This window comes from Coloeus monedula, assembly GCF_965178545.1.
Source record: "Coloeus monedula genome assembly, chromosome: 1".
In the NCBI taxonomy this organism is placed as follows: domain Eukaryota; kingdom Metazoa; phylum Chordata; class Aves; order Passeriformes; family Corvidae; genus Coloeus; species Coloeus monedula.
Window position 1 is genome coordinate 32,736,649 of NC_138781.1, and position 71,776 is coordinate 32,808,424.

A 71,776-nucleotide genomic window follows, 5' to 3' on the forward strand; every position below is an offset into this window, starting at 1 on the left:
GTTAATAGTTCCTGGCACCAACACTCTGAAATAGCTAATGCAAATACATCTCATATACTTACCGTCTTAAAATCATGACAAACTCTTTTAGTGGCCTTCCCTGCAAGGGCTTTGTGGTCCTATTCCTTTTGCTCTGGCAACATCAACATTCAACCAGCCACTTGCCAGAAAATTAAACAAAATCAATAGCATTTCCCTCTTTCAACCATCTCACCACAACTCCAGCAAGTGACAAGGATGGTTCAAGAGACAGCTGGACTACCCAACCCTGTTTAGCCAACTCAACTGCTTACTGATTCTCAGGAAAGACAAGGCTCCTGAGAAGACAGATAAAAAGCTTTATCACCCATACCCCAGTATCAAGTATTGTTTAACCAATATTCCAAAGCAACAAAATGCAGAACAAAAGACAAGAAACTGCAGATCAGTGGACTTAACTTTTATTGAGGGGAAAAAAGTTTACATGTAGCTGTAAGTTTTTCCATCCATACTTCCAAAAGTTCAAAAAAGATTGGAAACAAAACTTCCTCCATCATTATTTCAATACCAAAAAGTTGGCAATTTTTTCTGTCATGAACAGCAAATTATATAACTAATTGCTATGTTCAATAAATATTTTTTCTCCTGCACCAATTAAGGGGAAATATTCAACCAAGTACCACAAAGACCCCAGGAATTTAACAATTTTAATTTCAATTGTTATCCACTGCGTTGCAATCCAAAAACTTTTTTCTATAAAACACAGCCTTAATTTTGAGTGTACAAGGATCTATTCTCCCAGTCAGTCAAATACCAAATTTTGCTCTAGCTCAAATAGTCTACTCCCAAAGCAACTACCTGACAAAAAAAATACAAAAAAAATCCTCTGGTTCATGACTATCTAAGCAAATTCATCATTACAGAAAAGGCTCAAAGTCATTACTTGTTTATCAAAGTAATAGGTAAACATTTTAACAGAAAGATTAACAACTTACTTGGAAATGCAGGTTTATGTTAAAGTATCCGAGTGTGTATACTACATATGACATGCAAGATTTAAAAATATCAATGCTCTCTTCTGATTAGTCAGGAGTCCAACTGTTTTAAAAACGAAATAGGAATGACTTCCAAAATGTATCAGCACTTTGGGGTTCTCTATTTCATTTTACTCAAGATGTTTTACTACACAAAAACTACAACAATTACAATATTTAAGAGTATTACAATAAGGAGGGATGGAAAATAGGAATACTTCAACTGAAAATATGTATATTCTAAATGAACCAAAGACTTGTGAAAGAGCTGGAAAGAGGACAAGAAAGGGAAGATGGAAGGGAAAGCAGTAGGGATGCTAAAGATCTGAACTTTGTATTTAAAAATCAAGTCCTCAACTGTAACTCTTCTGATCTTCAGTAGCGCCCTGGGAAAAAAAAGATAACACAATTACTAATTACACAATCATAAATTAACTGTACACATTATCTCAGCTTAACTGTGCCCAGCTTTTTTTGCTTTCACATTCAGAATTTCCATTGATCAATTCATATAACAATGTTTATGTCAGCCAGATTCTGTTTATTCACTTGTGTTCACTTACTTGGACTATAGGAACGGGATCTTGATCGCGATCGGTATCGACTATAGTAAGGCGATGGTGATCGTCTCCTTTAAAGGAAATTAAAAAAGAAACCAAACAACATCCATTATGAAAGAAGCCTTATTCACATCACTTCTACAGAACAGAACCACTTCCTTAGCACTGAAAGACTTGGCCTCCATGAATGATTTCTGCTTTATTTGGCTGTGGCTTATGGTTATTTAACAAATGCTTTTATATTTCTCTATTTGATGTGTTTAAAACTGTATGATATTCCCAGACAAAGAATTTAATAAACTCTCACTAGCCTTACAAACACATGAAGTGCTTTTCCAGATGCCTACAATTCTTGTTGAACAACATTCTCTGAAACCAGATAACTTTCAAAACAGCGAGATGGTTATGAAATGTCAAGCATTAAAAACCCCATCCACAAATAATCCCTTTTTAAACAGCAGTGTGTATCAGCTGTCTCTGGTTCTATATACAGCACAGAAAAACGAGTTCCCTTTTTATCTGTCCACTTGATTCCTGGGGTACATGCTCTCTACCTCCTTCACGTAGCAAAATTAACCCCTTGCCCAACTGAAAAACCAAATTACATAAACACTGAAGATTCTGACTACTTTAATCCCACAAAACTTAAGGGAAGGAGGCTCTAACACATAAAAGGCATGTATGCAGAATATTGCTGCAAACTGAGTAACGTGTTTTGTAACGTAACTTTTCAGTATTCCCTACAAATCCACTGTTCTTACAGAAATAAAGAGTAGGTACCTGTATCTGTAGTCATATTCTTCATATCTGTCATATCCTCTGTCATACCCCCTATCATAATATGAGTCCCGGCGACGACCCGCTCCACCACCTCCACCTCCTCCACTGCTATTAGGGGAGAAGAAAGAACAAAAACAAAAACCCCTTTATATATCTATTCTTTGTCTTGATTTAAATTATTAGATAAATAAATATAAATTATTTAAAATCTTTTTTAAAGTGGTCTTGTAGTAAATCAGACACTTAAAACTACACCACAAAACAAATCGCTAAACAAAATATTTTAATAAAAACACCTTCAAAAACTCCCAGAAAAATGAGGGATTTGAGTCTAATTCCCATCAAAATCAAAGGCAAATGGGCACCTTACTATTTCAGCAGGCTAAAGATACATTAATTAATCATGCTGGGTATTATTTTTTAATAATACCTCCTTCAACACTTTTGTAAATAAAGATATGATAAACCATAGTAGAATTTAAGAGTGTATGTGAACCACAGAATTACATTCTTTATGTTAGTAACTTTGTGATAAAGTACAAACTGGCATAACTCTAAATCTTTTTAGAAGTACCTGGAGTTCTATTTCTTCAACCAGAATCCAGCATTCAGTTTTAATCCATTGAACTTACTGTGTTGGCCTGCCCATGTAGATGCCTGGGGTGGGTGTATGTGCTCTCTTGGTGATTGAGTAATCCACTCGAATCCTCCTGCCATCCAGCTCCATTCCATTTGCATGCTCCATCGCCTGCAGGAGAGACAAGGAACAGGGATGTGAAATCTGCAACCTACTGGTAACTATGGAAGGCTATGTACAAACACATTATTTTCCACCAGAAAAACAAGCCCTGAACTTGTCTTGTTTAGACTGGTTACTAGTGCCCCACTGTGGTGAATGGCTCATCTCTTGTCCCCATGCCTGTCTGCCGGTGGTGTTACAGGACTGCACTGGGGTGCCGGACTAATGCGACTCTCAATCCCTTCTTAAGGGAGCACAGCCTAACTACTAACACGGCCACTCTCCCCAGACTTTATCTTTTACCCATCTGAAAGGTAAACTGAAAGTCAAAACAGCTTTTTTTTCTGAGAACTGCATCTTTCCTACCGCCGTCTCCGACCCAGAGGGGCCGGGCGGATTCAAAAGCTGTGCAAAACAGTGGCTTCCTGTAGGGTGCATATGGCCGGATTACTGCTCGTCGGCTGCCATTTCATGCTCTCCCAGCCTCCTGCCATCTCCCTTACAAGGACCTACTTCAGCAGAGCTTAGTAAAATGGCGGGTTCAGCCTACATGGATACCTAATTACAACCTTCCTCCCCACTCCCTCTCACAATAGCAGCTCGCTTAAGTAATACACACAAGGGTCTGCGCTCAGACGCCCCTGCCTTCAGACCCGCCCGCAGCCCCTGCACGCACTCGCTGGGTGTTCCAGCCCCTGCTTCTCCACTCTGAGAATCAATACAATGGCCTTTCACAAACTCAAACCATCAAAGTAAGTTTTTCAAAGGAGCACAGCGTACTTTTGAGAATTACATTCATGCAAAAGTAGCCTAAAAACCCAAACGCCAACAAACCCACAACAGTTAATTTTAACAGCTAATGCCAGACTTAAAAGGATTTTTAAAAATTTGCTTTTTGAATTTTAATAGCTTTTATTAGCTGCTACAGGATCTCTGAAATACCAATGCACACCACTTGCTTCTCAACACTAAGCACAGCACTTAGTCCAATATACATTATTTTAATTTTTCATGTGTGGAAAAGAGACACTGTTTCAAGCTTGAGTTAAAGAACATAACCACGTTGCTGTTTTTTAGCTACAAAAAAACAACACCCAAGCTCAAAACATGAAGGTGCCGCTAAGCAGAGAATTTTTTTCTTTTTTTCTTCTTTTTAATAATAAAATATTTATTCAAAAATCTCAACTCCAACAAGAGCCTCATTGAACTTACATACAAGTCATAAAGGAGATACAGAAACCTGTCATCCACATGATTTAACTGCTGTGCCCAAATTGGAAGTGACTGATGATCACTAACGTATTTATTGAGAGTGAGTTTGGATTTTAATAATGCTGTTTGTGTCCATACTATATCGCCACCTAGTGATTAGTGCTCCCGTACAAAACTAACTGTATCTAGCCAACTGCACAGCACAGCAAAGAGCATTCCAAGTCTTTCAACATACACTCAGGTATATTTTGTGACTAAAACATGCTCCTCAGCTTTAGTTCCCTAGCCTTAACACCTTTTTTTAATATCCTGTTCCACAATGATGATCTAAATTAATCTGTGCATGCATCCTAGGAAACTGTGTGCACAAACCTAAAAATGAAGGCTGCAAATATCTGGCTGAAAAATTAACTTTATGATGAAAAGCATCTTTCTGAAGATGCATCAAGTTAACCTGTAAGAAATTTTCTGCTTCATGGCATTTTTAAGTCCAGTCAACAACTTGCAGAATAGTAAGCCTAGCTGACAAGAAGCCACCTCAAATCCAGAACATCTGGCATGCATGTCTTATTTAGTTAAGCCAACAAACACCTCTTCAAGAGGAAGAGTTCTTTGACAGAGGGAGCAGTACAGAGAAGAGCAACATACCAGAAAAAGAAATGAAGAATTAATTTTGAGAGCTGACTGTTTGTTTTAGAAATACCAGGAAATGTGTTACATTTCAGTGGATAAAGATTAGTTCATGGTTACCAGGCTGCATGGAACTCCCGACATCCTGGTAATAATGTCTAATGCCCTACCCAATATTAAAACATTAATTTTCTTATGGTTCAGCCACTGCCAGCAATAACTGCCACCTAAAAAATTCAAAATAAATAAAATCTTTAACAGATATACAAAAATAGTAAAGGCTCTTACAGTTCTCACTGCACCCCTCAAATGCAGAAAAGCCAAAACCTACAATAATTAATTGTATGGATCACTCACATTCAGCAATTAGCAGCTGGAAATTCCTTCCAAGATGTTTCCAGATTCCCTGCATCACTCTTAATGTGCACATCTCAGGTCTTCAAAGTAAAGTACTTAAGTTGACATTATTAGGTAAGGACTGCTGCAAGATGACCAAAAGCCCTTTCTGAAAACCTGTGTTCACGTAACTGATACAACAGTATTTATTTTGGTTGAAGGCTGTGAAAATATATTAGTGATACTAATCACTGGCATTTCTGTGCTTTATTGAAAGTTGAAGTACTTTAAAAGAACATTTTGGATTTTACAGTTTTATTGTATGTCATATTCAAAACAAATTTCAGTTTCCTTTTCTTGCTGTTTTTGGGTATGCATGACTGCTGTGTTAAAAATATTTAATGCCAAAGAGAAAAAATTGCATATTCTCTCTAACAATGCAGAAGACATTCTCAAATACTGTTTAAGATGGTCAAACAAAACTTTTAAAGAAAAAAATCAAGTAATATTTGGGCTTAAGACACACAATGCCCTCTTAAGGAGTCTTTTACTGCCAACAATCTGTTTTTATTACAACCTGGATTCTTTTCCAAGTATCTGAATGTTGTTTGTTAAAAGACTTGCATGGCTTTTGCAAGAGGACAGTAAGCAAGAAAACAGCATTCCTATCAACACATAATATTAATTCTGTAGCAAATTCTATGGAAAAATTATTTTTGTAGGCTAGAATACACATCTACATGTTTGCAGTCAGAAAACAGAATTAGGGCTGGGAACGGCACAGGTTCCATCTTGGATCATATTTTTGAAGTTTCAGAGTTTTAAACCTTCAGCAGACTATCCATAATAATGAAACTTATTATCTCTAAGGTGTTAGTTTGACAAAACGAGCAGTTCCCGAACTACAGTTATCTCCAGTGGCTCAAAAAAGTCAGAAAGCATTAAATTTAACAAAGATTTCAATTTCATTTGATATTTAATACACTACATGATGTTTTCCACATGTATGAGCAGTTATGTAGAATAAAACAAGTTTGGAAACACAACTTTTAATTAAGTGCACAAACTTCAATGTGTGGCTGGTAGTAGTTAAGCAATCAAGAACTCATTGGAAAAATTAGAAGACTTTCAGTCTGGATAACTACTTCAACAACTTGACATCACTACAAAGTTAGTAACATACAGACTGAATACACTTAAATAGACAAACATGAGCAGTTTAGATTGTGATTTATATTGAAAATGTGTTTTCATGATTTAAAAATAACTATACAAGGTACTGTCTTTTTTTTTGTTGTTGTTGTTCACTGTAGTTTTGGGGAGTTTCTTGTTTGTTTTTTACTGGTAGTTCTTCCCTACTGCATTTAATGCCACTGATAAAAACATCATCTCCACTCTATCACAGGTACAGCAAGGGATAAAAGACACAATGGATTAGAGCCCCCCTCTCCAGTATGTCAATTACTCGTTCAGTTCTGGATTTACTGAGAACAACTGAAAGAAAATTCTGGAAAAAAAAAAGTTCTGATGAAATTAATAAATTAAGAAACTCATCTTTACACTTGCTGCAGTCTGCCAAGTTCAATTCAAGTGTCCATTTCACTTTTGAACAACACTCAATTTACATTCTCTAGTTTGAGATTTTGAAAAACAAAATTACAATATTGTCAACGATAACTTTTAAACACATACAGTTATGAGCTTAAGCATTGATAGATTCAATGTATTACATTTAAAGCATACTTTGGAGCTTCAGAGTCAAGAAATACAGGATTTTAGACAACCAGAATGAAGAACTGGATGTTTCTGCAAGTATTAGCAATTTCATGGTATTTCAGTCTCTAGAAGTCTGTAACCTGTAATTCCAAACATCGGAGACCTTCTAGTGCTCTTTTCTGGTATATCAAGGGTTGTTTTTGATACCACGAACAATACTTAAACCATTTCTTCAACAAGCCATGGGAGTTTTGTTCAGTAATGTTGGTTCTAAGCTTGCACCACAGACTGTATGTTTTTCAAACTGAACTGATAAACTCTGTTATTATTCTGGTCTTTGGCAACTGAATGATGTTAATGGTTTGTGTTGATTGTTAATGAACAGTACTTCAGAAAATGGTTCTGGAAAGATGGTCAAAACTCTTTGAAGAAGAACTAACTTTCTAACTATCTAACTAGCATTAGAAAATTCCATATTGCCAACAGCTGCTGTAGCTAACACTTCTTAAGATGAGTTCCTCCTACAGACAGTACATTCACAGTAGCCTCAGTTTAAACAACAAACACTTCACAGTCTGAGCTACTGAAAAGCTGGTTTAGCAGTATATGAAATCCCTGGTAACTTTAATAAGAACCACGTCCCTAGAACAGCCAGCACTTTTCACTCATGATCTCAACTTACTGTTAACCCTGACACAATCAATTCCTCCCCCAACAACTTAATTTTTTTCTCATCCTAGTACATAGAAGTTTGTGATCCTCTTAAACACAGGAAGAAAATCCTTATGTGATGGGCCGATGAATATCCTCTGTAATTTAGTGAAAATATTGCAAAACAACATTACAACACTGGCTCCATGCCAATACTGAAACAAATCTTTAGAAGATGTTTACAGATAATGCTCTTTGCATGTTGCACATGTAGTTCTAAGGACTTGGAAAAGGGTGGCCAAGACAAGACACTGCACCACCCAAGCAAAAAGGCGATACCAAGTATTTTTAAAAAACCATCAACTTTTCGAAATAAAACAACTTCACAAAAAATGAAACCCACTATACCCATTCTAAAAACAGGTAGATAATAACAGAAGCTTTTAAAACAGGCTTTGAACAAGCCCACAGACAAGAACATTGGCACAGCAAAACCTCAGGTTTCTAGACAACCATTAGTCATTCATCAGATGTTTCCTAGACATCCATCAGTCCTTGACATTTACTGTCTGCTATCACACTTTGAACTAAAGAAAGTGTCCACAAGCATCTTCAATATGGGTCAAAACCTAAGATTCCTGTCGAGAGTTATTTTGCAAACACTATACCACTGCATAAAAGACATCTGATGGAAAAGGAACCTTCTGTCTGATCATAAAGTTTCATCTTAACCTCAGCAGAGTTTCAAACAGAATAGAACATATTCTGCAAGTAATCTCCTGGATTGGACACATACTTTGAAAACTTTTTTCTCAGTCCTGTTAAAGTGGAATGTCTGAAGCTACTGTGATGCTTTGACAGCTTCTCTGTCTAGTAGTTACCAAAAGCTAAGCCTGTGTGCCTCTTTGTAACCAAGAGGATCATGAACAGCTAACAACAAGGCTGCTACAGTGTCTTAATCTGAAATTTTGAAAGCATTTAAGTAAAATAAACTTTAAAACTGCCCCTTTGGTGTTTTTAGGACACTGAGAAGTATCATCTTTGCTATTCTACATTGTCTTAAGAGTTCCAGCACATTGAGCTAGTTGGCAACTCAAAATGTCTTTACCACCATATGGACACCATACCACTTGGTTTCAGAATTAGACCCACAGCAACATTTTAACTAGTGCAATAACTGATCCAGTTTGTAAAAGCAGTAGTAACAGGGATGACAAAGAGGTATTTCAGCTGCAAGAGAATCCACGCACAACTGACACTGATCAATCTTTAAGTTATGAAAGTTTAAAAATAACTACTCACAATTAATTTGATGTAAAATTTTAGTATTACCTGTATTTCAGAGCTTGTCTGCTGCGAAGCTTCCTTGCGCTAGCCCTCCTGAAGGGCAATAGTGAAGATTATGGAAAATCCTCATTTTTCTGTGGAGTTCTACTCTCATTTAATCCACTGATCTTTAAAAGCACTGGAATTTAGTTCAACATCTCATCTCTTGATTTAGATGTTTAGGTTGTTGAGGGTTTTGGATTTTGGTTATTGCTTTTGGTTGCTTGGAGTTTTTTTTAATTATTATTATTTTTTAAGAGGAAAGTTACTTACTCAGAACAGAAGTAATTTAAGTGTCATCGCTTTTATGCATACTCAACTTTTCAAACTATCTTCCAAACAGAGAATTGCTTCATTTCCTTCAGGATTCTCCTACAAGGCCTGTCACAAGATTTCACACCTACAGCTATATAGATATATATATATATATCTATAAATCTATCTATATTTATGTATCTCCTCTCTTTCTGTACCAGCTGCCACTTATTGCCATCTTCAAATCTGTCCTCAAGGCCCATGAAACAAGTCAAATAAACAAGTTTCTCTTCTGTCCTTCTTGCTAAAGTATTTCAGTTATTTAAGTTCCAGGTGTTGGGAGGGTTTGCATCCTTTCCCCCTCTTCAGGCACCAACCCATTGGGAAAAAAAAATGGGTTTAATTACATTCCAAATTATTTTAGTTCCTGCTTAAGGCCCTAATCTTTACTTCTGTATTTCTGAATGCAAGTAACACCCCTTTTTGTTTTCCTTTGCATTCCAGTTTCATAGCATCTGCCAAAACAGCTTTATACTAAACAAATTACTTCATGCTATTTACTCGGAACATTTTAAGAAATGCATGGTGTCATGCGTGACCATTGCCCATGATAAGCAGGAAAAAACTACTTCTAAAGACATATGAAGCTGTAAAACTGGTACATGAATGTGCCAAGGAATACTGTGTAAACATTTTGGATGTGAAATATTTTACAAAACAGTTGCTTTTTCAAAATCCCAACAAATCCAGTGTGTGAAGAAATACAAGGCTAGAACTTAGAAGAGAGCGGGCCATTAAAGACAGATGTATACGCAGCTATCCACCCCATGAACCTCTCTACCAACTTGTCCAACTGAAAGTGTAGGAACATATAGAAGGGACAGTAAAGGAAGTTTTGTGTCCTTCTACTCACCTCTATTAACCTGCAACAACCACACACATAAACATCTACTAAGATTACTCTTCCCATAAACTGATACTCAGTTGGATCACACCAGAAGTCAAAGACAAGAACTAAGTATAGTTCAATCAAGTAATCCACAAAGCTGTGTTTTTTCATTAAAAAATCATCAAGTATCATCAAAGTTCTTATTTTTCAGCTCCTGACAGGTTCCAGAGTTGCCACCCTCCCTGCCTTTAATGCTAAATGATCTATAAAGTGAGGAGTCATATTTAGTATCTCCTCCTAAATAAATTTATCAAATGCACACAGAATCAAACAGCAAATCTGAAACATCTGCCCAAACCTATTAATCCATAAACAAGATGAAGTCTGTGGCTCAGTTTATCCCAAATAAAGAGATTATCACACAATGCAGGCTTAAAGACTTTTTTTTTAGAGGGTGTGTCTTTATTTTTAATAGCAACTTTATCTACAAATTTCAGTAAATGTGGTAAAGTTCACAGTATCATTACGGGGGTAAAAAAACTACTGCTAATTGTATATTGTGGTGAATCATAGCACAGGCTGCTGTTCATATTCTTTGATTCTTTCTTATAGATCAATTACACTAACAACTCAGTCTAGCTATTAACAGCTATCTGTTAAACAATTAGGAAAGCAATTGATTAAGGCACAAATCAAGGCAAACCCCACTATTTTTCAAACGTACAACATGCCTAAGAGAAGAAAACATGAAGGGAATCTCCAGAATTTTGATTCAGAAAACAACTTAAAAAAGTTAATTTCCAAAATGTTTCAAAAATACTATTGACATAGAAGCCTCATAAATTTATTTGCGTTTTGAAGTAAAAGATTAAACTCTAAGTCCAGTGCTCACTGGTGATTCAATAGACAGCTTATGCTCAAAATCTGTCCATGCATCTGAACACTGAAAGCAAATGCTTCATTTGTTTAAAAGTGCCATGCTGCTTGAACAAAGCATTTTAAATTAATCTCACTGTGAGAATCTGCCAGTGAATACACACTCAAAAACTTGTGTTTTTTTAGACAATTAATGAAGATAATGCATAAAGAGCACACCTGAAAAAAATAGTAAAGCATGCATTTACCTCTTTAGAATCATCAATTCTCTCAAAATAAACGAAAGCAAATCCTCTTGATCGTCCAGTCCGTTGATCATAAACCACATTGACACCAGTCAAAGGTCCATAACGGGAGAAGACCTCACGCAAATCTCTCTCAGTAGTGTACAAACTGAGACCAAATACTCCAAGACAGGTATTAGGATCCGGATTAGCCTGGTAACACAAATGTTCAACTCCAATTAATTTTAGTTTAAAAAAAAAAAACCTCTTATATAAAAAAAATTATCAATTAGGAACAAATTTAATCTGAAGAAAATTGAACAGGTTAATACAAAGCTTAACACTCCAACAGTTACCATTCTAACTGTAAGATCATTTAAAAAAGCAACTACTTTCAATGGTTTTTATTTTAGAAAAAAAGACCAAGAAAAACTTCTAATGTTGGTAAAAAACTCAGTTGATAAAATTTAAGCATTCTGATTTACAAAAAAGCTACAGAGCAACAGGAACCCATGTTATTAGTATTTCATACTGAAATTACCAACAAGGGGCAGACACCACATACAAATCTGTGCTGAGAGAAGTTCTGCCAGCCTGAACTCCCACCTTCAGCCCTTTTGCACGATAATCACAGGCACTAAAGAGTGCACACTGCCTCCAGCTGCCCACACTGTGTATGTGAGCACTTGAGCTCCTAAGCGCAGACAACTGAACTGTAATCTAGCTTCTACTGAAACTTCCTCCCCCTCAGCATTTCCTATCTAATTACACTGAAAGTCAATATTTACATTTCAAAGTTAATCTTTCCACTTGTAAACTGGATGAAAGTCACCTGTTTCTTTCATCTAGAGAGCAACAAGTGTTGAAGGCCAGTTCTGTGAAACTGTAATCCAAAAGCAGGCATACTTCCTTAGCGCAAAACTCTTAACTCTGTAACATGATGTAGGATACTTAATAAATTTCACTTCAACTAGACAAAGTCAAATATGTAATAGTATCAAGGTACAAGTTCTCTTTTAGGATCAAAATTACTCTACATGACCGAGAATTCGTATCTGATGCCAAATCCTCTGTTAGAATTATTTTGATTGAAATACACGTTTTTCAGTTAAGCTTCTGGCACCTTTAATACTAGATGCAGCAATTTAAAACACCAGCAACAAGCACAGAGATTTAATGCTTCTGTCAAAATAACAACTGGAAGTTGACACAGATAAAATTTGTATTTCAGTTTCAGGTAAGTCATCTGTGCACAGTAATTTATGCCTCAGAACCTGCTTTTCAGCCTGATTCAAAGAGTGAAAAGGTTTAGATCTTCTGTCATATTTTTTCAGCACATTTGTTCAGGAACCTGTTGTGAAAATAAGACACCCGCACTACTCATATATTTGAAGCTCCTTTCTTTGCATTTGTCAAAGTTCAAACTTCTGCTTTACGACATGAATCTTTTGCAATTCCTCACTATAGCTGAAGAGCACAAGACAGGGCAGTTTGTAATTCAAAAGTTTTATATTATATACATCAATATATGTATTTTTACTCCATATTTCTATCTATCTATCTGATAGTTCAATTGCACTGGCAACTATACTCATTTTATTACTAAGCTCCTGTGAGTGTAACGAAATCTGTCTTTTAAATCATTGTTTGGGTAAATTCCTTCACATATCCACACCTGTTGCCCTTTTTTAACATCCCTCTTACACTTAAACCCTATTAACTTTGCTGAGGCAAGAGAAGTACTGAGATCAGTCTGCAGACCCCAAGTGCCAAGTGCCAACTACACCACCACTGTAAGGCCTAAACTGATGGTGGAAGACTAAAGGGCAGCTTTTCTATTATGTTTTTGTAGTGCCTCCCATCAACCCAGTATGCAAGCTCTCTCTACAAGAAAAGTGGCAAAATTGCTACCAATTTCCCTGGTGTCTTTAGGACCTTGTTATTAAGGGGATTTCAAATTTGTCTGATTTCAGTTTCATTTTGACACTACTAGAACTACTCCTTAGAATTACCAAGAAATTCACTGTGAAAACACTCGTAGTGTTTCACAAAGTCATGTCCAAGGCAGAAAAACGTCTTCACATAGCAAAGCATCCTAATATTTCCTAAAGTAGTAAAGTGGATTCTTCCACCTTTCACCACAAAGACGGCTAACCCGCTTGAAGTTCAGCTATTTCTGCCAGTTTTTCAAGACACTAGGTTAATGTTTCCTTCATAGTGATTACATGCTGGCAACAATCCATAAAAACCTACTATGAACATTGTTTCACAACAGCTTAAGCCACTGCATGCTGGCACTGCTGGAATCTTGCCCTTTCCGCACTCTCGTCTTCTCCCTCACATTGGTATTACCTGCTCCTAGTGATCTACTTCCCCAGGGTAGGCATGCAAAAAAACCCTGTATGCTTTTTGACAGAATTAATAAAAAAACTTGCAGACTAAACCAGATTAAAACCAAAAGGATCAGAAACGTATCACTGCCCTCAACAAGGAAAAGGCAGAGCTGTGTAGCTGTGTGCAGTGACACTCATTTAAATCAGCCTGAAGTGATGTGAAACTAGAAGCTGAGGCACTGAAACATATTAGGCAAGAAACTGGAGTGGAGGACTATGGTACTATGATTGGAATACCTCTCTTATAAAGCAAGGCTCAGAGAGCTGGGCCTGTTTAGACCAGAGAAGAGATGACTGAGAGGGCAGGCATCACAAAGATGGAGCCACTCTCTTGGGTACTGCTCAGCAACAGGACAAGGGGCAATGGGCACAAACTGAGACATGGTAAGTTCCATCTAAATAATGAAGAAAAACTTCTTTGAGGCTGTCTGAACACTGGAACACACTGACCAGAGAGGTTGCCGAGTCTCCTTCTCTAGAGAAGGAGACGCCTGCATGTGATCGATCCTGTGCAACCTGCTCTAGGTGAGCCTGCTTTGGGGGGGGGAGTTGGACTACCTGATTTCCAAAGGTCCCTTTCAACCCCAACCATTCTGCTATTACAAAGGAGGACACTGGGAGAAATCTCTTCTCCAAATGACAAGATTAGTACTTTGCCTGGTGCAGCTATACTTTCTCCTGCTCTTACAAAGACACTTCCCATTTACATTTTGAGAGACTTACTGCTCCTCCTTTTCACAACTGTAAATTTTTCTAGTCTATTATAAAGATTTACGTATTAGCTAAAAACACACGGCTTTATTTCAAGGTAAACCAAATTAAATAATCAGAAGTATAAAATCACAAGCAACCTTCAACGTATGCTCTATAAGCAAATAAACAGTTGGGAATTTCCTTTTATGGATTCCCATGTCAATCTTATCAATACTGTCGTTGCCAGCACACACAGAGGTAATCTCATTTTTGTAAAGACTACATATACTTGGGCCTGCAACAGAAGTAGCATCAGAAGAGCTCAACTTCTAGAGCTGATGGAAGCAGATGTCACTGTATCTGCACATACTGACTTGCAATAGAAAGTTTTTCAACTAATTTCTACAACTTCTCTGCCAGTTGCAGGCCCAAGCAGTAAGTGCTCAGATGTAACGACAGAGATTGCCCCACACATTCCTCCCACTCCCACCCAATTCCCGTATCCCCCAGTGACAAGACAGCAGGTCAAGCTCAGCCTGCAGGTAACCTGGACTACACTGATCCAAGCAGCAATTGCTTTCTTGATACTCAGCCTTTGTGAACATGACATACTCTGCTGCCAGTGTGCCTTCTCCTGTTGGACATTGGAGAATGACTACGGCTCCTTCGACGACGGTACTCTGGTGTGTACGATCTGCTTCGAGAACGTCTCCTATGGGAATGAGAATGGGATCTGGAACGAGTGTAACGTCTGTGCGAATGTCTTCTGGACCTGGATCTTCGACAAAGAGAAAGCCTTTAGTCAGGTCATAGGCACATAAAGCATTGAACTGTAAACCATACATTTTCTACTGAAAAATCTTTTTTCAGATGATCCCTAGAATTAAAACCATTAAGCTTCTTCTACCTTGCATATCTAAAGATTGCATGGATCTCCAATAACCTGCTCGGTAGCACCATTTTTAACTCATTGAGAGTGCTTCTGGCATACACTGAGGATTATTTTCACAACAATTTTCAGGAATTTCAAAGTTTAAACTTACATCAGCTTGGCTGCTTATCTAACTAACAATTGCACAGTGATACAAAAACTAGACATGCCACACTGTAAAGACCTGTTTTGACTGAAAAATTGTAAAATCTGGCAAGACTACAGTGCTGCAGTATCTACAAGTAAGGTTTGCTAGACATGAAAATTACTCCAAAAAACCCCCCAAAAAACCACCATCCCAAACACCTGCTTAACTCCTCAAGCACTTCTTTGCACACATCTTGCTGATGATAAGCTCAATTTAAAACAGGCAGGTAATCATCTGGCTAAACACTGCGAGAAGAGAAACTGCAACATTAGCTGAACTTTGGCAATTCAGAGCACAGTAACTCTTTCGGTTGCTCTTGAATGAAGTGCATAAATAGAGAAGATGTGTTACTGATGTCTCTGGGAAGGAGAAACAAGACTATTCCTCTTTCGCCTCTAGTGCTACAAATGCTGTTTTCTGGTTTCTCTCTTGGTTGATTAAAGAAAGATTCAGTAGTTCTCCCCATTTTCATTAGTATGTTGGTAAAATGGAATAGAGAAGATAGGTAGTATAAACCAGCTAATATTTATGGCATATTTAGAGGAAAAAAGCCCAAAACATTCCTCTTCTGATCCATGCAAGCTCTGCTAGAACTGAGAGCTATGAAGTTTTACCTCCACACATCCATACTTGGGGTAGAAAAGGACAGAGAAGGACATGTGCAGCACTGAAAAATTTAAATTAAATCTTAAAACTTTCATAGATCAAGAACCTTTCTACACCCAATTTAAGACTTAGTTTTTGATTATGTTTTTAAAGCCTCCAATGAAAAAGTGTCAAGAACATTCACAAGCAGTGTTTTTCAATATTTCCAACAGTTAGAGAGCTTACCCTTTTTATCTAACCCTGACTGCCTTTGCACCAGGTCTCACTGGATTTTTTTTTTTTCCCCCCCCTAAAGGAGAGGTCCACACAAGAATTCCCCCAGGAACAATTTTGTGAGAAGGAAGCAAGAGCTTCACAGAATTGAAATGCAATCCATTTTCTCCCTTCTGGAAGACACAAACCTACACATTTCAGTTGTGATTTCTATGTTACTATTTCTACCCATGAAATAATTTCCCAACTTTCTCCACCTATATGAGCATTAACATGCAAATTAATATATCCCTGTTAATACATCCCAGAAAGTTTTTAACTTTTACAATAGGAGAAATGTCATCAATTTACCAAAACAACAGCAGTAACACTGAGTTGACATGAATAACTTTCTGAACATACCTTGATTTTGATCTTGACCTAGAGTGAGATTCAGAATGTTTGGAAGCCCTCGATGGACTGCGAGATCCTGACCTGCTCTCTGATTTTACACGAGCAGGACTCCCAGCTGGAGATTTTGACTGGGAGCGAGACTCCTAACAAAAAAGACAGTATTAAAAATGGTATTGGTTGTGTAAATGCCTAACTCCTAACATTTAAAGTACAGTAATTCTATTATATTGATTGCTCCTGAAAAACAAATGGTTAGGCAATACCCTCCAAAACAAATTTCATTTTGCTAACCCACTGTTAATATTGTATGCTTGCCTCAAATAGTTCCCTGCTTGAACCAGATCACCAATTCTCTATTAACTAAGTAATCATGCAAATTCATCTACAACTTGATCATACAGACACTGGAACATAAACCATACATTTACTTAACCTAGGACCCATTCATTCTTCCAGATTCTTTTAATTCTACTTCACTCTTGCTTTCTACTTTTCTTCATTCTTCATTGAGTTTTTCATTTTTCATACTTCGTGTATTCTTCCCCAATTCAAACAATTCATTATAGCCTTAAAAAAATATTCAAGTGCTTCTATCTGACCAATCTTCTGTTCAATTTTTTCCCCCATTCAATTTTAATTTTCTGATCTTTAATACTTTTCATTAGCCTTCTTTTATCTTGATTTATCTTCCACATTCTTGGAAAAAACTCTTCAATTTCTTCACGAACATTAACCTTAATGGAAAAAGAACATTTAGTATATTTAAGCACGTGGGGATTATAAAACTCTGCTGGAGTTCAGATGTTATCTACCAAATTGAAAAGCCAGCAGGTAAAGTGCAAGAAACTATTTTATAAAACAACTTTTTAAAAAAATATCTTTAAAACTGTATAAGTGTCTATGTTCTAGCAATAAGCTTACTGAGTTCTCAGTGTTTTACTGTATTTGCAAAGCTACCCTCCTCCCCTCTGAGATTTTTTTGGTAAGATACATAGATACACTAAAAACTAATTAGCACAAATATATTGAAATATTGATATCAGAGATTCCCCCCCCTAAAATATTAACTATGTGCTTCTCAGTATTGAATATCCCAAATTTTACTCCTAGATTACTAAGACACTCTCAATTCAACAGAATAGCCAAAGATTTCCAGTCGAAACCTATCTATGCACATACTTACTCACATAATACATGCACATACGTTTAAGCAACATAAATTATTATTCTTCCTACTTTTTCTTCCTCATTGTTATCCTGTTTTCCTTATATAATCCATATAAACTAAGATATAGAATAGTATAGTTAAAGCAGTCCGATAAAAGTAAAAACAGGAGGGGTTTTTTTCTTGCATGGTAAGGCACACAAGAGAAAAACTAGGAAAACAAGCAAACAAAGAGCAGGTTAGGATTTCCTCACATTTTATAGTGTACAGCATTTCTAGGGAGCTTAGCTATAAAACCCCCTACAGAATAGTATGCTATATACATCTGTAACTTCACAAAATACTTAATGAAAAAATGCATAGCAAGTTCCCCTCCCAAAGGTGTTACATTTCATGTTTATTTGCATGATTTCTCCTCCTGACTGTCCTCACTATTTTTTTCTCAATTTCTTTCTTACTCTACCTATGTCCAGATTTGCATTTTCTTTTGCAGTTAAAATTCTTCACTACTTTGGGCTGGAGTCCTTTCCAGAGGATGCTGTCCTCATATTTCAAGACAGTAAATTCACCAGAAATGGAACCTAAGAGGCTCATTACTAACAACTATTACAGCAACACTACCATTCCCCTTTACCTCAATAAAAAGGACAAAGGGCACATGGAGAATGTTGCCTATTAGGATGACAGGCCTGCCAACTTTAACAATGACGGCCAAATTCAATGCTTGGTGGTGACAGGTGGACCATGTAATCAGGTCTACATAACAGGTTACCCTTATGAAGATGGCTATGTGCTGAGCTAACTACGTGACCTCACTGAAATAAATTATGTGCCTTTAAATATTATCAAATTTGATTTGGTGTTTTGACATTTGAAATCCACTGTTTGCAATAAAGAAAAATTTCTCTTAGAACCCCTAACATGATTTTTTTATCACCTCGCCTCTTTGTGCTCTTCAATGTTTGATAACCTCCTAAATTCTTCCCTTTATAACTCATCCTTTGCAACAATTGTCAATTTCTCTCCCTAGTAAAAACAGTCAGTAATAAAGAAAAACATTCAAAGTGACATCAGATTTAGAAAACACTCCTCAATAAAAAGACAAAGAATTCACCCTTCTCAGACACTCCTTTTACATAAGGATACTGCACTGTCCATACTTTTTACATTTGAAAGATCAATTCTTGAACAAGAACTCTGGAAACTTGAACAAAGGCAACCCCCCATCCTCTCCCACCCCCCACCCTGGTCCTGCACAATCTAGAAGTGTTGATAGGGGCCAAAAACACCACGGACCCAACTGCTCCCATACGATGTAGAAGTCAGCTTAGTGTCCTTAGCTATTCAACTGAAGCATCTTATGATACCACTGACAGAGCCTTTAACAATATCAGCTATGACAGCAAAGCTGTATTAAGTTGACAGAAGCAAATATTACATAATTTCATATAGGTTAAGTCCTTTGGGAAGTATGTTTAAGACCTTTAAGAGATGCACTCACTAATATAAAACTTGAAAACTGGAGTGACAGAAAGGACAGTGTAAATTCTTAGAGATTTCAAACTTCCTTAACCAAGTAACTGTAGATGTAAACTGCAGCTGAAGAGAGATTACCTGATAACAGTCGAACACTGTCATTGGCAAGCAATTACATCTCATCTTCTGATGCAACATAGTTCACCTAGTTATAACTCTTACAATGCTTCAAAAGGAGACTAAGGGAATCACAATAACCTGCAAAAGTTTAAGGATTTAAGGATGATGCTGAGAAAGTACCTAGTAATACTTATATCAGCAAGACTATAGGCAGGGATTAAGGGATTCATAGCTTCAAGGAGTCACAAAGGGAGATCTTAAAGAATTTTTCTCCTCTACTTCCTACTATAATTAAACAATTAGCAAGCTGTATATTAGTCTATATCACAGACCGACCCAACTGTTCTTCATAAACCATTTATATCCATTCTGCAATACGTATGACAAAAGTATTCAACATTCTTAGTATGTCATCCTTAACATAAGAAAACAGACAACTCTATTATCCCAATGCACTAAAATCTCTCAATTCTGTACCAGTCTGATCTTAGCTCCATTCTTATCACAGAATTACTAAACACTGTGTAGGAGAGAAAAGAATAAAATTGCACCTTGGCTCCTCAGCACTTTCCTATCTTTCTGTTCTAAAGATCCTCAGTCATTTAAGGGCCACAGATGAGACTCATCTTAAGCTCAGCTTCTCATCCCACCACCTTCCTACAAAACAGTACCTATCTTAATACCTTCGGCTTTATTATGCAGCTATCCAGTCACTACTTTCACCCTTACAAACTTGTAGGCAGGTAATTCCCTATTCCCATGTTAAACTACCTCGATTTGCTGTCACTAGAGCATGCAGGAAAAGAAACAGAGCTTTGTAATATTCTTCACATCAGACTCCCCTCTCAAAACAAATCCTGTATCTGCCAATAATAACACTTTTCCCAGGAAACACCTCTCCCCAAAACACCAACCCCACCCCTCACCTAAACAAAAAATATTACTCCCCCCCATAATTACAAAAACCCCAACTCAATTGTAACAGTGCGCTTCTTCAGAGGAAGATGTAGTGGCTTCCTCAAGTACACATCAGGAAATGGGACTAATGATTCACCAAGAATTGAAAGCTGGAGCCAAAATCGTAGACAAACACAAAATCTAAGGTTTGCAGCCTCAGTTACTGACTCTTTGGATAAAATGCACAGCTAGAAGCACTTAAAGAGAGCCCTGAGAGGTATTTTTAATCCTTGTTACCTTCTTTCTTCCCAGGAAGAATAACAAACCAAAGTGATATGGAAAGGATCTCTCCTCCCCCATTATTCCATGATCACACACACCCAGTCACTGAACAACTATCAACAACTTTAGATGATCCATCTGAGCAAGGCATCAGTCAGTCCATGTATTTCATTCATACTGGTAAAACTGTTTAACTGATCCAAGTTCTATCTATCACTTAAATTCCTTGCATCTTTCAAAATAAATTCTACTTTCCAATATAATTATTATTTTAAAAACATTAAAAACACTTTTATGCAGAGGAGAATTGCAGAAGTCTTGAAAAAGTATTCTTTCCATTTTCCACCCATCAAGAGAAGGTATGATGAAGAACATGGGGAGGAACCACAACAAAACAAAACAAACAGACCAACCAACCAAAACCCCCATCAAAACAAACAAACAAAACAACCCCCTGTTCTTTCACGCTACTCTTCTCTCCTGAACGTGTCATGCCTTACCTCAACTCCCACCTTACAATTTCAAAGTATGACTGAAAGGCTAACAAAATTTAGAGCAAGATGCTAACTAAAAATAATGATGTAAGTTTAAATTAAGCTTTCTACAGCAAAGCATGGGAAATGGGGAAAAAAAAAAAATCATTAAATCACACAGAAATTTCAGGTGAAATTCATTTGACCTGGGGTGAAAAAAAAGGACAGGACAAGTAGTCTAGCAATACCATTTCCAAAAATCCTGTTAAAAACTCCTACCCAAACTAAAAAAATAAGTGAAGTCAAACTCTATTAAAAGGGGACAGAAAAATGTAAGCAGTTAAAAAAGAAACATGAATTTAGCAGCAGCCCACATTCACTGGATAGAACTGTTAAGCTAGTGACATCTCACTTATAAGGACAAGATTACATTTTGACAGGAATCTACCAACTTTCCTTGAAATTCACAAGAGAAGTTAAATCCTTTCTGCTTCATACTATGGTCTGTCACTATACTAAAAACGAATCCCTTAATTAGCTACTCTTCTATAAATATTACAATAGTACACATAATAAGCTTCTGTATAAAAAGCATCTCGGAAGCTGCTACCTTGAAGACATGGATATTTTAAAAGTTACTAACATAAGCAAACTTATGTATTTCTCAATGATCCCACTTATGAAAAGAAAGAAAAAAGAAGAGGCTTCAGCAATAAACTTTTTGAAATTACAAGTTAATCTTCTCACTGAGTCTTGGAAATACACCTCTTCAGGGAGGGTTCTGTAGTCACTCCATTACCACACATGGAAGACAGTAAAAAGAATTTGTGTTCAAAAGGAGCAGTCTTCCCAGCTGACAAGATCCAGAACAATCCAGAAGTTATTAAGCTTGATTAAAAACAACAAAAAATAAAAATTGGACTTCCAGAAAAACTCTCGTTTCCCACACTGGTCATTAGACACTGCAGGGTGATCACAACACTCCGCAAAGAAATGCAGAACCCCTGAGCATTAGCACTCCGTTGTGCCTGTGTTTCAAAAGGTATGGGAAGCAACATGCCTTCCTTTCCACAGAGGTGGCAGACTGCCACCGCAGGAGAGATGGAATACAATAGCTGAGCAAGCCCGACCCCGACATCGTTGGTTTTTTTTTTCCCCAAGAAATCATCTCAAAGTTGATTAGTTAGGTAATTCCATAAGTATTTAAGTATTTAAATCCAAACTTCATGAAGCAAATATAAGGCACTTTCACAGCTAAACTGACCCAAAAGCCACTTGCATACCTGTGAAACACGGACACTTCCTTCAACAAGATGGGCCACAAGCAAAACCATGTATTTCTTGAAGTATTTTTTACATTATACTATTTATCTCACTGTAAGATCCTGCACAGAGCAGGAGAAGGCAGCTCATTAGAATGAAGACAATCAATATAGAGCTATAAAATGGAATTTTACCTTTGTTCTAATAAAATATTTTACCCATTTAGATGAACAGCACATTAATACCAGTAAAAAACTACTAAACTTTTAAGATTGCAGAAATCAAATGTTACCAGAAGCTCAAAAAAACCCCCAGCAACCCAATCAAAGTTTCAAGCCGAGCTACTGAAGTGCAGGTTTATTCAGACTCCCTCTTGTTCATTGCTCTGGGAAGCATCTAAAGTCGCACCACAGACCGAACACCAAATAAACAACAGCCTATTAAAAATAACAAAAAATATGAAAGGAAGCAAAAGTTGCCTGTCATCTGACAGAATTTGTCTAATCTGCTCATAAGAAGCACTCAATGGTGATAGATTACTTTCATGTTTCCAAAACCAAGTCACTGGATAAGAAGCACAACTTAAAATCTCTTTTTCTTCTTAATGTCCATAAACTCAGCTCTACCACATCCACTATATATCTAATTCTTCTGTCAATTTCTTTCCATTAAATTACCATGGGGGGGGGGGGGGGGGGGCCTCTCTTCTGTTCAATCAGCCACATTCTTAATAGAGAACTTATTTAAGGTGAAACAAAATGACACAAAACCAGAGCAGATGTTGATTAGTCTGAGCATATTTGATTAATATTTGCTTTAAAAAAAAAGGTCAATAAAGGAGTGAGTTCGAGAAGGAAAAGATCTACAATGATTTTACCCAATACTTTAGAAACTGAAGTTTTAAAAGAGTGCAAACTAAACAATTTCATTGGAAAGTTATTTCCATAATTACTCTCAATTTCCTGTTCGGATTAGTTAATATGATTTTAAAGTCATAAATTAGAGACAAAGCACGTAAGTGGGCAGTATCTCACTGATGATAAAATTAGCTTCTAAAATAATTCTGATCATACTCAACTTTCACCGAAGTGCTTTTGGAACAATATGCATCTACACAGAAAAAATATAAAAGACCCTAAACTAAACTTAAAACTCCCTTACTCCTTTGGAATTTAGTTTTTAAAAGCACATCACACTAATTAGCACTTAAACTGACGGGGTGGAAGAATTGAAAGGGTACTCAGAACTGCTATTTGTGCCAATTTCCAGGAAAACAGGTTCTTTACAATCTTTCTTCCAGTTTCTGCAGTTCCTTCTCCCAGTGAAAACTTTTGCTCTTGGTGCCCTGTGCCTGGATGTAGCAAACTGAAACACCAGGACATTCAGTGCCTGACAGAGTCCTATCCAATTGGAAACAGATTAAACACTACAGCCTCAGAGTTACATGGGCTTCATTTTATGCCTCTTGAGCACTTTCAACTGAAATGAAACATACAACATTAATCTAAAATACAATTTCTTATTGCAAGTATTTGACTACCATCACAACAAAGCAGTATTACTGAAAAAGAAAAATAAAAATGCTTACAAACAAATGCTCTTCAGTGGAACCGAAAAACTAGAAATCAATCAAGTGTCTGCCATTATGCTCAGTTATGCCACACCAATTTAGAAATGTGAGTGTAGGGAGCAAAAACAAAAGTTTTCCAGATGAAGACTTAACACAGTAAGCAGTTCTTTCCAACAGGTAAATTTTCCATCACCAAAAAAAAAAAAAAAAAAAAGAAAAGAAAAAAGAAAAAAAAAGAACAACTGATAAGCAGAAGTCACAGAAACTGCTACTGTAGGACTTTTCGGACTTCACGTACTCTCGAAACATTTTACTTCTACATTTGGCAGGAGGCAGTGTGCAGAAATACTGGAATTACAGAGCTGTAACAGCTTTGTAACATGAACAACAGATCCATCAAGGAACCCAAGACCAAATTCTGACAATTAACCTAACATCATTTTTTTCCTAACAATAACCCACTGTGGGAATACAGAAAAGAAAATCATCCTTCAAGATATAAATCTTGACTGTAAAATGGGAGACTGACGTCATCTTAAAAGAAACCCAAACCAACCAAGCATACTCACTGCTCAAGTTTTTGAAACTTAGTTGTTTCCCTTTCAAAGATCTGTTTATTTACCCCAATATTGTTTAGCTACACAGCCACCTTTTGTCCAAGCAACCAACACAACAGGTTTTGTTTACCTCATGCGAGGAAGCAGCAGCAGTTATTGCATAGCTAGGTAAAGAACTTGCAGCCTATGGAATTTTTTTTATCACCACAAAAATGGCAACAATAGTCATGTAAAAGTAATTTTTGGAACACAATGCCATTCTTCTAAAATTTTATTGCTGGTTTCCCCAGAAAGTAACTGTATAAGTAACTGCAAGGCTGCTGTCACTGGTTCATCAGAAAGAGTCACTAAGAAGATGCTCAGGTGTTCCTCTACAGAATCTCTTAAAAGAACGAACAAAAAAAACCAAAAAAAAAACCAAAAAAACACCAAAAAAACCAAAAAACCACAAACCTCCGCAAAATCAAAAAAGAAAGTAAATTGAGATGGAGGAGCGCACAGTTCGTTCCTGTTTCAAGCAGCTTCTAATTCCTGCTTGCCCTGATCATCACTAAGAAAAACAAAAACAAAACCACAGAAACACTGAAAATAGAAGGGACCTGTCACACGTGTACATGAAAACCCTCAACCATCAGAGGGAAGACACAGGCCTAACGAGGTTACAAAGCCACAGCAGCTCGTTCGAAGCCTTCAGCTGCACCGATGAGTTTCAATGGTTTAAAAACGACGGCCGGACCTCCCCAGTGGCTGGAGGAGGCCCGGCCCGAAGCAGCTCCTGAGCCGGGAGAGACCGCGCACCTCGCACAAAAGAACGTGGGGTTCCTCCTCTTTCGGGCGGGAGGAGGCCTCGGAGGCCCGGCCGCGGCCGGGGGGGCGAGAACGGGCAGGACAGCGACCCCCGGGCCCGGCGGGCAACAAGGCGGCTCGGGACAGCGGTAAGAACACAGAGCAGCGGGGAAGAACGCCGGGGGCTATAGCAGCGCCGTTTGCACAGGATCAGCCTGCGCTGGCTGGGCGGGGGCCGACCCGCAGCACCGGACTCGGCACCCGCGCCCCACCGGGGCGATGGGAGCAGGGAGCGTGTGAGGGAGAGACGCGGGCAGCTGAGAGGGACGCGGGCCGTCACCCACGGCCCAGGCAAGCCTCGAGAGCCTGAAGGAGCCATTTTAGAGCCAAGCTGCGCTGCCCCCACCCCCGCTAGGCCCGAGGCTGCCGAGCACCGCCACCCACCGTCCTCGGGCCCGATCCCCTCCTCAACACGGCCCGCGCAGGGGAGGCCACTCACCCTCCCCTCGAAGTTGTTCTCCTCCACGTCGCTCATATCGGCAGAGTCCTGGCCACGGGGCTGGGGCGAACGGGGGACGCTAGTCCCGATTAGCAGCAGCAACACCCACGGCCGCTGTTATCGCCGCCGTTACCGCTACTGCCGCTATTACCGGCACCACCACCGCCGCCTCCCGCCCGCGCCTCCCGCACCGCCGCAAAATGGCGCCGCCGCGGCCGCTCCGTCTGCGCCCGGCACCGCGCGCGGGGCGGGGCCGCGCCCGCCCCTCACAAAGGAAGCGACGAACGCTGCGGGGAGACCCGCCGCGCATGCGCGCCCCCGCCGCCCCGGTAGCGCGCCTCCGCCGCCGCGGGAGCGAGCGCGCTGCCCCCGGGCCCGGCCCCGCCCCGCCCCGCCCCGCCCCGCCAGGTGTGCGGGCGTTGCTGCGAAATGTGGAATATGCAAACAAATGTTCTTAAGAAAGGATGTTCTTTGATGTCTGATATTTGTGAGCTTTCAAGCCTAATCAGTGAGAAGAGAGATTTAATCCCTGAAATAGGCAGCTGACAAGCAAGCTCCAAGTGATGTCCAGGCGTTAAAAAGACAAATCAGTTGTCGGTAAAGTTGCTTTAGGTCAAGGTTTAGGACTCAACATGCTTCAGTGATCTCAGACCTAGGCGGAGGTTAACAGAGCTTGGGAAGAAGAACGTGCCACTGATAGTGGATACAAAGAATGCAGAATTTACAGGCCACTAGGACATCTGGCGCAACTCCCAAGATAAGGAAGAAACTAATAAAGGCAACTCGGCAACTGTGCTGAAACCAGCTCCGACTGGGTGAAACGTAATTCCGGCAGGGGGAGGTCTGTGACCGACTCACAGACCACCGACTCAAGAAACCCACCGACTCAAAAGAAGAAAAGACTGAGCATGCAGATGGATTAGCATGAGAAGCGAGAGAATAATCAACCAATAGAAGGTAGAATACTAATTAGTAAGAGAACGAGGTAACTTGTAGCCAATGAACATTAACGCCTTTGTTTGCTAAAATGTATAAACAGTGAAAAGTTTTGATAGTCGTAGTGATGGCTTTGTGGATTTCCCACCCAGCACCCCTTTCTGTGCAGAACTATAAATAAATCAAATACCTCGACTCTGTGTGCGGACTGGCCTCTTGCACACCGGGTGAAAAGAACCTATTTTGGGACAACACGTGACAGCCCCTCCTGCCACTCCATGCCCAAGGGCCTCCTCCTCTCTCCTACAAGGACTGCTCCTGCACTCCATGAAAATTACCAGCCTTGCCCCTTATCTTCCCACCTCCCCCAGCACATTCTCTGGGGTTCTGGTCTCGCGGTGTGGGGAAGATCATTTATATAGATGTATTTATGAAACCGTATGAATTTGTTTAGGTCCACATCATGAGGGGTGTTTTGTTATGGCAAGAGGATATTTAATATGCAAAGCTGGAGGGCTGCTTTTATTGTTGTACACACGTGGAGGTAAAGTCACAGGAGGCCGTCTTGAGTGCTTCTATGAAACAAAGGCCTAAATTTTGACTTGCAATCACGAGAACTGCATTTTAACCATGATTTTGTTAAAAGTTTTATCCTTTCTGCTCAGTCACCTCAGAAAAGTTTCCCTGCTCCTGTGTCCTGTGCAGTTTTGGTGCTTCTTCCTCCAGCATGCACCAAAGCTAGAGCTGCTCATACCTTGCAGGCATTTGAGACAAAGGATGTAGTTCCTTAAGTCAGAAAATTTCCAAAGATGATGAAGCAGCTAAACTTGCTCTGTCAGTGCAGGAAAGCACTGGGTTTCCAACAGGTGCTTTGTCCCAGTGGAGATGTCACATGAACACTGGTAGCCAGTGGTCACCACAGCTTGAGGTTCTAACAGAGCCTTGACATACATTCTTTACAGGAATGGTTTGTGTTTCTTCCTACCTGGACCATAAATTATGTTGATGGTTTCATGCTTCTGTTGTAAATGGAAGGCTGGAAATGTACATGCCAGCCCTTGCTCTTTTTCCTTGGTGATTCGGAAGCAAATAATCGATTAAAGAGTAAATTATCTTGCAATGGTAAAGAAGGCAGTATTGAGGAAACGTCTTCCTTGTCATCTAGGTCTGCAAAATATTTAATTTTGGCAAAAGGCTTCTTGCATGTCACTTAAAAAGTTTCAGTCAACTCCATAGTCAGTTCCTGTTTAATTACAATTAAATTTTAATTCCTTGGAGGCTGGTCTGAGTTTTAGCCTCTGCTGATGTCTCACTTTCCAAAAAATATTCTGAATCCATTTCATAATCTGTCTTTTATAACAGCTCTATTCCATTCAGCTCTGGTTGAGAGATTTGTTCATCTCCCTTTTCAAATGTAACTTTATTAGTACAGTACTTAATCTACTGCAAGATCACATACTGTTCTGGCATATGCCGATCCTCTCCAATGTTGCCTATATTCTAACTACAGGAACAAAAATGAATGAGCATGAAGGACATGCTTAAATTCTGAGATGAAAATGCTAATCAGTCTTGTACCATAGAATGGATCACTGAAAAAGAATGGAATATGAAGGACCCACCGAGAATACATAATGGTTACACTAAAAAGAAAACAAAACAAAACCAAGCAGGGGAGGGAGGGAAAGGTCAGGAGAATACAGGACAGGAATACATTTTTTGTAACATGTGCATATATAAGATCTAGCTACAGTCCACATTGTGATTTCAGTTCCTGAGAGTTAGACTAGAACTAATGCACACATTCAAGATATTTGCATTATTCCAGCAGATTTTTTTTCATTCCTCTTATCCTAAAATGTTCTGGCAATTAAACCTAAAATAAAAATGACAGTTGCTGATACAAATACCTATTTTTAAAAAGTCTAATAAATTTTACATTTTGAATTGAAAACTACAAGCTGCCTTCACCATTTTTTCCCATGACTTATCTGCCTTCATTGTTCTTTACGGCTTCACTGTAGTTTCCTGGAGCATAAAGACAATAATTATTTTATATTATATTTCAGCTTTCACTCATTAGTAGTAAAACTGCAAAGCTGATCTGGGTCTCTGTTAAATGGAAGATTGTTTGAGCACAGAAAACATCTAGAGATGGCCTAAAGGATACACTAACTTGACATAATTACATGTTCTTCAAGCATGCCTTATAGAGGTTTTTCAAGCAATATTGATATACTGGTTTAATACAGTGTTAGCTTTAATGCAGTAATAAGTATAGAGTATTGTCAATTTTGGGAAAAAATACATTTTGGGGGGAAAGATAGGCCCAGATCAGGCCCATTCCCTAAACTGAAAGGGTATAAACAACTGGTAAGGGATCAGGAAGAGGGAAAAATAGGAGTGGCAGTAAGGCAAGTATAAAGTTGCATGTATTCTTATCTGCATAAACAGATTATAGGATTAATTGGTTAAGCGAGGAAGCAGAAGCTATGCTAATCGCAGAGCATATTGATTAGTGTGCTGTTCTCTAGCCATTACCATTCAGCAGTCTAAACATATTATGAGAAGAAATTCTTAATACATATTTGAAAAGGACAGAGCAATAGCTATGCAAATTAAATTCAAAAGGACTGTCTACAGATAATGAAAGGTAGGAGAGGAATGAAATAACATTTGCACCAACAAAAAGTCTGGCACCATCCTCTTGGCACTCGCCTTTGAGATATTTAAACGCACTGATGAGACCCCCTCTCAGTCTCCTTTAGCCGAAACGTGCCCGGTCCCCGTTCCGCCCGCGCTGCGGGTCGCAGTGCCCGGAGCAGGGGCCAGGACGCATTCCCGCAGAGCCGGGGCACGGCGCCCGCTCCCTCCCGCCGCTGGGGGGCGGCCGCGGCTCCGGGCGGCGCGGGGGCCGCGTGCAGCGGCGGGGGCGGGGCTGCGGGCGCGCGGCGGGGCGGGGGCGGAAGCGGCGCGCGGGTGCGGGCCGGGAGCGCAGCGAGCGGAGGTAGCGCGGGGCGGCCGGCGGGGGGCGCTGCGCGGGGGGTGGCGCGAGGGGCGCGCCGGCCCTGGCGGAGGCGGAGATCCGCGCCCTGCGCCGGGGCAGCGGGAGCGTGGTGGGGGACCGTCCGTCCGCCCGTGTGTATTTTCACGGGGGAAGGGGTGGGGGTGGCTGCAGGCTCGGGCGGGACCGGGATGGCGCAGGGTGGCTGCGTCTGTCCCGGACACGCGGGTCCGCACCGCCCCTGAGCGCCCGCGTTGGCCCGCCCCTCTTTCAGGAGCTGCGGGACAGGCTTGTCTTCCTTCGGGCTTCCTTCCCGCCGGGTCCCGGTACCTGCGCGGCTCTCGTGGCGGCTGCGGCGGTGTCACTGCGGGCCCCGCTGAGGGGCGCGGCGCGGTGAGTTGTGCCGGGATCGGGGTTCCCTCCGGCCGGGATCCGTGTCCCAGGGCTGTGGTGCAGTGTCCTTGGGTGGGGAGGAAGCGGCGGAGGAAACGACGGTGTTCTGGTTTCCTTCACCATTAGCAGTGGTCTTCCAGTCTTAAGCTATGACTGCAGTGACTCTGCAAGATCGATGTCTTCTACTGTAAGGACATAACTTCCAAAGAGGCAAAGCATGATTACAGCGATGTGATGGAACTTACAGGATGGAAAAAAAAAATATTCGTATTCAGGCAAAGGCAGGATCCTTAACAATGTCAGATTAAGTGATCTCCGGGCACTAAAAAGTCTGCATAAAAAACCCCAAAACAAAGGAGTAAATATTTCACTGAAATTAGTCTCTTTGGTGCTATTGAAGAAATAGGTAAAAATAATACTGAATGAAGTCTGCAAGGTTTGAAACATTCAGTTTTAGGAGATTATAGTATATGAAATTTCCTGACAGCGAGAGTTGTAGAATAACGCTTCCTTCTTACAATATAATAAAATTGCTTTTATATGTAGCATCTGCTTTGGCTGCACTTATCTTCAATTAAGTTTATTTTGGTAAATATGTATAACGTACTATTACCTCTACCTTTTTTCTGTAGCTCTGTTCATCATTCATTATTAATAAACTCTCTTTTTGGTTCCCTAACCTAACATGGCAGCATCCTGTAAATTCTCTTTTATGTCTTTTGTCCTCTAAAAGATACTGACAACTAGAGTGGAGTGTAATTTCTGTGTTTGTGTGCCACAAAACAAGCGGAGAGAATTTTTTTCTATGCTATGACATGATGTGGAGTTTCCTTAGAACAGTTCAGATTGGGTTAACTAGTTCTTTTTGGTTGCTGTTTTGGTTTTTTTGGTTGTTGTTTTGCCCCCTCAGTGGGCGAACTGGGGGCAGAGGGGTGTGTTTTTTCACTGTGAAAAGTGATCTTTGTAGGAATTGCAACTTTTTATTTTAAGAGAACCTTCAGAATATGAACATGATGCACATCATAGTTAAGTGTGCATGTGATTTGTACTAACTGTAACATAGGAACAAATGAAATGAATTGCTGTTTTGGTCTTGTGAGAATATCAGAAAAAGGAGACAATATGAAGATAATATTAGATTGTGAGTAGCATCTTCTGGTAGTGTCACAAGCAGTGTGGTTGCAGTTTTAGACCAAATGTAGAAATTTATTGTTATCTCTTTTCCTGTTTTGACTGCAGATACCCATGTGTATAAAGCCTAGGTTATTCTGGCCTCTTTATACTATTTTAGTTGTTAAAATATGTAGTTGTTTAATAGGTACTTGAGAGCTCCAGAGAATTAAGCAATTACGCTGGAATTCCTTTGATGTAGTAAAGAGGTCTTTTTCCTAGTTTTTACAGCTGAAAATAAAGCTACTTCTCCCCCCCCCCCCCCCATTTTCTTGTTAAAGCTTTTGTAGTATTTGATTTTAGACACTCTTTTTGTCTGTTATCTCCTTGAAGGAGGCACTGGTATTAGCTAATCACAAGTTGTGGTGTATCTTGGGGATTGGATGTCATTTAGCTGCTAAAATTAAGATATTTCCCCTGGAGTTCATGATCACTTGTACATTTTCTGAGAATAGTAAAGGGGACTAGTTCTTGCATCTTGCCTAAACTGTAAGTAGGATAAATGCATGCTGTCAGCTAAAATTGTCAGCTGTGTAGTCAATGTATCTGAAGACTAGTAAGTGTCAAAACCAGCCATTTTTCAGTAGCTGTGAAAAATCTGTGAGGCTCAGTTACTCAAATGAATTTATTTTTCCTGGTACAAGTTTACTGCTAGAATGTACTTTATATGCTATTTATTTTTTAACAACCTCTTTCACCTGTGATTGATAATTTGTGCCATTTTATGGGCTGGGTTTTCTCAACTGAGCATTATTAATAATAGCCTCTTATATTTTCTTCTATGATTTACAAAAAAACTTTACAGAGTTTACCAAAAAGTAGGTGTATTAGCATTTGCCTATGTAATTTAGAAGATGAATTTTGGATTGCTCAGAACTGAATGAGTACTTTGCCTACATAAAATAGGGCCTGGACTAGAGGGCTAGACAAGGGAATGTAAAACTTATTCCAATGAAATTGGTTTCTTCAGTAATACTGAAGAAATAGGAGGCTACCATGATATAAATAATCCAGTTAAATTTCTGGGTACCTCTCCTTAATGTTAAGAAGAAAATATTTTGCAGTGCACACCACTGAGGTGTTACAGTTAACTAATGTCTGTCATAATCCATTATTATGCTCAGATGAGCTGACAAGTCAATCTAGAAATAAGATTGTAGAAGAAAAGAAATCACTTGTGTTCAATTTTTCCTCCAGTGTTATTTTTCTGAAATCTTCACCTGGGTCAGTCTACTGGGAAGGAGCATGAATCCAAAGCCTTGTCTGTATTGCAGTTTTGCCATAGAAACATAATTTCAGTGGGCAAATTCATGCTCAGTTTGAATTCTTCAGGTTTCTTGAAAGAAAACCAGCCAAGTTAAATTCTTCCTCTCTCCCCGGTGGAACAAGTCCTTTTTTTGTTGCCATTCTACAGGAATAGTGTTTGTGTGGTGCACTGTGTGTACGTGTGTGAGCAGTGGCAATCTCTCCCCTACTGCAGCTGTCACTTTGTTAGTTGTCTCCCCGCTCCCCTCTTAGTTCTCTTTAATGACACCTGCCTTCCTTTTAGGTCTCTTTAAAAACATTCAGTCAAAGTCCCTCTCTTACCAGTAACCTACATGCATCATCCCGCAGCCTTGGCTCTCTATAAAACTAGTCAAAATTAGCTAAACATTATCATCTCAGGAGGAAGTTTTGGAGTCTCAGGGGCTTTGGAAAGAGTGATACAAAGACAGCTGTGATATTTCACAAGGGAGCAGAGGTACTGTGGGAGTACTTGTCATAGCCTGCAATTAATAAATTGTGGCAGTGTTACTGGGGAACAAGAAGCCAGGAAGGTGCCTTGTGCTCTGTCATAAGTGACTCTTATCAAGGAGCAAGGGTCCTACAGTGACCTGAATGGCAGCTATAAGGCATGAAGAGAAAATAAAGTGTCCCAGGGAAAATGAAGCTGAGATTTTTTTAAAAAATATTTATGATTATTATTATTATTTAAGAACCTGATACAGAGATATAGAAATGTTTTGGGGCCTAGATGGACCCAGTGGGAGGAGGGGAAGTTCAGCAAGTGTAACATACTGTCCCTATTGATATACTGTCCCTATTGATATCTGCTTGCTTTAATTTTCTTCACAAGCCTTGCCAAGCCATTTCCCCTCTCAAAATCTTGAATCTTGGCTGACTGCCCATGGGCAAGGAGCAAAGAATTTCTGTTTTTAAATGGTTGGTTTATTTTAAAAGCATTCATTGGCAGTCGTAGGCAAAATAAAGGGGGAAGGTGCTGAAAAAAAAGATACTCTAAAGTACTTGAGGGGAGTCCTTAGACACAATGCAAAATGAAAATAATTATTGGTAGTAGGTATAAAGCAAAACCAATTAAAATAGGACTGCATGCATTTAAATAGAAACAGCTCTCCAGTATTTCTAAAATACTGACAAAAGGTAGTCTAGTGTTTGGGCTCTCAGATAATTTTATACCAGAGCCACTGTAAGCTTGTTGTGTGGGTTTTCAAGCCAAAAGCAATATGTTTGTGCTTTCAACTCGAAGTTCAGCTACAAGACAAATTGGTGCTGTTCTTAGAAGTCTGTAGGAGGTAAAGCCATTCCTGGTTTAAGATACGTTTGAGGTAGTCCCAGCAGCTCATCAGCAGCAGTACTGTGTCTGCTTGATGAGCTGTGACTTTTGTTGGCCCATATATCCTTTGGCTGCATTGAGAGACAGGAACTGTCGGGAGCACACAAGATTTTCTTCTTTCTTTGCAGAAAAATAGGTATTTTTGGTAGTTACCCATTTTTGCTATTCCCTTAAACCTCATGTTTCCTTCACTTGGAATATCCATTAAAGGTATTCCCCAAAAGACAGCTAGCAATAAGGCAAAAGGATTTTTTTTTTCAGTATGCCAAGGCAATTGCAAGTCTTGGGCATGTAGAAGCAGGGAATGAAGGAACTCATGCTGCAGGAGAAGGTATAAAGATAGATGCCTTGGAAAAGATACAAAGGCAGACTCCTTCGGCAGCACGCTCTAAAAGTGGTACAGAGCTGCTAAAACCTGCAGGCCAGCAGCCTTCATAGTGCTAGAGCAGCCTTTTTTTTGCCCAGAAATGTGCCTTCTTACCTGTTCTTAAGATATCAATGTGTTTTATAGTACTGGTATTTTCACTTGAATCTAGCAGCTATTAATGTAAACGGTCTCTTCTATCTGCTCATCTATGATGCAGTTTGAAAAGACCCTTGGGTTTCATCAGAGCCCATTTTGGTGGGCTCTGTTATGTCAGGATTGCTGAAGTTTTGTCAGTAAAGTATCTATCCTCTTTTCCCTCTCTGCTGTGATGTTGTTCTGTTGACCAAATTTTACAGCAACAATAATAGAATACTTGAAGTGCTAAGAGTAAATTTTAACAAAAGACAGCTAAATGTAGTTTCACTTGTCTGCGAACTGGCATTGCTTTTAATGGTTGGTTCTGAGTAGAAGATCCTGCTCTTTTATGGTGCTGTGCAGCTGTCGGAGTGAACCTGGGAATCAAAGGACAGTGTTGGTCTGCAACAGTCACCAGTATGGACGTACCAGTACAGGACAGTAGTTTTATTGGCATCTTCTCAAGAACTCGTGCACTCATAAAAATATGAGGAATGTGACTCTTCCTTATGCACTGGTTTTAAACAGGGCTCTGCGTAAACACTTCACTTCTTTGGGCACCTGTTTGGCAGCTGCACCTCATGCAGATTGCCAAACCAACAATCGCACCTACTGCCAAACCAACAGCCATCTAAGACTGCAAACTACCAGAATACAAACCTCATTTTTGGCATTCCAAAAAGTCTCAGCATGTGATGTCCTGGGATTGTAGGTGCTAATTTCATTGTATCAGTCTTCTACAATTAACTGGCTAGTGAATATGTTCTATGCTGTTTTGGTGTGTGTCAGTTATTCCTTAGACTTCCCATTTTCATTGCTGCACAGAAACTGCAGATAGTTTCCCAAATAACGTAGAACCAGCCTGTCTGCTCTCAGAATGGTCAGTGCAACTGATTCCTGTCAGCTGAGTGATGCTCAAAGTTTTCTGTTGGAAAATTAGAAAACAAAATATTTTGGAGGTCACAGAGGTAAATGGGCCAGAGGGTGCATCCTGTAAATAGATGCAAAAAAGGGGAAAATAATAGAATGGAGCTTGATGGTACTGTGGAATTTTTTTCCTGATATTCTGTAAAGCCCAGTGATTCTTGTCTTCCTGAAATGTTTGTTGGCTATTGCAATGAGATATCACCCTGTGTATTTACAGACAGTTTATTGTTTACTGATACAGTACCCTTTCTGTACTGAGGGATGTTTGTTGCCATGAATTTAATAGTTATTTCTCGTACAGATGTAATTTTAGTGTGGTAATTTTAAGTCATTAATAATTTCAGAAACTTTTTGTGCTCCCACTGAGATGGTAATAAATTCCAATTTTGTACTGTACAATTATTTTATAGTAATTATTAATGTCAGCTTTTGTACTGTCCTTATTTCTGTCTGCTGTCTGTTCTATTACAAGATTTTTTCCACTTCCTCTGTAATTAGATGCACGCTTCTATGACTGTGTATGGCTTTTTTTTTTAAGCTCTGTCTTGATAAATCACTTCTTCTGTTTATGCAGTTAGTAATAATAACTGGTTGCAAAGCCAGACTTGCTCTTGAATTCACAGTGTCATGTTGTTGTTCATCGTAATTTGGAAGTGAGGAACAGATAAATATTGTAGTAGTAATAGGTTGAGTAAAGTTCCCACTTATCAAGCCTATTTTCTTAATGTATTAGTTCATTAGTTCATACCTGTCTAGGTATCTAGAGTATCACTGAGGAACTACTGCCTTAGTATTTGAGATCCTATCTTTCAAAAATATATGACCAAAGAGGTGACTTTATTGGACTGTATGTTAACAATATTATTTTCACTGCACTTTTCTTCGCTTTATCCTTTAAAGTATTTTTGATCTTTGAATCAAATGGGATTCTCTCAGGCTTTGGTTTTCTGTATTCCTTGCATTTGCAAACTGCTTATTAATAACTACCAAAAATAGCTGATGGACCTGCTGCTTTTACTCTTACAAATAATTATCGTCATCTGTCCTGTACATTTTTCAAAACTAGAAAGGACACAAATCATCTCTGCAGGACAGGTTTAAATTTGCCCTGTAACCATTTCTAGTGATTTAGGAAGGCTGCCATCTCTTGGGTAGGCTAGAAAAATGATGATGAGTGTGTGCCAGTCTTCCATGAGCTGACTGACTGGCAGAAGTGGCAGTGCTGTAAGGTACAATAAGCTTTTAAGGATTTAGGTATGCCTTGTTTTCCTGATAACCTGAGGTTGTTTCAGGGGATGTATGAGGCATTCCTGTGTGTTGTATGTTAATATAATCTCTTGGTTTTTCTGAGAATGAGTAAAGCAGAATCTGAGGAAGACTTTGCAACAAAATTCAAGAATGCTGTTTTGTAAGTATGGGCTGGTTTCCGTGGAGAGGGGTCAGTATTCAAACTGAAGTCCAATGCTACTGTTTAGTTAAGTAGTATCAGAGCTACTAGAACTTTGCTTTATTATGGAACATACAATGCATGTTCTGTAGCTTTTTCTTTTACCTTTGCTCCTTTTGTTTCATGCAGTAAATAATATGGTTTATATATGACTGATTTTGAAATACAGGTCACAGGATAGAGACATGATTTTATTTTGGAGTGTATGAGTGCCTTAGTTCATTGTTTTTGTTGCCAGATGTATGTCAGTGTTGTGCTAGCACTGGACAAAGTTGTATCCACATTGGTAGGTTTTGGCAGTACTTTTCTTAGACAATCAGCAGTGAAACAGTGAAGAAAACCAAGCTCTTTGTATGTCTGTGAGAGAAACATAGTGTCAGATCCTCATTCAGGAACTGGTTGTAGCTCCAAGTTCTAATGTTGCTCCTGGCTTGGGCTTGTACTTTCCAGAATAATTGAAATATGCATGCTGATTTAAAGAACTTCAGAAAACTGGCACTTGAATTGGTGCTTATTGAAAGGATTATCTGGAAAATATTCTCTTCATTGTCGTGGTTTGACACTGGCCAAATGCCAGGCACCCATGAAAGCTGTTTGCTCACCTTCTCTTGCTCTCAGCTGGGCAGAGAGGGAAAAAAATTAATGAAGGGCTCATGCGTTGAGATGAGGACTGAGAGAAAACACTCTTAAGGGCAAAACAGGTTCAAATTTAAAGGTATAAAGTAAATTTATTTTTAACAGAGTCAGAGGAAGATAATGAGAATAAAATAAGCCTTTAAAACACCTTTTTTCCCCCCAGCCCCTTCCTCCTTCCCACCGACAGTGCAGGGAAAGAGGGTGTGGGAGTTTTGGTCAGTTCGTCACTTGAGATCTTTTTCTGTTTGCTCAGGGAGTCTTTCTTCTGCAATGCTGCAAGTCCCTCCCACGGGAGACAAGTTCTCCGTGAACTTCTCCGGCGTGGCTCTAATCTCACGAGCAGCAGTCCTGCCAAAACTGCTGCAACGTGAGTCGCTCCCACGGGCAAACAGTCCTCCCAAAACTGCTGCGGTGTGGGTCACTCGTCCACAGAGTGCAGTCCACTAAGGATAGGTTCCTCTAGTTTGGAAGCAGGGGCCCCCTCTCTCCACAGGGTCTCCCACTGTATCACAGCTTTCTCTGGTATCCACCCGCTCGAGTGTGAGCACTTCTCCCACGGGCTCCAAGTGGATCTCTGCATCCCCCGTCGACTGCATGGGCTGCAGGGGCACAGCGGCTTCACCATGGTCCTCACCACGGCCTGCAGAGGAATCTTGGCTCCAGTGCCTGGAGCACCTCCTCCCCCTCTTTTTCCACTGACCCAGTTGCCGCCATATTGTTCTCCTTCACACGTCCTCACTTCCTCCTCTTCTCTAGCTAGAAAAAAACCTGCTACCACCAATTCAAAGATTCTTGCAGGATCCCGCAGCGCCGAGAGGTTGATTTCGTCCAGGTTCCGCACTGGGGACTCACCCGCCATGTTTCCCCCACCAGCCAGACGGCCCTGCCGGCACCACGCAGGCGGTGGCGGCCGCCGCGCCATGGTTGGCATGGGGCAGCCAGCCAGGCCAGGCTCGCCGTGGGCTGCCGAAACGGTGGGGGTGTGGTGCATCGCCACCAGGCCATGCCAAATCAGCACGTTCATGGATTCTTGGATTGCCATTTTGCAGGAGTTTTGTTTGATTTGGGTTTGTTTTGTTGAATATTTTGTTTTGTTTTGGGTTTGTTGGTTTTGGGTTTTGTTTCTTTTCTTTCCCTCCTCACATACTCAAATTTTGTTCTGGTCGTACTCCTTCATCGTCATGGTTGTCTTCCTTTTGTCTCAGTCTCCGTGATTAGGGATGGTAGGAATTCCAAGAAGGTGTAGATCGGATGCACCCTTTTTTCCTGTTGCTCTCTGCAGCGCTTTGACTGCCTTTGCCACTAAAGTCCCTCAGTTGTGGTTGGGAGAGTGGTATGCCAGCATTTCTCTCCAGGATAAATCAGTGTGAAGAAGGATGTCTCAGCTTCCTTTTTTTCCTGCTCAGGGAGGATTTCCAACTCAGCAAATTCTGTACTTTGAGAGAATGGGGGTAATAAAGATCAGAAGAGGCAATGTTCCTTCTTACATGTGTGCTTTTACCTTATGGGATACTACCTCTGAATTATTGAAAATGAAAGTCCATTCTGAGTCCAAGTTTTGTTTAAACTATAATGTTCTCATAGAGAAGTGGTGACCCTTCAGGGCAACAGGAGGTACAAGAATATTCCAATCCATCCATTCTACTGTGCTATTTTCTTCCTAATATGTGCTCCTACTGCTCCAATACTGTGTTTTTCCTACTTCCAAATCATGTGGGTATAAGCTTGGGCTTTTTCCCCCCCTGCCCCGTGTAACCTTGGAAGGGTCTTGCAGGGAGTATGTTATGGGTCACTAGAAGTGCATGCTTCAGGGGGAAAGAGGAGACCAAATCTCCAGAACTTTGAGATTACACTGGAATTCATTAAGGAGGAATGGCCTTTAAAAATTTGTATGAAAAGTGACAAATACAAATAGTTCTCTTAATTTTGGTACACCTTGCTCCCAGTTCCTTTGCGTAGTGTCAGTATTTGGGTGTTAGGCAATTTCCCAGCAGATTAAGTCCTTGATTTCCATTAGTTTCGGTAGTCAGCATGTACACTGTGGATCAGATATACATGGCGATGGCCCAGTCTGCAATTCCTGCTGCTGCTTGGCAGGAGTTTATTCAATCTGTTCCTCTTGGCTAGACCTCTTATCCTGGCTTGTGGTCTTACTTACAGTGTGATGGCAGAGTTATTTCTGCTCCAAAGGACTGTAGTGATCTTGTCTAAATGCTTCAGGATGAGATATGGTTGGAGATATGTGGAGAGCTGAACTAAATTCAAGTTTTGTAAGAGCTATTTGTTCTTTTCAGTTTTGTTGGGTTGTTCTTTTTTTTTTTTTTAATTATTATTTTGATTAATAGAAGAAGTAGAGACCTTTGGGAATGGGGGTTGCAACTTATGGTGTCTTCTTGAGGGATACTGTTTGGTCTTCTCAACTATCACATGAATGCTCTACTCCTGGACCTCATAAATGTCTTCCATCATATTTAGTACTGTTCAGAGATTATGTAGATACATAACGATGTGGGTGCAGTTTGTTCTTTAAAGTCTGAGTGCAGAGCCATAGATTTGGCAGCTAGGGAAAAGAAGTTTTGGTTAGTGCATGTTTAGGGAAGATCTGTTTCAGGAAATCTTAAACCACACAATTCCAGATATTCATGCTGTGGAATGTAAGTTTTTATTGTTTTCTCTCTTATTTTATGTACTTAAGACAAATTTGTATCTTAAAACAGTTTTAGGGGGGGATAAGCACATTTCTTGAGCAAAGTGCATCCCACTGCATTTACAGTGGGGGTTCAAATTACTGTGTGTTGACTGTCTGTCCTTGTGCACAATCATGCCCCACAGTGGAGGATGAAGTGAGCTTTCCTCATTCAGTGACTTGGGATTGCCACTTGCATTAGTGCACCCAGCAGTAAGAGTTTATGTACTGGCAGTGGTTACCATAGGGCATTTTATACACAGCACGTTGTTACTTTACAGCAACTTTGGTGTCCAAGTCCTTATGTCTCCCTGCCTTGGGTTAATCATTTTCAGAATAATTGAGATATGCATGTTGATTTTAGAGCACTTCAAAAATTTGCCACTTGAACGAGGCACGCTGGCTTGCCTGTTGAGAGGATTATCTGAAGAGCAAAGGTGAAGGGTAAGCGACAAGCAGGGCTCGGGGCCCTGCTGGCAGTGACACTTGTGTAGGCAGCAGACAGCAGGGTGTTGGCATAAGGCTGGTGGAACTGGTCAGTGGAGGGGATGAAAAACGCCACGGAGACAGAGTCAGGTTTAGATGAGAGCTCAGCAGTACGAGATACTCGGTATCGATATTCTGATACAAACCAAGGCCTAACGTGCCACTACAGAACGTCTGGTGAGGAACCCGATTAGATGTGTAATATCAGTCTAAAAAGTGCTTGTGTCAGGTAATATGTGGGGAAGAACTGGGAATAATGAGGAAAAGTGTAACTATTGTGTGAAGTGAGTAGCTTTATCTGGACTATGTTAAATAATAGAAATTCTCTTTTAAGAAGTTACTGAATAATTGGAGTAGTTTCAGAGCTGGGTGAAAAATGAGAAATACAAGGTACACATGGAAAGAGTCTGAAAATGTGGGATACATTTGAGGGGTAAAAATTAGTAAGAGAATGATGAATATGTAAATATATGTGCATGTACATACATTATGAATCCTGAACATCTGTTGTCACTGTCATATAACGCAAGAAGAAGGAAATGCTGAGTGAGATTCTTACCAAGCTTTCTTTTAAAAGTAAAAGTTGAAGTCAGTTACTGGGCATTCAAATGCATGCATTCATAATAAAATGGAAATGAATTCTATGTTCTTCCCTAACAGTTGCTTGAAGTTAGGTTTTAAAATGTCTTTCTGTTTTAAAAGCATGTAGCTTGAAGCCTTCAACTGCAACTACTTCACAAGTAAACAAAGATATCTTCACTTTTTGTTTAAATCTTTTCTTTTTTTCCCAGTACATCCTTGAAGATGTGTGGCTCAAACTGCTTCAAACTGTCTGAACATTTGTTATTTAACTGCTGAAGCTTTCCTACCACTTGCTTTCCTCCTGAAGCCTTCGTCTATTGAAGGATCAGAATTGGGTACTATGGTAAGATATTTTTTAAAGTCGTAGCAAAATCCTGAAGGTAGGTGCAATGTGCCAATTTATTTTGGTTTTATCTTTTATTCAGTAGTAAGAAACCAAAACAAATCTTAATGGTGTACAAAACCAGGAGAGGAAACTTCAAACTAGCTAACCAATCAAGAAACATCATTCCACATGTTGTCTGTTCATACTTGCTCTGTGCCTCGAAGTGAAGAGTAAGAATCAAATGAATCATTGAACAAGATCTTGTGTGTAGATGTATGTGTATAGTTCATCACAATGTTGCATAGAAATGTTTTACAGGTCTCTTCTAGATACTGCATTTTCTTTGAAATGCATTTGAGTTTAATGTCAGTTTAAATTCTGGTATTTAAAATACTTAAGGTGATTTGTGGAAGAACAGAAGTTTTGATTTTTGGAGAATAAAAATAGGTAAACATAGGAGGAGGAAACCCTGTGAATAACAGGTGAGATGGAAAGATAACTGAACCTCTAAGCAGATAAAAACCCACAGTTGTTTGCTAGATTATGCAATGATACTGTATTTGGAAACTGATATTTGTTCTTGATCTCAACAACTGTAGCAGTTTTGAATAACCAAGTGGTACTTTACAAATTTCAGGAATCACGACCAACTAAAACATGAGAAGATATGTTCAAGATGATCCAGCTAGAAGATTTTTCACTTCATAGAAATACCATTTTTGTTTAATATGTAATATAATTTGACAAAGCCAAATTCAGTTACTTACCTTGAAATTAGGACACGCCTGTGGCCTTCATCAGAAATGTTTCTAACATTTCCAAGAAAAAATATGTCCCAGAAACTGAGTATGTTTTTACTAGTCTTTGGTATCATTTGGGGTTTGATGTTGCTACGCTACACTTTCCAGTATCCAAGACGCCAAAGCAGTGCTGAGCTGCGTGGACAGATATTAGATCTCAGTAAAAGATATGTCAAAGCACTGGCAGAAGAAAATAAAAACCTAATGAATGGTGGTGGTGGAGCCTCTGTGGCAGGATATGGTAAGAGGAAAAAAGCCATACTAGTTACTTGAATATATTCTTTTTCTGAAAACTGTAAAGTTATAATTTTTTTTTAAGTAGTATATGCTGCTCTTCAGCAGAAAAAACCTCTTTATAATAACTGATTTGATTTTAGTTTATTCAATGAAGTTGAAGATTAAGATGAGTTGCAAAATCAGGCTTCAGACATGAAATTTTTGCTTTCCAGGATTTTTTTTTTAGATCTCTCCAGGTACATGAATACAGTTACTTACAGAAGTAACAGTTACATTATGCTTTTTCTGAATCTCCAGCTTCTGAGGAATAAGCACGTGCTTGATACAGGGACAAAGTTTTCTATTGTCACTTTAACATTCCAGGTTCTTCTAGTACCTCATTGCTAATTTCTCACTTTTATTTCTTGAATTTTCTTCTCCTTAAAAAAGCAGTGAAAAAGCAACATACTAGTTGAGTTTGCAGTCTGGAGACTGGAAGGCAATTATGAATTTAGCAGAATCTCCCCTTGTTTTAGAAGTAGCCATAACAGATAAGGTTTATTGTCTTGTGGGCTTTAATACTTGCTGCATCATATCTCTCTGTCTGATTTGCCTGTTTTGTGAATATGTACCTAACTTGATAAATAGGTGTCCAGTATTCACTACCTTCTGAAATATTGAAAAGATAACTAAAAATGTTTATTTTTAAAAAGTAGTATCTGAAAAGATGTGTAGTAATGTACTTTGATCCCCTTCTTAAGATTTCCTTAAATACCTCTGCCTGTTGTAGGATGCCCTTTATAGACATTTGGTAAGAGTGCAAGCAGCAAAAATGTGTCTGAAGTCTTTTTGCTCCTGCTCAGGAAGAAGGAAGCAAGTCTGTGATGACAAGATGTGCAGGAGCAACCCAAGAGGAGTAGGACAGTAAAAAGTGTTTAAACCTTCAATCCTTTCATTCTTAAAATTAATTTTTATGACAGTAAGAGGCTGCCTTCTCTTTTCTTCCCTGTTTTCTCCTTCCACTTTTCTTTTTTGTCATCAAGGACTTCCTTCCTTTACTGTGTAATTAAGTTTCTCTATCATAAAAAAAAACCCTGAAAAATCCTTTTGTACTGTAGCTTTCTCCTGCTCTATAAGTCTTACAGTGTATTTCCAAATGAGACTTGTCTTCTGAGGTTTTGTCTGAAATTTAATAAAAAATGAAGTAATCTCTTGATCTACAGGCTGATCATCAGAATTAAAACTTGACAATTCCTTCCCTCAGACTGTTGAGCACAGAATGATATTACAGAGTACATGACCCACCCTCTGTTACTGGCAGTAGACCCTGCTCTGGCTTGAATTGATAAGCAATTTATTTTTTATTTTCTCAAAGTTAACATTACTAAACAAGAACTAGTTAATTTTAGAGGAAGGGGCTGACCTGAGACTTCTCTTTTTTTAAACTTAATTTACTACTGATTTTTAATTTTATCTATTTTACTCCTATTTTTTCACTTTGGTGCCTGTGATCTTTCTCCCCAATCTTTCTGGTTAGTTAAGAACTAATTAGAGGGTGGGGGGTAGAGACAGAGTTTGTAGATGTCTTCATGTGTAATGGGAGTCTTGACACCTTGTAAAATCTGGTACGTTTGTTAATTTTTTTCAAATCTGAAAGAAGATGGTGATTGGCAACAGCATAATTAGCTTTTGTAGAAAGATGTTACTGGTTTTGTGTTCCAGAGCGTGAGATTTTTTTTTTCCTATATTTTCTCTTATTTTTCAGTCAATAAATATTTAAATAGATTTTTTTACCCTTGCTTTGTAGCTTAGGTAAGAAGCAAAAAGATACCTTCTAATAGCAGCTTTTCTATGGGCTAAATCTGTCATTTAGGGGAAAGCTATTAACTACCTTCTTTATGCTAGAAAATATTTAGATATAGTCTCTTGCATCCAAGGCTAAAAGATGACATATCTGAGTATTCCAATGCTGTTGTCTGGATGAAATTTGAAATAATACCTTTGAACAGTCACTTCTAATGTTCCAACTAGTGTTTTTGTTCTTACACTCTAATATTTAATTGGCTGCCTTCACTGTTCCCTGTTATGGTGGTATCTCCCTTCCCTAAAATAACAAAGAAATCGTATTAAAGAAAAATCAAGCAGCTGTTTAATTCTGTACTTGTGTACCAATCTGTACTCCTTTCCAAAAAGTGTGGTAGGGAGGATAGCAAGTGTTAAGATGTGAATATGTTGAAATGGCAGTTCTTTTCCACACGTAGTAAATAACAGGCTGTAATTTGTTTTTTCCATTATCTTCAGCTGATCTTAAGAGAACAATTGCTGTTCTTCTGGATGACATCTTACAACGCCTCGTGAAATTGGAAAACAAGGTTGATTACATCGTTGTGAATGGCTCAGCAACAAATACCACTAATGGAACTAATCATCAGGTGCCAGTGACTTCAAATAAACGTGTAAAGCCAGCAAGCAACATTAGATAGCAAACAGGGCTGCTTTGTGTTGCTACGTCATTGATGGATAATATTTAAGATAAGCTTTTTATCTCTGGCTAGGGCAAAGAAGTAGTTGACTCTGAAACAAGCGTAAACTATTGTATTCTACAATGTGCTTGGATCTATGTAGGCCTAACATGTGCTTAGGTTCTCAAAGCATTGTTTCATTGCCTTTGAGCAGTGCTTCTGAAGTGATCTTTGTTGTCTCTAAAGATATTTTGATATCATTGATTTGGTGTAGTAGACCATTGGATAATAATGATATGTGGAAAGCAATGAGAAACTTATAGGTAGGTTTCTAAATATATTTATTTAAGTATGAATATAACATATCTTTTGGATAGGCGAGCAGTATTGTAGCTTATTCATTTTTTGTGGTCTGCATTAAGCCGAGGTAACTGAGGAAAATGTGTTGCTAAACAAACGTTAGAAAATGTGTACACTTAAAATATTTTGTTACTTACTTACTAAAACACTATTAAATTGAGGATAGCATTGGTGGTAATATTTTTAAATTGTGACCCAAAGAATGTCTTTATTTGCACTATCTGTCAGAATAGTTAGAGAATTTACTGTATATTTAAGAAAATTTATTATAATAGGAAAACTTTTTAGGTAGTAACACTGTCCAGGTTTATCTTTATGCCAGAGATAGGGCAGTTAGATTATCAAAAGCAAATCATCATCTGTGATCTCTTAGATGATTATTTCTTAAAAAGATATTTAAGTGTATGTATTTTGTAATTGCAGATAAAATTATTTAAGTGACGGAAATAAGTTTTGGATATGTGAATATAGTTTATTTTTATTCATTGCTGTTTGTTTTTAGCATTTTAATGCCTTGCAGTTTGTGTTGAGTATAGCACACCATCTCCCTGAGTTGCTTTCTAGATCAGAAGGAAAAGCAATGACGGGAATCAAGGCATCTCTGCATTTAACAGAGGTATATGTACTAAGGGTGTCTTATCATGGAATATTTGAGAGCTAAGGTAATGTTTGCCTTATGTCTAAGTTAGCCTTACAGCAAAGTAATTGCATGCCATGTGGGTGCACTGTATCTCAAATGTTACTGAAATGATATTAAAGTGCCACTGAACCTGTTTTTTAAATTGTACTGAATGTTTGGAGGGGACAGAATGTTCGGGGACTTCTGCCAAAAGTGTCCTGTGAGTGAGGTTTTGGGGATGAGTAAAACCGGAGGCACTCGATAATATACCAGGCAAAGTTACGTATTTTTTTTCTTTCTTCTGTTTCCCTGCTGATATTCTCAATGGTTATAAGGGAAAATACAATTGCAATCTTAGTTAGTACTTACTTAGTATCCAGATGGGGTTTTTTTTGTCACATTGTGTGTAAACATGTACTCACTTTAATACAGAAAGAGAAAAATAAATTTTTAATTGTACTTGTAAATGTTTCTGTTTGGAGTTTTTTTTGGGGGGGGGGGGGTTTGGTGGTTTTTTTTGTTGTTAAATAGTCTTGTCATTCTTGCTACATGTGCTCTATCTGTTTCTGGATTGGAAAGTTGTACATCTCTGGGGTTTAGTAGTACTCTTTCTGGTATTCTTCCTTCTCAGTCACTAAGTTCTTCTGCTCTTGAAATTCTAATGCCCTGAAACTTTCCTCAGGTTAGAGGTGAGGGGAGAAAGAAATGAAAATAAAACAACTGATTTAGATCTTTAATGGCAAACCTAAGAGTGAAGAGTTTAACCTAAGAGTGAAGAAGATACGTGCAGATCTTCTTTTGAACCTGCATGTTGACAACATATAGATAGATACATAGATAGATAGATAGATAGATACATAGATAGATAAATAGATTTTTATATCTAGCTGTCTGGTTTATTTCCTAGATGCTTGATTGTTACAAACCAAAACCTTTGTGCTATAAACACACAGCTCTTGTGTGTATAGACAAAAGTAACTTTTTTTTCTTGTGAGGGTATATGAAACCTTGAAATTATTGAGGCATCTTAAATAAGCGTAACAAGACTTGCAAGCTGAGTCTTTGTTGCTGTGTGCACAAGCAGGTTATTTTATATTGGAGACTGATACATGCAGTCATGGTAATTCCTGGGGCCATTAGCAAATAGCTGCTTTTTTTCTTATGTTGTGGTAGCCCAATGGCTCACTGGAATTAGTTTGTACTTGACAAAATGTTATATATAGTTATTTAGAGAAAAAACGACCTCACTTATGGCATAAAAGTTCCATTCATGAATACTATTGAAAGAACTATGCTCCAGCAGTGCAGAAGGTGAAAGCTGACCTTCATCCTTTTTGCTGCGATGGTAACACTTTTCAGAGTGGCAAAACTAAACTTAAGGTGTGCAGACTAAGGTTAAAAAGGGTAAGGAAGGGATAAAAGGAGGGTTTCAGCTGACTTTCCTATTAACAACAGTAGTAAGAAAACACCTGCATGTTCTAGCCTGCAGCCTCCTATATAGGACATGTGAGAGGTGTGGCAGCCCTGCAAAGACAGGAGGTTGTGTAAAGAACCCAAGGGCTTGTGAAGAAGAAGCAGGAGAAAGCCTACAACTTTCCCCCAGGTCCAAAATGCTTGACAGTATCACAGCATTTGGTTGTTGCCATTTTTTTCTTTCTGAGGAGTATTTAAGTAGTGTTTCTGCTGTGCTGCAGTTTTTATGATGCAGCTGTGTATTTCCCATTTCAGATGACATCACAAAGACCCCCAAAGTGACTTCGTTCAAGTTTTGTGTCTATGGAATCGCCTTATGCTTTGTTGGTTCTTAGGCTGGATGGGGCTTGGGGTATTATTTCCTTTTCTTCTCCTACTGCCCTTTGGAAGGCAGGAGACCTCTCTTATATTAAGAACTGCTGATATGGGGGATGGGGGAGTGTTTTGGTTTTGTCTTGAAATCTTTTGGTAAATTAGGAGACTTCAATTTTCCCAGCTGTAATTTGCCTCTTGAGTGTTTATCAGCTGATTTCACTAGGTAATTGGCAGTACTTCTGTGCCTCTGAGTGATTGCTTAATGTAGGTAGCAAAAAATGTTCAAGACCCACTTCCAAATAAAATTTCTAATGAAGAAAAATGGAATGAAAAGAGTGTATACTGATTGCTGTCTAAATAGACAGAAACAGGACAGGTCTCGATACAGCCCTCGAGTTCTATAACTAAATACCTGGCAGGCAAAAATCTTGGGGAAATTGTCTTTATTCTCTTGTTCTTTCTGTTGCTTTTCTCATCTAAATAAATAATTTTGAATCTCTGTATAGTAACCTTAGCATAATGAAGATATCCAAGCATTGTCTCACAGTTGTGTGTGAAGAAGAAAAAGTGCCGAGTGGTTCCACATTGAAGAACTTTTGGGATGAATGGATGGATAGACTCTTTGAAACACACTGAGACAGCTCTTAACGAAGTGCCTATGCACTGTTAGGATCACAAAAGTTTGCTGCTCTGTTTTAAATGAACTAATTTTAAAAATACAGAAACATGGCACAAGGATATACAGGTTCTTGTGTTTAGTGTGGTGAAACATCAGTATCCTTGGCACCCAGTATTATGCGTCACATACTGCACAGTTGTCTGTTTTTTCAAGGAACTGCTAAATCCTTGTTTTTCAATAACACAATCATTTAAAGAAGCTGACTAGATAGATCTGAATTCTGATTAAAAATATTTGGTAGTGCAGAGGTTTCCAAGCCACAGCATGTTTGTGATGTGTGTAAGTTGCTTTAGCAACCAAGCACCTCCTGTGCAGGTACGTGTTTTGGGGGTATTTGCTGCTATCACAGCCTTTGTGGGAATGCAGAAGCAGAGTAAATTTTAGAACCGCTATCAAGAAGATTATTTAGAAAAATGATTGCATAAAATTTAAGATCCCAGTTTATTATATTTTCTTGAAAATACTTTCATTCCTAAAAATACGCTAATTGAATGAGCTGAATGTCTAAAACACTCAACGTAAAATTGGTGTGGTATTTTTAAAGGTGATACAGAGTGTCAATTGATATATTTAACAATCCAAATATGACTTTCCTTACCTAAGGATTGTGCTCTTTCATGGTTTTGTACTTTACAAAACAAAGAGCCTGCTAGGTTTGGGGTTCAATTTAATGTATCTGATAGTGTGCCACCTTCAAAGGCAAGAGTGAAATGGAAACTTCCCTTTCTAGCAGCCAAAAAAGTGAATTAGACTTTTGCTGTTTCTCATGTGGAAAACACCAGTACTTGAATGGGTATTTCACTAATCTCAGTTTGTTAGGAATGATCCACATAGGCATTTGAAAATATCCTTTAGGTTATTAAAATGAAACCCAAGTTAAAAAAAAATCACATTGCATACATTTGTGGAGTCACATCTCTTAAGCAGCGGTGGTGTCACATGCTGCTGAATTATCTTATCTCTAAGTGATCTTAATTACTACAAGTTTCCTGGCTATGTTTGTCAGTACCTCCAGCAAAAGCCTTTCATTATTAATTGATCTGTGCTTGCATATGAGCTTCCATATTCCTTGTGGCATTCATCAACTTACTCTTGTCAGTTGGTGTCTAATAGAGTTTTGTTTTTCTGATGGCAAAACTGAAGAGAAGCATGTTGGTATTTTTAAATACTGTAAACTAGGTTTAGTAATACACAAACTAATTTTTATTGTAGCATAGTGTATGTTCATGGTTAGAAGTTTATAGAAGTGAGTACTGCTTGATTTGCTTTTAAGTATATTGGGATATTGATAACACGTGTGGAGGGAAGAAACAATTTGATGGAAACTGTTTCTGTTATTCTTCATGCCACTTAAATGCTTCTTGTTTTCAGAAGAGCTAATCAGATAGTAATTGACCAGATCCATAGAAATAGAATGACTGACTACTACTTCAAAATGATGACTTGAGGTCTAAAATATCAAAATGGGTTTTTCCTAAATTATTTTTGCATTAGTGAGGTGGCTATCTTGAATTTATAGATGTTTCACTGAGAATAATTTCAAGCACTTGTCAAACTCGTAAGGGTTTTTAAAAATTTAAAGGGTCACACATTTTATTGTTAACAGAGGGTGTTGAGAGAGACTGTCAACACCCTATGAAGCATTAAGCTGTTGCCTTTGATGTGTAGGCAGCACCTTAGGTCTCACAGAGCTGTACTGTAAGTATGTGTCCATATGTTCAACCCACTTTGATGTGTTCAGGGATCTTGGGCCAGCAGTATCCGTATGCTACATCACAACTATAGGAGGTAAAACATGCCATCTGGATTCCTGTTCATTTTACTTACCTTGTGTCGTGGCTTCTTCACCGTAGCAGAAAGCCTTCTTTTTTTTCTTCCCTGCTATTCAAAATTATTTGGTAGTTCACAAAAAAACCCCTCTGTTTTGAGCAGTCTCTAATGAATTTTATTTTGGATGTCTATTAACAATCTCTTAGAAGGGATGAAAGACAGGAATGGGTTTTCTAAATTCAAAATGTATTCCAATATTCATGCTATGACAGTAGAAAGAGAGTGTTTGAGATACCTGTATTAGCTAAGAACTCAATTTCTGAGTTACAAAGTGTTTCACCTTTTATATCTGTTCCCACGCAAATCTACCAATCCAGATTTAAATCCAAGCAGGTCTTGGGGGGGTCTTATTTGCACTGGGTGCTAATAAACTGAACACTGTATTGCAAAACACTTCCTGTGATCTAATCCAGTAAAAAGATCCTTAATTATTTTGCTGGGAGGTAGTTCATAGGACAGATGCCTCCCAAAAAAATGACTTGATTTCCTACTCTCAATAAGTTCTTACTGGCTGTTCATGCATAAACACTGACACGAGTGGCATATAGACTAACATTTGTACCCCTCACTGAAAGTTGCCTTATTAAGAAACCTGGCTCTTCTCTCTAAACCCAAACTGTATTTCAGAGGACTGTTTTTAACAAAGATCTTGCACAGATGAGGTACATCAACCCATGACACAGAAGCTCTGCTCATTCTGTCTGAACCAGGCTTGCCACTTCCCCACCACACACCTCCCCATTTATTGGCAGTGCTGGGATCTCTGGCACCAGTGAAATGTGCATACAGATAAGGTATCTCAGAGATCTTCAGTTTTGTGCAGCTCCTCTGCAGCAGTGTGTTCCTCAGTATGTTCAAACTCCCTGTCTGCAGAGATTCTTGTCCTGCTTTCAAGGTCCCCTTTCTGCCATCTGTTTCTTTTTTGAAGTTTTGGTCACAGGAGGAATTTTCCCTGATTTTCCCCAGACAATCCTGACTTTTTTTGTGTGATTTTATTTTCTTCCACTGGCTTGCTTGAAGATGAATCGACTGCAGTGGGGACTTGCTCCCATATCTTTCCTGCCTTTGAGGGTGACCTGTTCACGTTCAGATCTGAGTGTGACAGAATGTGTGTGTTGTGTTGCAGTGCTGTCTGCTCTGCTGAAATTTCTTATACATGTGGCATAGCCACAGGACAAATGCCCAGACCATATGCCCTGTCACCTTATTTGGATACTGCTGGGAACCTGAGAGTGTCCCTGTTGTTTCATCTCTCTCTGAGGGATGTTTTGGCAAAACATTGCCATGGTCCTTGTGACGTTCCTCTTCACCTTCTGCTGCATTGATGGTGGCTTGCCCAGTTCAAAACGATGTGGAGATTTCCCTGAATAGCTGTATCTTTCTTTTATTTTTTTTTTTTTTTTTTGGGAAGTATCACTGTCTGGTATGGAAAAAGCCTTTCTTCTTGGATTCAATTTCACAGTCTGAAGGCTTGTAGCTTATGGTAGCGGGCAGAGCCCAATTTAAATACCAATTTCCTAAAGCTCAGATAAGGAAAACATACTGTATTTTTTCTTCACATATTTGGTCACTTTGTGGCCAGCCTGTTTGTATCAAGGGGAAGCAGTCAATTTACACAGATAGTGCAGTATCAGAAATAGCAGCCTGTGGTGGATTCACTAAAAACACATTGGAGGAGTTGTTCCAATGTGGTGACAATTGATTGTGGCACATGGAGAAGAATTGGGACTTGCAGGTTGCCAGTCTAAGAACCATCTTTGGTTAGGAATGTTTCCCAAAGTTGGCCTCAGGTAGTCTTGAACTATGAACAAAACACATATTTTCTAATGGAACATATATTTTTTTGTGTAAAGGAAGAGGGATCAGTGACCAACCAAAAATACCGCTCACCCACCCACCAGAAATGTGGTGGTCTAAACAGTAGCAGCAGCAGAGGGCAATGGGGATGCAAGGCAGGCGCTGGGAGGGCTTGGGTGCTGTGCTGTGCTGTGTGCCTGGTGGCACCCGTGACTGCGGGTGTCTTTCTGAGGCACTGCGCTTGTGAGTGGGTATGTGTGTGCCATGCCCTGGCACTGCTGCTCAGGGAGCGTGTCCATCCCAAGGGGCACAGGGGGTGCCTGCCTTCCTGAGGAGTGTGTGCACACCACACGTGTCCTGTCCTCGATATCAAGCCCCTCAAGATTTGAATCAAACTTTGCAATTGTTTTAGTTGTTAATCAGTAGCCATAGCTGGACAGTAATGATTGAGCAATTGCATTGTGAATGTTGTATGCTCGGCTAATTTTTTGTTTTAAGGAAAAGAGAAGACAATCCCAAGATGAATGGTCTGTCTGGATGAAAGCCACCACGAGTGAAGCCAGCAGAACTGAGCAGTATCTGGGGGAAAGGTAATTCCAGATGTGGGCAATTGCGACCACCTACTCAAAACAGACCCCAGACTCAAATGGGCAGAACCGTCCCTATGCACCAATTAGCATGACAAATGAGAGATATGACTGGCAAATAGGGGGTTGAATACTAATTAACGGAAAAATTATGCAATTTATAGTCAGTGAATGCTGATGCCTTTGTTAAAATGTATAAATAGTGTAAAGTTTTGATGATCTAGCCTTTTGTGGGTTAGCACGTAGCTCCCTGCTTTGCGCAAACTAGAATAAAACAAAGCACACCTCCCCCGGTGTGTGACTTGTCGCTGCGCGCCCGGTAGCGAGCTCCCGGGACAACACCCCGGCGCGGGGCTGCCCGTGCCCACGGGCGCCGCACAGACCTCCCGGATCCGCGCGTTTCTCAGCCGCCGGTGCGGAGCGTGCTGCGGGCGAGCCGCCCGCCTGCCGCCCCCTTCCCTCCGCCTGCCTCCCGCCTGTCCCCCGCCTGTCTCCCCCCGTCCCCCACCTTTCTCCCGCCTTCCCCCCGCCTGCCCCCGTCCTGTCCCCCCCTCGTCCCCCACCTTTCCCCCGCCTGCCTCCCGGTGCCTCCCGGTGCCTCCCGCCCGCAGTTCTCCGTGCGCGGGCGACGCCCGGCGCTCCCGGGGCCCTGCCCTCTCCCAGCGCCCGGCCCCGGGCGGCCCAGCGGGCATGGAGCGGCTGCAGGTGGATGCGCAGGCTCTGGAGGAGTACGCGGAGTACCGGCGGTGAGGGCGCAGGGGCGGCGCGGTGGGGCGGGGGCCGGGCGCTTCCAGCCGGCCCAAGGGTGCCGGCGGCAGCCGTGTCGCGATTCCTGCGGGAGGCGTGCTCGCCCCCGGCCCTCCTGAATTGGCTGCTTCGGGGGCTGCGGCGGCTTCGTTGAGCCACACGCAGCGGCCGCCGTTCAGTGTCGCAGTCGGAGCTGCCGTGGCTGGTGTGCCCTGGAGAGGACACGCTGCAAACCTTGGCTGTCAGCAGTGAAGTCACGCATCGTCCCTCTCATCCGGGCCCGCCCGGCAGCGTGTCTGTGCGATGTGCTGTGAGAGGCCATCTGGTCTGCTAGTGGCATCCCTGCCCACGGCAGGGGCGTTGGAATTAGGTGGTCTCTAAGGTCCCGTCCGATCCAAGCCAATATTTGATAATCTGCCAGCCGTACTGCTCTTTCAGAATACAAGGACTTCTGTGCATCACGAATTCCAAGTTTTGCATTGTATAAATCCCTTATACTGCTGCATGTCTTTGCTAATCTTGTCAGCAGTCCTCTCGACAGGCTGAACAAAAATAAACACAGTCATTGTGCTGAGATGAAGTCTTAATTTAGTTTAGGAAAACCTTGAGTAAAACACGAGAGGAAAGCACAGTGGTATTTCTTACATAAGATGTGCAGTGATTCAGTGGGTGTTGGCTGGGTTGACATGCAAATGATAACGTGTTGGCACATTATTCTGGTGCTGCACAGTGCTGGCAGTGCACAAATCCACAGAATATTTGGCAAAGAATCACTCATTCAGTGTGTTTTAGCATATCCAAGAAAGAATAACTGAAATATTTACAGACATTATTAAAATCACTTTCAGCATAGGTAAGTGCTGCAGTTAAGTCTCAACTCTATTTTACGTATTTTATGTATTGTCATTAATTGTTTCCATAAATGCAGAATTTGGATGCTGCTCCAGAGTTCCAGCTATTCATTGCCCTTGAATTTGAACATAGTGATAGCTTTAACAAATGGGCCTGTCTGAACTGAGGGTACAGCTCCCACCAACTTCAGCTGCAGAAACTGGCATAGTCTTCTTGCAAATCAGAAGACAGCTTGGATGTGTTGTTTGTTGCTTTGGTGGCAGTGTGGTTACCTGCTTGCAGTTGAATACTCAGACTATACTAAGATTAATCTCCTGATACAAGTTTGCAGTATAGTTGGGAGTAGATGAGTGAAGTGGCTTGTCAGAGGTTAGTCAAGAAGTCTGAGGCAGGGTTGGCTGGCTACATGACCCTTGATGCTCATTGCTTTTTTTGCCAAAAGAACCGTTGGTAGTTTGCTGTATTAATTTTTTCCTTTTCTCTTAGAACTGGTTTTCAGTCCATCAGAACAAATTTTTTAAAAGAGCATTATTCAAAAAATATTCTCTAAAAATCAGCTATAGGTCTGTTAAATTATTAGAACAGTAATAGGAAATAAAAGATTTATTTTGCATTTACAGAAGAAGTGCTGCTATATATTATTTGAAAAAAAATATCTGGAGAAACCTACTTTTATTGTCTTCATTTTCTTATGGCTTTTTTCATGTCGTGTATACAGAATTGTAGGTGATGATGATGGAGGAAAGCTCTTTTCTCCTGAGGAATACGAGGAGTACAAAAGAAAAGTATTACCAGCTCGGCTACAGAACAGGTTGTACGTCAGCTGGAGATCACCAACTGGTATGGACTGTAAGCTTGTAGGACCAGAGACACTGTGCTTTTGCACTCACCGGTGGGTAGTTTCCCTTCTTTTACACTTCAATATTTTTAAAAATCAAGAAAATGTGAAATATTCCCAGACACATTACAGTAGCACATAGGCAAGTTTATTTAAGGTTTAAGGCTTGAGAAAATTAGGTTTTAAATAGTAAGAACTGTTTGTAAATGTAAATGCCAATATATTTTTGAGACCAAAATGATTTTGTAGTCTCAATAAATTCAGCTGTAAGGCATGAGTTAATGTAGATCAGATTGATTATAGTAGTGCTCTCAAAATGAAACATAAGGATATGTGGTATTTATATAAAGAATAGATGTAAAAGCACCTGATGTTATGCACTTAATTGAAAATTAACAATTAACAATATAATTAAAACTGCTTCAAAACCAAACTTGTCAAGTAAATTATAAGCCTTTCAGTTAGCTATCTGATAAATGCTAACAAAGTTATAAAAGTTATTATTTTTCCTGTTACAGGTATAAACAACACAAAACTGACTATGAGGTGCTTCCCAAAGAGCGGCCTATCTGTGTGCCTTGCAGAGTGAAACGCTGCCCGTGCCAGTCCTACCAGTTTGTGCCCCTGAATGGCACCCAGCCCACCCGCTGCCGCTGCAAACACTTCGCTGATCAGCACAGTGCAGCACCTGGGTTTCCCTGTAACTCCTGTAAGTTACTGCTGGGCTTGCAGCACCCTTTGCCAGGAAACTCAACAGGAACAGCATGTGAGGGATCTATGTTCTGCCCCGGGTGTTGGGTGTGTGCTGCACTTGTCACCGATGTGCGTTTTCATCCTTGAGGAAGGATGAGAAGTGGGAAGGAAGACAGCAGCTTTTGCACAGGAGGGTTTAGGACAACATCCTTAGTTTCCTCAGGTCCTGTGAAGGAGTTTAAATCTCTGAATGCTTCAGATAGTGCTTATGGAGACGGATGCCTGAAGATACACAACATGAAAGCACCCTGTTTGCAGTTTGTCACTTCCAGCTGCATGCCCGTGCCTTTTCTACCTGAACTTGGTAATTTGAGAGAGAGAAGTGTTGATCTTCATTCCTCTATTGCCTAGTTTGACTATAACATTAATATATTTTTATATCTTCTCTCAACTCAGCAGGAAGTAGTACTCTGTTCCCAAATAATACTAATGCTAGCACTCTAACAAAGCAGTTCATGAGTATATACATTGTGGGTCCAGAAATGCAAATGGAAATGGAGTTTCAGCAAGATCTTAGAGAAGGGATTAAGAGGAAGCTTTTTACTACAGTTGTTTGAGGTTAATGTAGTGAAACAGCAGTAATTATTAACCACAGGAAATAAATAAAGCACAAAGATGTTTTAGTTTGAAACCTCAAATTACATAAGATGAAGAGGGTTTTTTTGCTAGAATTCTGTGCTGTTACTAAATTTCTTTCATGGAATGTCTCTATTTTGTACAGAGAAAACTGTAAGCAACTTTTGCTGGTTGAGCATCATATCCCACAGAATAAACCATAGAATACCTTTATGACAGCCTTTCAAGAATTTGCCCTAAGTACTGTGAAAATCTTAAATATGCAGCTGGATTATTCAGGCTGAATCCATAGAACACAGTGTTTTCAATATTAATATATATAATGCCTTTTGTTTACTGTTCCTCAAAAATACCAGACACTTCTGAGGGCTTCACAGATTTCCTAGCGAAGTGCCAAGAATTGCTTCTCTTTTGGACTTGTGTTGTTTTAATATAATGATATTAGTCTTGTCCAGCGTGGATAAATCTAATATGATAGATAAGTTATAACTGAAAACCTTAACTGCTTGTTGCTCTGTATATATTGCATATACTGTGTTCTGTGTCCAAACACAGAGTTCTGTTTCTGAGGAGTACCCAAAATAATATGAAAAAACCTTTAATGTTTCCAAAAATGTGATCAACATATGGCACAAGACTTAAACGAAATCTTTCCTGGTGCTCGACAAAATGAACTGTGAGTTGGAAGCAGGGTAATTTGAATAATGAAACATTTGCAACATCACTTCCTCAATTTACTGGTCACATTGCTCCAGAGGGGCTTTGATGACGGTTTTAGATGTAGCTAGAGCAGACACGTCACTTCACTCTGTTTCTGAATGTTCCATGACATTTGTATAAATATTTCAGTTACATCCTGTGGCTGTGTAAGCTTAAAAAACCCCTGAAAGTCAGTCTAATGATAATCTTATATAGAACCTGTTTTGTTGCTTCCACAGTCTCTATTTGCTACTGAGAAAATTTTGCTAATTTTAAAAGACAATTAAATTGTGATTTCTGTAATAAATTGTGATATGAAGTTTCTTAGCCATGCGACATCGACACATGCTATACACCTTTGGAGGGAATGGTGCCAAAATGCTGGCAGGTTGTCAGCTTTACCCAGTGTCAGAACTTCTTTTCCTTTTATTCATTGTAAGTGGATGGAGAGGGGTGTTGCTAATGACAATGGACACAAGTTGCAACATAGGAAATACAGTTAGATATCAGAAAAGAAATTTCTGATCCAGCACTGGTCCAGGCTGCTCAGAGAGGCAGAATCTCCATCCTTAGAGGTGCTTGAAACGTGTCCCAGTAAGAGCCTGCCACTGGATGGCCTTCATGATCTAATCCCAAGAGTCCTCCTTTCTCTTTTGTACGGTCTTTTCATACAGCTGGATGCTCAAGTTCCATCACCGTCTCACTCATTTTTTGTTTCTTAGGTTCCAGGTGCTCAGGCTTTCATAGCTGCTTTACCTGTGCATGTGGTCAGCCAGCATATGCTCATGAAACAGTCGTGGAAACAAAAGAGGAGCGCTTAGCCCAAGGGAAGCCTGTGGGGCATGATGTTCCTTACGCTGCTATGGGAGGACTAACTGGTTTTAGTTCTCTCGCAGAAGGCTACATGAGGCTTGATGACAGTGGAATAGGTATGTGCAGCTGACCTGAGGTGAAATTTTAATTCCCCACCTAAGTTTTGAAAAGTACTACATCAAAATAGATTTTCAAAGTTTGAAGGCAAATTGGATCAATAGGAGTAGGACTGCAGAAAGACTGTTCCTTTCCAGCTGTCCTCAGGTGTTAAGGGATCAAGTTGTCCCACTCCCTGTAGTGAGTTGATAAAAAACTCTTTTTCAGCAATTCTGGTGTTCAACCTAGTTGCTTCTGGTTGAAATGCAGCACATCTGTAGAAAGAACCTCTAACTTCTAATACTTCCTGTAACCTAATACTTCCACGTTCTATTTATGTTAGTCCTTTAGCCTAATACTACCCAGGTATTTCTTGGTTATATATTTACAGCATTTTTGTTTTCAAACTCAAAGGTTAATAGCTGTTCAGCATAAAAAAAATGAGGTAATTGGTAGAACTTTTTAACAGACACATTAGTTGGTCTTGACACTTTTTCTGCTCTGTGATTTTGTGTCATTTAATAACGCACATTTTGTCCTGAAATACTGTTTTATCTATTATTGCCACATACACATTATTTATTTTTAAAATTCTGATCTGGATTCCTGGATTTGTCTGAAGTTTAGAAACTACAACATTACTGTAGTAATTGAAGAAACAAAGCTTTTCACTCCTTTTGAAGCCATCCTTGTAATGCTTTTGTTAACTCTAGTTTATGGGGTCTGTGCTGAGAGTTGTAGATATGAATCTGTAACCTTGTTTTGACCCCATCATGTGTATTAGGACTATATCTCCTGGAGTTAATTATTGTTTTCATTCAACTTATTTTCTAACAGGTGGTCCTTCTGCTGCACTTTTAGAAGCCCCTATTACTAGCACGGATCATCCATTTCTAAAAGCATTTCAGGGGCCTTCGAGTTCTGCTCAAACCATGCCGCAAATAGCAGGTGATGTATAAGTAGGATAATACTGTTATACAAAAAGAATTTAATATAAAGTTAATTGATTTTATTAATGAATTGAAAGATGCTCAGGGCATTAAAATGAGTATTGAAGCCTTGCTATGTGATAAGTTAGTATGACATTCATGTACTTCAAATGCTTAGAATAACTTAATCCTTGCTATTTTTGCTTGTGATGTGTTTTTTTGCCTTAAATTATTTTTTTCTTAGGGTTTGTTATCTTTTCCATTAATGGTGTCATGTATTCATTGGATCAATTTTTAAAATTCTTAATTCCTCTTAGAAGTTCATCATGTCTGAATGGGTTGTACATATTCAGCACACCTGTGAAACTGCCATCTGCCAGCAAGCTTTTTCTACGTGGGATTGTGGATCACTTACACTTACGTCCCTTATTTAGTACAACAAGTTAGCAATTACTATAGCTGTTGAACTCCTTTAAGACAATTAATAATAGGTGCAAGCCTAGACTAAAAAGGTTTCTCTTTGGTCCCAGTTGCTGGGTTTTGTGCTTGCCTGTAAAGCTGAGTTCCCATTTTAAATGGGTTTTGCCAAATGTAAAACAACTAATGGAATAGCAAGTATCATTAATGAAAAAAGGGGTTTTGTTTTTTGTTTATGTTTTGTTTTTCAGGTAGTTCAAGGGCCACAGGGCAAGTTTCTCATGGAAAACAATCAGAAGCTGATGACATGGCTTACTTTGAAAAACGTTATCAGGAACGGGCAAGTTACTACATTTATTGCTTAATTTAAATACACTTTCAAAGAGGATATCTAAAACTGCGAAATGTATTATTTAAGTGGCATATAAATGCATCATATAATTCCTTCTCAATTCCTGAGAAAGCTAGCTTCTTAACATAAATTTTTAAATAGAGTTATGAGCTATTACAGGATTTCAGAGATCAGTCATGTGTGGGATAGCATTTACCTTAACCAGGCAGATTTTAATTGAGGTAACTCTCTATTACAGAAAACCAAAACATTTTACTATGTGGCAAAAAGAAACAACAGTGCAGACTCATGGAAACTCCCCAGTGACATTTAGGACTGTGTGTTTGCTACTTCGGTTCTAAAACTTTATAATGTTCCTTTTTTTTTAATGAATGTCTGCGTAAATTTGGCTAAATCTGATAGGGTAAATGATCTGTATCACTCACTTACAGGTGCCTCCTCCACCTCACTGACTACCTTCAATTTAAATGCCCTGCAGTGTAGGTTATTCACATGTTTAAATACCTATTCTTTCTGCACATTAGCCCTTTAGCTCCACCATCTCAGCTGAAGTATGTCTCGACTGTTTATGAATTCTTTCGTAAGGCAATGATGCAGAATTAACTTTTAAAATCTAAACTCTTTTGCTGTTTTGCTTGCTGGCTTGCAGCAAGGTGTTTGTAAAGGAGAAGGCTGTTCTAGCTTTGTGAAATTTTAAATAATTTTCTTTGTTTTGTAAATAATTGCAAAAATATGGACGGATGTTACAAATATTACACTGGTTCATAGAAAACATCGAATTCAAATTTGTCTGTTTCTTTTTTCTCCCAAGATTTTATTTTCTTTGCAAAAGGTTGTAGGAATTTTAGATAAAAACCTCAAGCCTCCAAATAGGGAAAAGTGGTTTAAAATGCATTTCTGTGTAGACCAACAACATTTTCTTAGCAGTGAGTTCATTTTTAGACAGCTGAATGAGGTCTTGTTTCCTTTTGATTTTATTTTATGGTAGGAAAAAGCATATTAATTCTTTTTTCTTGCATTTTTGATAGCAGCATGTGTGTTAGATGAGATGCAAAAGTCTCCACATCCTTTTTATATAATTGCTCTAAATATGATTTCATTTACTAGTGTAACAATACTTGAGAAAAACCGTAGCTTCTAAAACCAACAGATACATTTGTTTGGATTAATAGTCTTACTACAGAAGTGGCAGAGTGGGACATGTACGTGTTGATAGATTTTACCACGCTGTAAGAGCCTGCTGTGTAGGAAAGATCTTACAAGAGGAAGTCATGGCATTGTGGGTCAGCGGGGAAACACTGAGATGAAGGTTCAGCTCCGTTCCTGTGCGGTTTTGTGTGTGCTGGTTCGTCTAGCTGAGTCTGTTAGACATCTGCAATAAAACTGCTCTACCTTTCATTGACATAGAGATAAACCCGTGAACATTTGTGAGAGACACTGGCCTTGAGAGATTCTTAAATCCCTAGATTGCCATTATCAGAGATAAGGCAGCCCTGGTTTCAATAGGGAGGAGCTGCAGCGCCATGCAAGTGCTGCTTTGTCCTGTGGTACAAATGTAAGCAGTGCTAGGTTGGGATAACAATGTTGTGTACCTTTGTCCACTGCATGTATCACCCCGGAAAATTTGTGGCTGAATGTAGAAATTTAATATTGCATTGCTAGCCAGCTTGCAAATCAATGTTTGAACCACTGCTGGTGTCTTTTTTTGTTACAGCTGAAAATGGAGAAAGCTGCTAAACGGAATGAGAGGAATCCAGTGCCATCAAAGAAGCCATGAGATTAATAAATATTTATTTATTATTTGGCACATTGTTCATTATTACATTGAGTATCTTTCTCTGTGCCTCCCCGCATACTTGTATTTATTTATTTATTTATTCCGTTGTTTTGTTCCTTTGCTGAAATTAATTTAAAATTATCTTGTTGTAATAAAATTGGTTTCTTTAATCAATGTGTTTCTAATCTCCAGAACTGTTACACAGATATTTCTTTGAGAATGGAGAAGCGTATTTAGAGAGTTGCAGAACTGTTATTTAAGGTCTGAGAGAGCAACCTTGTGTTTAAATATTAGGTTGTAGGAGGGCAAAGAAAAGATATGTCTTATTCTTAGACTTTCATTATATATTTTCTTTATTTGTAGAGTCCTTTAAACTTATCTTTCTTATGGATTTTTATGTGGTGAGATTTGTTCTGTTAATACTGACAATTTAATATTTTCTTTAAATATTTTCCCCCTTTCTGTTGATTTCATTGCCTTGACATAAAATTCAAACATACCCGTCTTCTCTCACACTTCTGCAGTCTCTGTTCCTACCACCATATAAATATTAAAAAAAAAGTCATTCTGTACACTTGCAAACCCGTTTCCACACTTATGAGCTACTTGAAGGGATCTTGCTGGTATACTTTATCCCAGATCTCTTTGGTGATACAATTCTCCCAATTCTTTTTGTCTGTCACTGTCCATAACAATTATTACACTAAACTTCTGAAAACCTTAAGTGGAAATGGATATATTATTTATAGCATGTAAAGCAACAATTGCATACTGTTTGGTACAAACTTATTTATCCAACAGATTCATCCTGTCTAACCCAACAAAGACTGGATCATCTCAAGATGTGCTTTTGTATTCTTTGTCCATATTCACAGCTGTGGCAACATAGGTTGTATCAAAGGTAATGGGCAGGAAAATATAAAATTTAGTGATTGTGTGGTGGTTTAATTCTGCAAAGCAGCACAGCAAGAACTTGGAACAGAGTAACTGGCACGGAGTGCAGCTTAGGAGGCAAAAGCAAAGCCTGAGTTAACTTATTCTCCTTTGAGAACAGAGAGGTGTAAGTCAGTTTGTTCTTAAAAATACCTGAAGATGTCTCTTGGGTTGGAAACTTTACGGGGGTGGGGGGATGTGTACTGAGACAAGACAGCAAGAATTGGGAGAAGCCTACAAAGCTTTATTTCCCATTGGAAATAATGCCTCTATGTGCCTGATGGGCAAAGGAAAAGAGGTGGGTTTGAAGGCATTTATTGCAGGGCAACTTGGTTTCTGTTCAGGTATCAGCTGCAGTGTCGGGGCTCAGTTTTAAGGGAGCCTTTTACCTTAACTCTGACCTATACTGCCGCTACTGCAGATGCCAATCAGAGAGGCTAATCTGCTACTTTAACTTAAATGCACGATGCATCAAAGTGTCTAATTAATGCTTTGAAAGTACCTTTACTGTTAAATTCTACAGTTACATGCTGCTTTAGCCTAATAAATGAAAGTACTGATTTGAGCTCCCTCTTCTGGCCCTGGCAGGCAATCTATTCTACACATCCTCTGCTTGGTCTTGAAAATAAATGGGGTTTTCACAGTGTAATCACAAGAAACAAACAAATACAAATAGCATTCATAAAGAAAGGTAAATAAAAATACAGGAAAAAATTATCTCTGTCTTTCAAAGAGATTATTACAAGCTTAATAGTGGAAGTTCGCTCCAGTTTCCTACTTATTTCCATGACTTTACCCATGAGGGAATGCAGTTCTGGAAATCTATGCGTGTCTTGCAGCAGTGAGCTTTCTCACAGCAAAATATTGCTAAAGAGAGAGGTTTTAATAATTACAAAAAGCTTTTATTTGTGGGGTTTTTTGATACTGATAACATAACTTTCAGGAAATAATGTAATTTTTTACATCTTGAATTGACAATATTTGTCTGTTATTTGTCTGCCAAATTCAGTTCTACTAAACTGTACTTTGATCATCACAAACTGGTTTTACTAAGGTAATTAAAAAAAATTTATTCTGTGCTTTAACTTTTTTGATGTTGCCACTCTAAAGATAAAAAAAGTCATCACATTTATTTGATGATATTTAGTTTTAGTTGGAAAACAGGTTCAATCATAAAAATATCAATGGCATTAAATATTGCTTAGGAGTTCTGACCACTTTTCACTCATGTTGATGATGCCCAAGGAAAAGAAACTCTCTGTCCTTACTAGAAGGCATGTTTTTGACTTCTTAGTATTTGCATAGTACTTTTTGCTGAAATTTTATTGGCATCTATACATGAAAAACCAGCTACAATATATCTCATAACTTTGCTGGCTGTGAAAACTGGATACTGATGTCATATCTTAAGTGAAATTTAACTTTATCCTAAAAACCAATAATCATTTTGTAGGATCACAACTGCAACCACCAATTCTATTGAAAAATTTCTTTATACATCTGTTAGAAAAGAATTTTTTTTTTTAATTATGAAAGCAGAGAGCAAATGCTAGTGTGTGTGCCATTAGCAGTGTTCATTAAATAAAGAGCTTGGTTTAACAGGTACTCGCTGATGGTTTGTTTTCCTGAGAGCAGCCATGAACTTTGAACAAAATATCATGGGACAGATAAGTTACCAATTCATCTGTGCGATTTATTGGGCGGGCGTATAGCTGTCGTTCAGCTGGAAGCATTAACTGTTTCTGACCCTAATCCAAGGAATCAGGCACGGGGAAAAGGGTTTGTTCTCATCCACACGAGTGCTCTAAGCCGTTAAAGCCTAATTGCACAGGCCCTGGGCAATGCTTAAGCATGTCTTATTTTTAAAATAGGTGGCTTTCAAGTCAGTGTTTTGCCATTATTACAACTTTCCTAGAGTGTGCAACAGCATTTTATCACTAGTTTTGATCATCCTGTGGAAAGGCTTAGATGCACCTTATGTTTATGATAGTGGACACTGGTCAGTGATCCTAAGTGGAGAGTGAGGAGCTCCTCCCCATTCCGTGTGTTTCTGTGCTAAATACAAACCACATCTGTCTATCTCAGGTTCGGGAGCGAGGGGAACGCGACGTGTGAATTCACAACCAGTAATGGCATCCGTGCAGTTACTTTGTCAAGTTGTCAGTGTCTTTACAGCATGTTGTGCATACTAAATGGTTGGCAGGTCTCATGACTGTATGTCCCCGAGCCTCTCTAGAAGTAGTTTGTAGCCATGTGGCCTAAGAAAAGAGACAACTTTGCAAGCAGTGATAGTATTTGTTCTTAGCACAAATATAATTGAAAAAAATCCAACAAAGGTTTTCCAGTCTAAAAGACCTTGCACAGGTGTACCTGTCATGGGGTTTTTTGTAACTAAATATACTATTTTTGTCTGGAGGCCTACTCTTGTTTTGGAGCCTTTAGCATCTCTCTTCTGGTAGAAGGAATTGTTACTTGCTTTACACTGGTTTTAGCTCTGATTTTATATTCACTGTACCCATACTGACATGGCTGGGCACTGATCCCACGGGCTCCTTTAGTTACCTCCCTAGGGAAGGTCCCAGGCTCAGCCATAACCTGTCACCTGTGTGATGCTGTGTCACAAGCAGAATGGAAGGCTCACACAGAGGTTATTAGTTGACTCACAAGGTGCAGAAAGGACCCCCTTTCTTTCTGAACTCCTCAGAGAGGAGTCTAGGTGGGACTGGGTCCAATCTTAGCCCCATACCCAGTCAACAGTTTATGTCTAAAGGATTATACAGGTGTAATTGGACCTTTGTACAACTTTGTCCTGCAGAATTAAGGATGTCAAACCAGATATATTTATATAAAATATTTAGTTTATTATGATAATAATTAGATGAAAATATCTTAATCATAATTATTTACTCCACAGGGTAGAAGCTGTAACTACTAGCACAGTCTAGTGCACTGTTTTTAAGCAATATTGGAGCAATTTCAGGAAAGCTAGCAAAAGCAATTAATAAGTAGAGATTGATTTGTCACACCAAAGACCGTGGGCAAATCTCTTTTGCTCAGCCTTGAGAAATAACCTTGAGAGGCAACCCCAACCCAAAAGAGGATCTCCACACACACTCCAAGAAGGGTCAGAAGACCCTGCCATTAAAGAGTGGGACTGGTCACGCAGATGTGTCCAGGCCAGCTGTGTCAGTTCAGCAGCTTTAGATAAGTTATCAGTAGTATCACTTTTTTGTTCCTTTATCAGGCACTTCACCAGGCCAGCTACATCTTCACCTCACTCTCAGGATGTTTAACTTTGGAGCTAATGAGTCAGTCTGTTTTCAGCATTATTCAACACCAAAAGCAGCATGGATAGCTTTACAAATAGGGCTGTGTTAAAGTTGGTTTACTCCATTCCAGACAGAGTATCCTGTTACACACTGGCTGAGCACAGTTCAAAACTATTTGATTCTCACTGAGGTGTTTAATCTTATCCTCCCTCTCCCAGCAAGTTTCTGTTTAAGTGAGAAAAAAAGATAACATTTAATTTTGGAAAAAGAAAAATAATCTAATTCAGATTTCAGAATTCCAAGTACTGTTATTCCCCTTCAAATTTACATCAGTTATTCTTTTCTGAAATGTCACAAAGAATTGTTCATCAAATGAACACATGATGAATGAGAATCTGTTGCACAAATAAGTTTGTAACTATGCTTCCTTGAATATTTGGTAGGCCAAAAAATTAAATAAATTGAGAGATAAAATATTTGTTGTTGATTGAAGAATACTATAGGAGGCAGTCGGAGTCCTGCTGGGAGTTGATCTCCTGCCCTAAAATTGTCAATTTTTGTGTAGATGGGCAAGAGGATGTTGGAAGGGGGGAGTGAGAAAAAGTAAATTCTCCCCAGAATTAATAGTTTTCTTTAATGTGAGGGTTGTAGCAAGCAGAGGGAAAAATCCAGGAGTGCCACAGGTTGCCTTTCCTCTTTGGTCTGCTGGCTAATTGGTGTGCGCATATCGGTCAGAATCTGTGTAGCTTTGAGCCAGCTGGAGGAGGTAATGCTGGTCGTCATGTCCCCAGTAGGAATTTGGGGAGGTGGGCCAAACTTTACTCACTCTGTTTATGGAATAACTTTTGCTAATAAGGGGGTTTTTACATGTAATAGTCATAGGTAATTATCCTTTGGGTTCTCTTTCTGGCATTCTGAGACTCAGAGTGTTTTCTTTAATATTGTAAAGTAGAGAGGTTAGGAATGTGCTTCTAAGGTTATTGAAATGTTCCGTTGCATAGGTGTTTTCTTTCCAGCTCCAAACTCTGGATCCTTTCCTTTGAATTACAGGTAGAATGTTGTCTACCAAAAGCCATGTTTCTGGAATTGTCCTGGTTTCACAGTGGTTCAGATACCAAGTTATAACTGCAGAAACGATGCTTCTCTCAGCCAACCCAAACCCCGAGTCTTGCATGTAAGGAGAATGAGGGGTGTGCCAGAACTGCTGTCTCCCTTGATTAAGGAGAGAAAGAGAATGGATACCACACACATGCTAACATTTGTGAGAAAGGATTGATAAGTAAGATTTGCATACTGCTAGCTGGTAATTAAACTGCTAAAAATGTTCATTGCAAACTATTTCTCTGAGGTACATTACCTGTCCTGATCTGATTCATTAATTCTTGGAAGAAGATGAGACCTGGCTTGCAAACGCACCTAAAATTATAAAGACTGAAAGCTCAAGGTGGGGCATTACTTGTCTTAACAGCAGTGCCACTGTTTTGATTTAATTTTTGGCTGTTGTAAGCCATCAAGCATCTATGAAAAATGACAGCTAATAACTTGTGTTCTCTCTCCACACTTTGAATGTCAGTAAATGTAACGACTTCTTGAAAACAAGTTGTGCGTTGACTGAAGCATGTCCTAGGACTAACAGTTTTTGGCAAACTTGGTTTTAGTAAGGTAAGTAGTTTGTGTATGTGTGGAGTTTGTTTTTCACCTGGATGTAAAAGCTTTTGTTCTATGCAACCACTTTTTAAGGTACTTGCTTGATCTTTGATTGTGCTGGGGGTTATATTCTCTTAAGTTCTCTTCAAGAAATGTTGGGTCTCCTAAAGAAAAAACTTGTTTTGTGTGAGCAAATCTTGCTGCACTCCACAATTCTGTAAAATTATGGAAACACTGTTTTGGGTTTTCTTAACATTCAGGAAATACTACAAGAAGGTAATATACAAAATGCTGAATTCTTTTTCTTTGTCCAGTATACATTATGGGCTTTCTTTAACAACAGAGCAATGCTTTTTTAAGAAAAATGGTTCTTTACTCCATCTCAAGAAGGGAAACAGATCTTTTAAAAACCTCTAATGTTGAATGTGCTGGACAAAGTACTCTTGAGAAGACAAAAAGGACATATTTAGCAGCAGTTCTATGACAAGCATAACAAGGGTGATGGCAGCTTTTGGTTTTGTGTGCAAGCTACTGGTGGTTCTGCCTAATGCAAACTAAGCCAAAATTAAAAGATGTGTCTGAACTTTTTGTGTGTGTAGGTAAATGACTTTCTACATTCTTCTTGGGAAAGGAAAAAAACCAACCCTGCATGTTTATTTTGTGACTGGCCTGTTCCTTTGTCAGGTGTATTAAGCTGTCAGTGTCAATAAAATGTTGTAGCAACACATTAAGAGAAAAACCATGTGAAGCTGCTGTGTAATGTGTTGGTGTTTTTCCAGTCACAAAATTTTCTTTGATCTATTGTTTTTAGATTAGAGGATTATGTTTTTGAAGCATTAGCATATGTTTTACGAGCGATAGGATATCAAATGCATTACTTTTTTTCCATAGTGCTGTGGGGATATTTAAAGGAAAGTGTAAAAATAAGATCTGTATTCCATTCCACAAATACCAGTTTGAGGTATGCTTATATTTTCCCAATGGTATTCCTGATATTTTTTTTCCTAATTTCCTGATTTCTAATTTCCCTAATTTCCAAATTTATGGCGGCTGTTTTTCTGAAGACAGATGTTGGTAGAGCAACAGATTAACAGTGAACAGGCGGGAACTGTTTTATTAAAGTTTTTAATTGTATTTCAGTTCTACATATGAAATGATAGTAATAAATGAATCTTTCTCTTTTTGAAACCGGCTACATGAATGTATTTAAAAGCAGTGAATATACATGTGGGACACAAATTCAAGTGACCTGTAATTTAAAAAAATTCTAATGAGAAGACTGAAAAACATGACATATTTGCAAAGTGCTGTTTGTATCCCTTGATAAAGAGATTCACTAGTGGTAGTTAATGTTGGTAAGCAATGTAATTTAATTTCAAAACTTCTGACTGATGAAAATGGTAGGCTTTGTGTGACATGTTAGCACTGATGGAAATGACCTAAAAGAGCTGCTAATTGGCATTAGGAGACTGATGCAGAGGGCTAGTAGTTCCTACTTAAAATGTTACTGTCTAGGCAGGCTGTTTGGCATGGAAACATTAGACTACATTGCACGTCATGAAGAAAGTCTTCTACACTGCTTCTTAATTGTAGCCTTTAGAGAAAAAAATTGCCAGCAGAGATCTGTTCTGTTACTTAAAGTTTTGTCACTAAGCTTTTAGACAAATGCCAGTGTAAGAGATTCCTCTCAGTTCCTTCCTCTGAAGGGTATCTGGCCTTAGTATGGAAGATTCTGATCTCTGCAGCATGCTTATATTCTAGTAGTTGTCAGTGCACATTTCTGTAAGAGGTTTGCATAATCTCTGCTGATTTGTATATTATCTTACTAAGCAGTATCAGGCAACTGTGGAAATTCTTAAATTCTGAATAGACTAAACATATTTAAAATTCCACCAAACTTGTGATGTCCGAGTGTTGATGAGAAGTACAGGCTCTGGGCACTGCAGATACCAGCTGATCTGAACTTAAACATGTGTGACCAGGTGAGTAACAAGTTTTAAAGCATTTAGATCACACGACATGTAGCAGATGTTTGCAAATACCGACGCAGTGTTCCCTCGAGGAGTTGTCTGTTTAACTGAAAGCAGAGCAGGCTGGGAAGGACTGTCTGATCTGTTGCCATGAACATACTCTAGAAATTAAATGGTTTTGTCAAAAATGGTTCAGGTTGTGCTGGGAAAGTGATTTTTAGAGTATGATTTGCCTCAGGTCTATTTCTGGCTGACCCAAGTTCTTTTGGTGCCCAGAAAACAAAGTACTTCTGCTTCTTCCCCTTCTGAGGAAAAGAAGTCCTCCCTTGGTCACAGAAGCTTAGTTGAAAGTCAAGATTGTAGGACATTAGGCCTCTAGTCAGACTTTGCAGTGATAGGCAATGCAGTGATGCTTATTTTAGCATCTGTGTAATTTCCACAGGCTTGTCCTTGCGGCTTTTGGTATCTCTCCCCTCTTTATTTATCTCTATTAAAAACTCACTGGACACAAATACGGATTGTAAAAGCATACTTGCCTACCAGGACAGACATATTATGGTGATTTGGTTGGGTGGGAATGTAACAATGTGTGCTTATATGAAATAAAGCCAGCTATCACAGTTTGAAGCAAGCTTTAGGGGATAACGGTTTCTCTGCAACTTGTAATTACATTGACAAGAGGTGCTGCTAAGTTGGCAGATACAGCTGTTGTCAGAAATCTTTTTAAAGAGACTTGTCCCGCAGTTGCTAGGATTGCCATGGCAACAGGCTGCTGAGGAAAATGCTTGTGGGTGGGAAAAACGGTACTTGGCATTCATAAAGTTGAGATGGTGTAAAGAGTATGGTGTTCTCCAAAAACACTTGTTTAGAATTTGCTAATGTTCCGTAATTTGAGCTTCTTGAAAATTTTAATGAATCACCTGCGGGCACACCCTTCCACATACCAGCACAGTTTCCAATTCTGGTTTAAAGTTAGATCATTTAGGCAAGTCTGTGCTATTAACGAATACTAATATGAAACTAGGTGCTCTTCAAAGTAGTCTAAATTTATAGTAAAATGCCTCATACTGAATTATTTTGATACTCTGTTTTTTGAGTTACAGTTGTGCTGTGAATCTGATTTTAAAAAAGGAAGAGGGCTTTTGGGGTTATTTTTGACGCACTGTGTTGAGATACTTTTATGTACAAAGCTGCCCTGACTAGCCTGAGCAGGCAGCAGCCAGCAGACTTTCTGTTCCATTTCTGTATGTTTTGCACATCACAGACATTTTTGGGCTGGCATGCCTGAGAAGGAAACAAGCTGGGATGTAACCAAAGCCATACAGGTGAGGATGGAGTCCATGTGGGGTGTAGTGGAGTTTTGGTAGTTTATAGTATCGTCACAGTACTCAGATTGCTTCACATCACTCTTTTTTGTTACAGAAACAACTTTTAGGGTAGAGATCCCACACACTAACCCTAGCGTGCTTTGGCTTATTTACTAGATGGGAGATTTGAGCTACAAAGGACCTTGACTTTTCCAGATCTTGTATTATAAGTGTGTATTTTAAGATATAAGTGTATTGTTAGACAGCTTGTGGATGAAAAAGACTTCTGAGTTAGTGACTGGGAAAACACAAAGGGTTTTCTGTAAATTATGTATTTTTAAAATTAATTATTCTTGATTTATTTTTTAAAAGGAAAAGATGCTAGCTTCTACCTCAGTGCCAGACACCAGGTTGGCACACAAACACCAGATCAGAAGTTGTCTGAAGAGAAACAAGTTCTCAGAAGGGAGAGTGTAAATCTTTTGCAGAGGGAGAAGGAGCTAGAACTGAAGGTTCAAGAGCTGAAATGTAAACTTCAGGTATGGGGAAATGCAAAGTGGACACTCCTCACTGCGAGTGTTTCTGACAATACCTCTGTGTTGTGTCTCATCATACTGCAGTTCAGCTGTGGATTGCTGTTTGGAACACAGAAGGATTAAGCTGGTTGAGTGAACACTTGTCTTGCCCTGGTCCAGGAGATGCAGTCACAGTGTGTTAGCACATATTTTGCAGTCCACTTGGTGTATGTACTGGCCTGCCACCACACTTGACGCAGCTTCTGGTTTGGATGTACGTGTTCAGTTTTACCATGGAATCACTTTGTGATTAAAAATGTGCTTTTGTGTAAGGATGTAATCTTTGCCTGGCTTTTTCTTTTTCCCTACATAGGGGGAAAAACAGATTTCTGTGTGTTTGGCTAAGAATTCCTAAGCATCACAGAATGCTGTGGAATTTTAGAGTATTTCCTTAACTGCTGCCTAATAAAATGGATGCTTTTGTTTCTTTCCTGGCATTATCTGAGAAGCACAGTACTTACTAATAGTTAGTGATATGGCTAAAAAGGATGTGAATTATTTAAAGTGTGATAAACAGCAGGAATATGAAGAGATTGTGTGAAAAGATGTTATGTTTGCATGAATTCAGAAAAATGCTGTACAAACAACAGATATGAAAGGAAAATCTGCCTCTGTGTAAATCCCTTTGGCGTCCCCCAAACCTGAACTTGCACTCAGCTGTTTCTTTTTCTTGCAGACTAAAACTAGTCATAACCAGCTTGGCTATCT

The 71,776-nt window shown here is 39.2% G+C and overlaps 3 protein-coding genes across 8 annotated transcripts; 2 read left to right on the forward strand and 1 right to left on the reverse strand.

Annotated features, from left to right (window-relative positions):
• Positions 1-424: 424 nt before the first annotated feature.
• On the reverse strand, positions 425-25,897 carry TRA2A (transformer 2 alpha homolog). 3 transcript variants are annotated; one of them, XM_082302697.1, is made up of 8 exons: positions 25,673-25,897; positions 16,594-16,727; positions 14,906-15,065; positions 11,232-11,420; positions 2,986-3,101; positions 2,354-2,461; positions 1,577-1,644; positions 425-1,399 (listed from the first exon to the last, which is right to left on the reverse strand). In XM_082302697.1, exons 1-8 carry the CDS (start codon positions 25,706-25,708, stop codon positions 1,389-1,391), a joined length of 822 nt encoding a protein of 273 aa, XP_082158823.1. In that variant the 5' UTR covers positions 25,709-25,897; the 3' UTR covers positions 425-1,388. The 3 variants fall into 3 exon arrangements, with proteins under 3 accessions (XP_082158823.1, XP_082158822.1, XP_082158821.1); XM_082302696.1 differs by having other exon boundaries at positions 2,354-2,458; positions 14,906-15,071; positions 25,673-25,895; XM_082302695.1 differs by having other exon boundaries at positions 14,906-15,071; positions 25,673-25,895.
• Positions 25,898-29,566: 3,669 nt separating this feature from the next.
• Positions 29,567-46,304, forward strand: CCDC126 (coiled-coil domain containing 126). 4 transcript variants are annotated; one of them, XM_082285713.1, is made up of 5 exons: positions 29,577-29,615; positions 29,887-30,005; positions 41,265-41,398; positions 42,018-42,421; positions 44,698-46,304. In XM_082285713.1, the coding sequence occupies exons 4-5, from the start codon at positions 42,184-42,186 to the stop codon at positions 44,877-44,879; spliced, it is 420 nt and encodes a 139-aa protein (XP_082141839.1). In that variant the 5' UTR covers positions 29,577-29,615; positions 29,887-30,005; positions 41,265-41,398; positions 42,018-42,183; the 3' UTR covers positions 44,880-46,304. The 4 variants fall into 4 exon arrangements, with proteins under 4 accessions (XP_082141840.1, XP_082141839.1, XP_082141838.1 ...); XM_082285712.1 differs by lacking the exon at positions 29,577-29,615 and adding an exon at positions 29,667-29,746; XM_082285714.1 differs by lacking the exon at positions 29,887-30,005 and having other exon boundaries at positions 29,567-29,615.
• Positions 46,305-53,208: 6,904 nt separating this feature from the next.
• Positions 53,209-61,367, forward strand: FAM221A (family with sequence similarity 221 member A; the record flags this gene model as incomplete). The annotated part of the gene is made up of 7 exons (XM_082277262.1): positions 53,209-53,264; positions 54,836-55,009; positions 55,474-55,664; positions 57,706-57,912; positions 58,730-58,840; positions 59,490-59,578; positions 61,305-61,367. The coding sequence occupies 7 exons, from the start codon at positions 53,209-53,211 to the stop codon at positions 61,365-61,367; spliced, it is 891 nt and encodes a 296-aa protein (XP_082133388.1).
• Between the last annotated feature and the right edge of the window lie 10,409 nt (positions 61,368-71,776).

What these genes read in the sequence shown, in the direction of transcription:
- TRA2A (XM_082302695.1), bottom strand. Translation starts at nt 25,708, where the DNA reads ATGAGCGACGTGGAGGAGAACAACTTCGAGGGGAGG. An exon ending in AGAACAACTTCGAGGGGAGG is followed by an intron (nt 16,728 to 25,672) that starts GTGAGTGGCCTC and finishes CTTTTTTGTTAG; the next exon opens with GAGTCTCGCTCCCAGTCAAA. An exon ending in GAATATGACTACAGATACAG is followed by an intron (nt 1,645 to 2,353) that starts GTACCTACTCTT and finishes TTTCCTTTAAAG; the next exon opens with GAGACGATCACCATCGCCTT.
- CCDC126 (XM_082285714.1), top strand. Translation starts at nt 42,184, where the DNA reads ATGTTTCTAACATTTCCAAGAAAAAATATGTCCCAGAAACTGAGTATG. An exon ending in AGCCTCTGTGGCAGGATATG is followed by an intron (nt 42,422 to 44,697) that starts GTAAGAGGAAAA and finishes CATTATCTTCAG; the next exon opens with CTGATCTTAAGAGAACAATT.